Below are 51,127 nucleotides of genomic sequence, written 5' to 3' on the forward strand. Positions count from 1 at the left end.
CCCAGAAAGTTTTCAAGCTCTGTTTATTTGTAATCTTTCAAAGTGTGGTCCTCAAGAACTTTAATCTTTACACATTACAAACATGAAAGAAGCACCTCCATTTACTTGAAAAAAAAAATTTTAGAGCCAATTTGAACGAGCATCGAACCTCAATGCTCCTGAAATACAGTATGCAAACTTAAAAACAACTAGGAATGTCTACAAGCTGTATTTTAATCACACTTAGTGAAAATCTGCTAGTAAAGTTCATTGAAACCTAATGTATTATTGTAAGAAAGAATAGAACCAGCAGATTATCCAGTTTCAGGAGGCTGCAAACTGATAAGAGTGTGGATGAAGGACTTCTTGGGGTCCTTCTGACCCCCCTGGTTGTGCAGTTTTGGAGTGTTGTAAATGCAGGCAGAACTGTGCAGGTGAGGTATCTTGCTTTGAAAGAGCACATAAAGTTTGTAGGTCTACACCAAGAACATGTTTCTGAAGCTCTGTAGTATTTCATGTTTTGTTAATCTGGGCATCGCTTTGCCTTTTTGCTACCTGTGTCTATACATTGTTTTATCACCTAACAGGACTGAGTTCCAACTGGTTTCACCTGAAATAAAAGATGGTAGTTTCTATTGCCATTGTGCGTGTTTTATTCTTGAACGTGGATGGTTTCAGTTTTTAGATGATCTTGCACCTTTCTATTTAAAGTTGTTTCTATAAGATCTTGCCTGTAACAGCTGGAAAATGGATATTTGAATTTTGTGGCTAGAAAATTTCCATTTGTCACACCCTTTGAATACTTTCAGAATATAGTAGCTTACCCATGAGAATAATCTAGGGAGTGTCTGTTCTGAAAACTTATCTGCTGCCTTCAAATTGATTCCACACTGACTTAACATCCAAGGTGTACATGTTTTGGATTTTCTAYATACTGATTTTTCACTTGTAATTCATACTTCGTAAATATTTGGAGATGTTTTTAAGTTTGGTCTACTGCTCATAAAATAGCTCTAAATTTAAAGAAATCCAAGCAGTATTGTCACTAAGAACATAAGTCTAAATTTTTTTTAGAAAATACTGTAGAAAAATACAAGAACTAGATAAGTTATCTGTGACATTGAACTTGTTTGGTAAAACTGTCTAGTGGATAAGATTTTATGCAGCAAAAGAAAATGGTCTTGTTGAACATAATTTTGAACTCAAAAGTATCATTTAAAGCTGTCATTGAAATATGATGTTATGACTTCACATTTTTTTTCTCACTGGCTGTAGAATCCACTACGTAAAGTAGGTGAAAAGATAAAATAATCTAATACTTGTCTTTTAACTTTCAGCTTTGTGTTATTCTTGGAAAGTTTCGCACCACTTGTGAATTCCTTGAACCTTGGCATTGCAAGCCCATTTCTGTTGGGCCCTCCTCCTTTACAGCTTGCACAAATTAAGACACAGTTGGCTCTYCAGCAATTGACCTCAGTTGCTACAAACAGTTCTGCACCTCCTTATGCTTTGTTAAATCAGGCATTTCTGAAAATCGCAATGTTTAGCCCTAGAGGAACTTTACCTCAGAGGCCGAGAGGACCTAATCCACCTAGCACAAAACCTCAAGGATCCTTTAGGGGAGGGGGTACGGCAGGTCTTCAGAGAAAACCTGCACCTGGAACACCTCAAGGAATGTCACAGAGATTTTCAGGACAGGAAACGTTTCAGTGGACAGGATCACAGAGGACAAATGTTCAGGTAACTCAGCACAGAACTGATCCAAGGCAGGTAAAAGAGAAATCAAACCTACACCAAGAGCAAAAGGGAGAAGGTCGTACAAGTCGCTGGGATAGTAGCCCCTGCTCAGCTGGTGGGACGACTGGGCAAAAGCCACCTGCTTCAGCACGGATCACAGAGCAGAATTCAAATGTCCAGAACCGCTATACAACAGAAAGTGCTTCCAGTATTTTAGCAAGTTTTGGGCTCTCCAATGAAGATTTGGAAGAACTTAGTCGCTATCCAGATGACCAGTTAACACCTGAGAACATGCCACTAATCTTGAGAGAGATAAGAATTCGTAAAATGGGTCGTCCGTTACCCGGTTTACATTCTCGGAGCCGAGGAAAAGAAGTGATTGCTGGTACGAGTGGTGCAGCAGTCAAGAGTAAAGTGATTGATTATGGTCACGCAAGCAAATATGGTTACACTGAAGATCCTCTTGAAGTACGTGTTTATAATCCTGAAGTACCAACTGAAGATCCTCTTGAAGTGCGTGTCTATAATCCTGAAGTACCGAGTGGAGAAAACAGGGAAGACTTCCAACGAGATCAGAGTGTGTCAATGGGCGTCCCACAGTCTAGTATGACATGTAATCCAGTGTTTCCAGTTGAGGAATTAATAAAACAGATGGGTTTCCAGAATGAATCATCAAATAGTCGGTCATTTTTTCCATCCGAGACTACAGGGAAGGTGTCCGGATTGTGTGCGACGCCTGCCGGACTCCCAGTGGTGAAATCTGTATCCCAGCCTGCGGTACCGCCTGTCATACCACCTATGATGCCACCTATAATGCCGCCCTTGGCACAGCCTATGATGCCACCTGTTATGCCACCTATTGTCCAACAGTCTGTGACCCAACATGTAATGCCACCTCTGACCCARCCACCCTTTTCAGCTGAACTTCTTGCAGCTGTAAGCCAGCATGAAAGAATTCAGCATGAATCTGGGACAAGCCAGTCCAATACGCAGAGTGGCTCAGTAGCAGGACAGAAGCCCTTCCAGACCCAGGCTGAAGGGCCAGTTAAATCTCCTTTTGGTATTGTGAAAGCATCTTGGCTTCCAGTGTTTCCACAGCCTGATGCCCAGAAGATAAAAAGATTGCCCACTCCCTCGATGATGAATGACTACTATGCTACATCTCCAAGAATATTTCCACATATGTGTTCTCTGTGTAACATTGAATGCACTCATATGAAGGTGAGTGGCTTTCAAAGATTATTGCATAAACTTGTACTCAGCATCTTACCTTCTGCAGTGTTCTATGAACTAATTTTTTTATTGTGCATTAAATGAGTKGTGATTACTGTGCTCTCGTTTGAGTGCTTACATACAAGTTTTTAAATACTAGAAACAATGCTAGTAAATATTTGTAACTTTGCTGCACAACTTGTTCTCTTTGTAATTTTATTTCAAATGTGCCATGCACATTTTTTCATTTTTTATCTTTCATATTAAAGAAAACTGATTCATATTTTCTGCACTGGATTTAAAATGATGAAACAAACTCTCCCTTAGTGAGGTAAAATACTAACATTGTTTGGGTGACYAAAAAGGGTGCAAAAATTTTATACTGAATCTTACGAGTGTAGACGGGATTTTCATGTATTCAGCCCAACTCCTGTGAAGTCTTCATTAAAACAAAGCTGCCTATTTATCTGCAAAATATTAATCTTCCAAATGTGATCTATGTGACGTTGATTATTCTAGAGACTAAAGACTGTCTGTGAGGGATACACAAAGCGCTTTCATTCATCTGAGTGAGGTTTTTGGCTATGAAGTAAATAACAGATTCAACTCTTGAAGAAAGAAAAGGAGGGAATTAGTGAATGTTGGCAAAGAGAAAAGCATTTTGAAAGTTTTAGATTTTTCTTGAAAGACYGAGGCTTGATATGTCAAAAATACAGGAGAATATAGTTTAAAAAAAAAATCATTATTATTTTCATGTATTTAAATTTAAAGTAGCCTTTGGCAAATGTGGAGAACCTGGAGGGAGTCTTTTCTTTTTCCACTCCCCTCAATATGAAAAAATTATGTAAGATTTTTAGATGCTATTCATGTAATATATTCACATAATCTATTCATATTATAAATATAATATATTTATATTAAAAAATGAATTGTTAARATAGTGGCAGCTGCATTTGTATTTCTACTCAGAAACCTTTTTCTTAAGTACGTTTACAGTACAGGCCAGGAAAAAGGGCAGTTTTTGAGGCAGAGTTGAGAACTTAAAGGGAAATTTGGTTGAAAATAAGAAAAAAAGATCTGAAATTRAATATGGTGACAAACTTTGGTTCGTATTAATGTATTTTTCCAAAGTATTTTATGAAATTAGTCTATTTAAGTGTGAATTATTCAGGAGCTTGCTTACTGGTGCTTTCTAAAATTAGGTGAATATTTGTACTAAAAATACTTATTGAAGAAACAGCTATGAATTTTTGTGGAGAGATTGAGGGCTATAGCTTCTTCTTGTCCTAATATCACTACAGTGTAGCGTGTGTGCTCCAGGCTATCTGATCTAATTGCAGCTATACAACCTTTCCTCCCTGTCATGACTGCTTCTAGCTCTGGCATATATTAACTTTAATCCAAATACTATTTTTTTTGTTATTGTTCCGTGTGCACCTGTTACTGAGTAGACAATTCAGACTTTCTTGAGGCTTCATGGAAAAGCCATATTTGGATGACAGTGTTACAAAATAACCAGAAGAATTAGGTTGTTTTTTTTAATCTGCAAAGAATAAAGTTTCTTCAGAAAGTGTTAGTCTTGTGTATTTATGAGTTCTAAGGAATGAAAAACTCCTCTAGCTTTCACTTTTACAATTTGACTTTATTTATAAAGTTACTGTCCTCTTTGTCTCAGTTGCATGGTTAAAGTTCTAGGCATTTTTTTTTCCTCTTTAAAGTTTTGCTAAGTGTTATAAATGGAAACCTATGAAAGAGCACCTGCAAACTGTGAAGGAAATTACAGGGAAATGATGCAGGAGAAATCTGTAAAATCACGGATGACATGAGGAGAGTGGATAGNATATGTAGAGCTTAGCAACTACTTGTCACAATGTTATGGAATCTTAGTTTGGAAATAACTAGACAAACCCAAAGAAGAAAATCCTTCAAAGGCTATGCAAAACCTCTTTGATGGCTCAAGAAGTTCCTGATTAGCAGACGATTGGAGACTGGGAGTGTATTCTGGAGACATGTCTCTACCTTGTTATATTCTTCCCTAGCCGTCCACTGGTGCATGCTGTTGGAGAAGAAATGCTGAGTAAGCTAGATGGACCTTTGGTCTATCCTGGTACACTTGTGGATGAACTGGATCTTCAAAGTTGTTTTAAGATCAAAATGATTAGACAGGATTAATTCTAGTGTGCCATGCCAAGTTATAAAAGGACTTTAAGAATGCTGTGATATAAACAACTGCCTTTGTAACATGGCAAATTGGAAAGACTTGAAACAGTTGTAAAGAAAGTAGATGRATGAGGAGGCTAGCTCAGGACAAAAATGAATGATGAGCTATGAAGAGGATGGAGATGTCAAATGAGGAAAATCTTTGCTTTGTCTAACTGCAGAAGAGATTGGACATCCAACAAACTTAAGTTCCAGTGTTGTCAAAATGATAGATTTCAAGTTCAGATTATTCATGGTGATTAGCTGTCTTTTTTGTAGGTTTCTATAATCCAGTTTTGCACAGAATTATAAATTCATCTAGAATTCCGTTTWCTTGCCAAGGTGGAAGCAGAAGCTGCACTACCTTCTTGGAAGAGAATTCAAATATGGTAACTGAAGTTACTTTAATAAAATCACAGAATTATGGCTGGATAGAGGACTCAACTCCTGCTTTTGGAGAGTCTGCCTCTGGATCTTCCGTGACCATTAGTGGCTGAAGCTTCGAATTTGCAACATCTGAAATATTTTACCCTTACTTTTTCAGCTTACCTTTCCCATAACTTTAGTGGAACACTGGCTCAGTTTTGCTTTGGAGTGAAAAATRCTTCTGCTCTTCCCAGAAGCATCCAGTTGACTGTCCCTGTAGGTCTTTCTTTTTAAGTATTTAACTTTGCTTAATTAATGAGGTTGGATGAAATCAAAGCTGAAGATGGTCTTGAGATTTTTGCAATATATAAAAACTTAATATTCTGTTTTGAGTGTCATACAGCTAAGTATGTACATATTTTCTAGTTCTTTTGTAATCTGAAAGAATCCTGAACACCTCCTTTGACTGCTATTTATATAAATTTGAAGTTTTTTGATAATACACTGTTCAGAAGTCAAAAGGTAGTATCTTGCATCTGCATGGCATAGTCTATTGTAGGCCTATCTTTGAAAAAAAATATATTTTTTAAGCTTTGCAACTTTTTGTAAGGCATGGGTACAATCATCCTGTGAAATGCATGGCATTTCACATGTGGTAACGTAACAGCTGTATAAAAGCCTTTTACTCTAGGACAGAATATGAAGAATACTGTAGCTGTTTCATGTAATGGACTTTAGAAAGACACTGATTTCTCTTTCCCCCAAAACTGCTTATGAGATCCTTAGTAGTAGGTGGCCACAGCCTTGATTATTTGGAGATACCCTTTGCACCCTGGTTTGTTCTTGCATTGTGCCAAGGTTTTGTTCAGAGCTGAACTGAGAGAAGTGCTGCATGCTGAATCAACAGCACAGCTTCAGTCTTGGTAATCTGGGGTCCTGCAATCAAGTGTCAACTCTCTAACGTAAGGTATAGCTCTCTAAAATCTTGTAGCTAGGTGGTAAATGATGATTATCATGAACTCCAGAGCCGGTTGTTACTGGAGCAGCATCAAACATGTGAATAGTGCAAGTAGATTTGTGTTTATTTTTATCTCATGCCAGGAAACGCTTTGCTTTTTGTGGCTTTGTCAGGGGTAGTTGTATGCAGTAACTTTTTTTTTTAATGTTTGAATTGGAAAACTTTTTGACATTAAGATGACTTACTGATCTGGAAGGTGTTCTTTCTCATCCAAAATTTGTGCATTTGTATTCTGCAACCTTTTTTTTCAGGGAAAAGTTATTTTGTCCTGAGTTAAATGGAATCTCTACTCAGTGTTATATTTTTTCAAATATATTCATATTTTTTCTGATTGAGAAGTTCTTTTCTATTACAAAAACCATCAATACTTTGTGAACACAGACGCGCTCTGTTCTCAGCTTGACATCCTGGTTATATGTGGATAATTAAGTACGGTTTCTCTGTCTTCAAATGCATCATTTCTAGAATAAAATAGATTTGTAATGTGAGTAGTGTGAGGGATTATGCTTACTAGAAGCTCCTTATTGATGACTAGAACACTGTGTATCATGATTTTTGTTATTTTAGTGAAATGGGTTTAAAAGAGGGCCAGACCTTCTCGGCCTTTGAGCAGTATAAAGTCATGTGGACTCACTGTTTCCCACAAAAAGATTTGTGATTCCATTGCTGAAGGAAACAAAACATGATTCTAATTTGTTTTACTCCTAGTTTTTCCTATACGATATCTTGCTGTGAAACTAATACCAATGAAGTCAGATACTATTCCCTTTGCATTACTGTTATTTTACTATTGGCAGAAGACTTGAGTTTGGAGGCTATGAAGGTTTTCATTATTCTCTGTCGACTTCTGCTTCAGAAGATTTTCAATAGTGATCCAGCTGGGCTGGCAGAAATAATAAGAGAATTGCCAGTCACGCAGAATTAGATAATACAGTGATAAAATTGCTAGTCCTTCGATGGCATTGGTTTGTTGTGCAGCAGTGCTGCTGCTATAAGAAACTGGCTACAAGCTCACTTTTTGAGTGTGCTTTTGAGTGCTGTTGCTGGGAAAGGATCCTTTCCTTTRGGGAAGGATCCTTATGGTGGGGCCCAACATGCCAAAGAGAGAGGAATATTCCTGAAGACTGAGAAAGGCAAAGAATGAATCAAAAGAGAAGGAATACGCATAAATTGAGACTCCTGTAATTATATGAAATACAAGAGAGCATTGGCATAACGAAGACTTGAAGAAGTGAAGAATGTTGTTTTTGTTAGGAGGAGAATATCTCTTTGTAGGCCTGCCAATCTAGTTAATGCRTGTTGGACTGCGAGCTATAAAAGACACTTGGAATCAAAATGGCCTCCAAAAGCCCTCTCTGAAACTGTGTGTGCTTTCTTCAGTTTGGACCATGGAAGTGGTATATTTGAGGCCTCTTTCCTTTCATTTCCACAAACTAATCTGTTTAATCCATTGAGTAATTGTTTTTCTTTTTCCCTTATAAAACTAGATAAATTGCATTCTTAATGGGATACAAGGTTACTCGATAATGGCATGTTATTAGAAAAACAGCTGATAATGGTGAATTGCTTGCTCTTTASTTGTGTGCATGCTGTGTATTTACTGTATAGCTACTGTATTAGCTGTATTGTCTGAAAGCTTGCGAGTTGTTTTGTCAGTGTGCTCTAAATAAATCCTTAATTTGCTTTGGTAAAACTAGTGAGACTAATGCAAAGGGCTTTCCGACCGTCAGTTCCCTGTGTTTGAACAATTAGAATGTTTTAATGAACACAATTAGTCAATTTTTGTCAGTGTTGTCCTGAGTTTGGTTAGTGTTATCTGTATCTTCAGGAAAAGATAGCAAGTTTTGTGTTTAAAACATATTTTAAGTTGTTTAAACACTATGTTTTCTGCTTCTTCGAGTAAAATAGTTTTGGTAGCTGTCTTGTAGTTCAGGTTTTAAGGTTGGTATGATGGTAGTGTGAGCACAAGAAACAGCTGTTTTCATTAAGCATTCTGTGCTGCTGCAGTGCAGAAAATTGACTCTGGTCTAGTTAAATCAAATTTTCTGTCTCAAGCTTTGAGTAGGCCATCACAAGCATTTCTTTGAACCAATATGTTCAGCATTTTTTTCAGTAAATAAGTTTGATTCTGCCAGCTACACATTTTGTAATCTTTTATAGGCGAGCATATGCTTAGAAAGAATCATACATAATTTCACAACACAAAATTATTTTATAAAGCCTTGCCTGTCAGTTACATTGTTCATCTATTAATGTCTGCTTTAAAGTATTAAAGCAGGTAGGTTTTGTTTTTGTTTTTTTTTAAGGATATTTAATATTGATTGTAGTGGGGACAAATTGTGTGTTTACAGTTAAAGCTGTGCATAAGTCACCTTCAAGATTGRGGGCTTGCATGGTACTTCTGGTTTGGATTAACACTTAACCCATCAGATGCTCCCCAAATTAAAGTTTTGTTAATGTTCTTCCTATACATAAATTCATGGGGAGTGAAAACTAAAGGTTTCATCAAATGTTTTCTTGCTGATCTTTGGTTGGAACATAGTATTAGGGATGATTGTTCTCGAGTTTAAGGCATGAATGTTTATGCCTTTGTAGCAGTGATTTTTTGATTGGAAGATACTGTGTTTTGGTTCTCTTTCAACCTTGATTTATTCAGCTTTATTTACTATGTATGTATTCATATAATCTGCCAATCTGAAAATKGCTAATAGCTTTTTTTTWAAAAAARTATACCTCTATCGAATCTACTTTTTGTATTTTAGAAATATGGTGATAACATGTAGTGATGATATGTATGRTGAATCATGTGCTGTGTTCATTGAAGTAGCAGATTGGTTTAATGTGATATATTTCCACTTTATTTCATACATATTTAACAGCCTACCATAATCATTAAGAATAGTAATAATAATAGTAATTATTAAGAATAGTAATAAAAATTTCAAGTGTGAATCTGGACTCAACATCAGGTCACGCTAGATAAAAATTGCTAGCGATGGCAGATAAAGTACAAAAATGCTTCACTACGAATTTTGGTCACATGCTACACTTTACACACTAATCAAACTTCTGTGGATGTCTTTTCTCCAATTAGGACTGGATTCTGCATCAGAACACTCCTCCTCACATTGAAAGCTGCCGTCAGTTACGTCAACAGTAAGGAATTTAAAAAGTTCACTTAGTGTAAAAAGTGTTTTTTGCATGCACATAGTCTGTAGAAGCATATTTGTTGTCAGATTTCCTTAATTAGGATTATCTGTATCTGAGTGCTATTGTTAACTTGCTTTAGACCATTAGGGTAAAAGGTGAACTGACACTTGATGCTTCTGGAGCCCTGAGTGGGAGCATTTATCTGTAAAAGCTACTGCATGTAAACCAAAAATGTACTCGAGTGGCAAATTTAGCTTTTTAATTGACAGTCATATTTTTAACATTTAACAGATATCCTGATTGGAATCCTGAGTCTCACTCTTCAAAGAGGTAACTGCTTTTTGATTACACGTTATTTTAAATCTGATGTTACTACAAACATGGGGTAAATAGTGTAAATATTTTTCTTATTTTACTTGCTGATAAGCTTTACTAGTGGTATCGTATTTTCATTGTAAAATTGCATGGGATCTCTGTGCTTTTTTTGTCCTAAGGCCTTCAAAAAATAAGGGTGTCATGGTGTCTAAAATGAGAATAAACTGTAGGAGAGTCAGAAGAGTGATATTGTCAACAGTCTTGCCCCGAGTCTTTCTCAGAACCATGCTTCAGTTAGTCACAAGTTGTTGGACACGGTATAGTGACTGAGAGAGATTGTGACCTATTTCAGATCAGTGATCAAACTACTTGAGTGGTTTCTGATTCTAATAGGCTTTTTTCCAGTGGTATTCAGTTAGCAACTGAAACTTTTTTTGACGTTAGGGTTGCTTGTCCTAGTTTTTTTCACAGACTCTTTAGAACATTGTGCAGATCCCTCGGGAAGTTATGTGATCACAAATTGAAAACCACTGGATTTGATGAACTCGTGTCTCTTCTGTCCTTAAACTATGCTATTTACAATTGTTTTTGAAAACAGTGTGTGGACTAATTCTACTAGAATCTCAGCAAGATTGGATTGTTTTACTGGTTCAATATTTGTATGTGTTTTAACTTGCATACAAATAGGAATGGTAGTTTTCATTTTTCCTGAATTGTCCTGTGACCTCCCATTAATTAATTTGAYATATTTCCTGGGAAACTTACTTGGATGTTTGAAGATGTGTTAAGATGATCAAAATGTAGGTCAGGTTAAATTGCAGAGTGCATACCAAGTCCTGCTAAGTTACTAAACAAAGAATAACTTTTGAATGTTTCATAAAGAGAAAATTATATTTTAAAACCTCAAAATGAGATTGCTGCAAAATGTTGAGTGCTGCTGATATTATAAAGAACGTGGATAAAGAAAACTGCTCTTAGCTAGAGTAACYTAGCACTAACTGGACAAGTTTAATGCTGCTTTTTTGTGAGTAGTTGATCTTGTGTGCTTGCAGGTGGGGCAAGAGTTGTTTTTTAGGGTGGTGCTTTCTTGAATCCTTCTGTGATGACAACATGTCTCCAGATGGGAGACTTAGAGTATATCTTCCTGTAGGCTGTCACAGTTGCTGGCCGTGCTCTCAGGGTAAGGTCGATGAACTTACTTTGCACTGTGTCCACTCCGCTAACTGCTGCTGTAYGGTTCTTTTGATAATGTTTTATTTTTTAAAAATAGCTATGGTTTGTTGATGCAAAACATTTTCAATGTAGAGTTGGACACAAGAGTAATGAGATTTATGTGGATTTTAAATAATATTTGAACCTTGCTAATTAAATAACATTGGGAAGTCTTGCTGTGTGGGGCAGGTAGGAGCATCATTTAGAAGAACTGGAGGTTGTTCATCTGTCCTCAGCTAGCTGCAGCTGTGTTTGCCAAAAAGGTTGGGTAGCTGCTGCCTCAGTTGCTTGTCATCCCCTTCACCAATCTGCAGGTTGTTGGTCCTGTCTCCTTAACTTWTATCATCTAAAAGCAACTTTGTCTGTTCAAGGTCTTGAGCAGTAATAGTAAGACTGGATCTGGTGATTCATTGAGTGCTGATGCTCTTGTGTTCCTGTATAGATTACCTTTCACAAACTTAAATGCTTTTCAGTTGAAAAGTAAACTGCTCTTTCATGTTGTGTTAGAAGATTTGCAGTTTTCAGTTGTCCAKCTTACTGTCTTCCTAGTAAGTCCAGCTGTGCTGGGCATGTGTGCCAAGTTGTTTTTTTCCTTGTATTTCTGTTAGTTTTTCTACAGAAATTGCTAGTGCAGTTCTACTTTCTGCATCATGCTGAAGGGCCTGTTGCATCAGTGGCTGCTTCTGGTTTTAGCACCTCTGAGGTGCTGTGTTTACTGTAGCCAGTTTTGATTACTGGGGTAGTATATCTTTGGTATCACAGAATTCAGCATGGGCTGAGAAACTGGGCAAATGCTTGAATGTAACATACTGGCCTGTCATGTGACTAGCTCATCAAAAATGGATATATAAGCATATACTCTATGCATCTTTGACCTTTTCCTTTCTCTCCTTTATCCCTGTGATCTGTCCTGTCAGGGTTTTGCTGTTTGACTACTTCCCATATCTCTGACAGTGACTGTTTCTCCTGTGGATCTCTTCCACATTATTTCTTTTACATGTTCTTTACCAATTTCACAACTGCTGGCACTGTAAATGTGTGATGCATGCACAGTTACGTCATTCCTTTCAAATCTCTCCTTCAATCTGGATTAATCATATGGAGATCTTGTCTCAAGGTTTTTTTTACTTTCAAGTTAAATTAGGAAGAACCAAGGAAGTTATCTTAGTTCGTTTCTCAATGTCATGTGTCTTTTTTTCCTTTTCCTATGCATTTTTATGGCACTGCAACTTGTAACACCAGAATTATCTTTGTCTTGTTCTGTGTAGGTTTTTGTCTCCCACTCGTTTCTTTTTTAGTGTTGTCTACCTATCTTAAATTTCTATAGTAAGCATCTTACTGGTATTTAAAGTATACTTGTTAACAAAGAAGTGTCTGAATGCTTTGCTGATTGTGTTTTTGTTTTGTTTTGTTTTTTTGGTAGAAAGTCTGTTTTCACAGACTCAATCTTGCTGCCATGTTGAAATTCATTATATGCCTTTATTCTATTAGAAATGCTGGTGACCGAAAAGAAAATCAGACCCCAAAGCGCCGTTCCAACTCTGCTAGTCCCAGTCCTAGACGTTCTAGAGTTGCGGGTTCTGGCTATGTTCTTCGTCGATCACGGTCGAGGTCTAGGAGCCCTGGCCGTTTCAGGCCAACACGGCCAAGAAGTCGAAGCCCRAGACAGGTGCGCCGACTTAGCCCTAGACACAGGTCAAGGTCACCACAGCGATCACGGAATCCACTGAGAACAAGTCCTCGACCTCAGAGGTCTTCCAGTAATGATTGGTCGTCAAGGAGGACCACCCGATCTCCAGGTGAGGAGGAGATGTATTTAAAATGTGTTTAAATGTGAATTTAAAATGTATTTTAAAATAGCTTTCCCTGTTGTTGCTTTGTGAGACTTAAGCTTGGAAGAAAACAGGTACTCTAAAAGATCTGAAGTCTTCCTCACCTAGTGTCAGCAATTGTTAAATAGTGTCAAATAACTGCTGAGCAAGCACCTTTCCTATTTCTGCTCAGCTTTTGAGCTAGTAAGGATAATCATCAGTTGAATACATTTGGAGATTCTTCATCCTTCAGCATGAAAAAAGCAATTTTGCAGCTGCAGTATAGATGGGGGGGAATAGTGCACTGTATAGAAACTGCATTGAATTGAAGTGGAATTTACAGAGGGCCCATGAATGGATCATAAATAATTTAGCTGAGATAAAGGGACAGTACCCGAAAGACTTTCAGTGCAACATCTTTGTAGCAGTTGTTTTGCACCATTTTCTTACCCTCATTTCAGCTTACTACATCCAGTTTGAAAATATGTAAGACATGTAATGGAAAAATATTTGTAGTTCTAGGAAATCGTGTACGAACTCAGTTCTGCGTCATTCGTTTTCCACTCAGTCTCTTGGATGAAATACTAGGGTGTTTGGAGTTTTTGTTTCTTTTTCAATTCCAGTGAGAAAAAAGGAGGAATTTTAGAAATTGATTATTTTCTGTTTGAGCTGTGTTTGTGGCTTTGTCATTTGCATAATTTCAGAAAACTGAGAGGTACTGAGCTCTTCTGTAGGAGAGAAGTCTAAGTAAAAAATTGAGAAGTGGCAGGCAATTTCAGAAATCTTCTTAAGGGTAAAATATGATCTACCCTAATGTAGAAGACTGAGAGGAAGAGACAATCAATAACTAAACAGTAAATTGTGAGATCCATTGATCTCCTTTAAAAATAAAGTGTACAGGGGATCAAAGCTGTATCCTATCATGAAAGAATAATTTAAAACAATAGCATCAGTCTTCAGGACAATACGTGGAATTTAGCAAGAGGCATCAAGGTAGTAAGTACTGCAAGGTATCAGTAATGAGAGGAAGGTCAAAACCTGGAAAGATTGTTTCTTTTTTTGTTGTGTCTTGGCTTGTCCATTGGGAGCAGCAAGTGGTTAGCASAATAAAAACTACATTAGCTGTTTCAAATTGTAGCCTAAAATAAGGATTGAACTGAGAAAAGGGCACTGTTTAAGGTAGAAGTTTTCAGGTCAGCTCTCTGGATGTGATGCACTCTGTACAAGTGTGGACAAACTGATTGAAGTAACCTTGGAATTCTTAATGTTCTTTGAGAAGTGAAAGAATCAGCGAGAGAGAATGACTGTGAGATCACAAGAAAAGAATAGGGCTTATGTAGTTCCCATCCTGCAAAAGCAAAAGACAAATTGGACAACTACTGCTCAGTAACACTGAGTTTCGGTCTTTCTATTTAAAACAAAATGAAATGAAACAAACAAAAAAAATCATTAGCTTGCATAAGTGTCATACTAATTGACTCTTCTTTTATGACAAGGTAACAGCCTCTGTTGACGAGAGATCTTAACCTCAGTAATTTTTGATACTGGTTTCTGTGACATTCTCAGAAGTGAAGTAGGCTCATCTCATTCTCTTTTTTCTACCTGGATAACAATACCCAAAAAGTAGTTCTCAGTGGCTGGCTGTAAAAATGRGAAGGGGGTATCAGGTAGAGTTGTGCAACAGATCACTCCCAAATCCAGTTATATTGATTTTTTTTAAATTTTATTTTATGATTAGCCTAAAAAATAAAAGAGAATGTTCTTACATGTACATATGTATGCATACCTAGATAGAATAGATATAGTGAAAGTGGTTTCCCTTACGTGCAGAATTAAACTATCAGTCTTTCTTTTGACCCTCAGAATTTTTGTAGATGTTATTGCCAGTGTCATGTTGGTCTTGCTAGAGATGTCAAATTGCAGAATGACACAACAGAAATAGTACAGAGGCTTATTCTTTGTAGGCGATCTCTGCTAGAGCATGCTGAAGGCTCTCTCACTTGCAGTCTTCTGACCGAGTCAGGAATAAGTAGTGATAACAAATCTGAAATTGTAGAAAACTGAACAGCAAAAACCATTTTTTTTTCTCCTTCCCCTCACAGACAAAAAGGCAGCTTTGGAGGCAGTAGTGAAAAGTTTGGGACCCGGCTTTGTAGCAGAGTTCAATAAACATAAGTCACTTCAAACAGCTGGGCAAGGATCCTCAGGATCAGGAAGATCACCACCTTCTCATGGACTCTTAGGGAAGATGCCTGGAAATATGAAGAAGCCACTGAAAACTAGTGTTTCTCCAAAGGCTTCAAAGAAAGACTTGTTTTCGCTGCCTGGGTCAGGTGCTTCTAAATCAAAGTCTCCTGAAATAGATGATTCACCCCAGAATGAAGAAATGGAAGAGGATGAGGAAGATTTATCCGCAGGAACCAGTGGCCTTTGTCCTACTCCGTATAATAGGGTGAGTTTCTTAATATTTTTCGCTGTGATTTTTGAGGATTTGGTTTGTATCTCATTTCAAGGGAGATCACTTTTAAGAAGATTAGCAGTTATTTCTGAACAGCTGCTTGCTGATTCTGTGTAATAGATATTGCTGTGTTAATGCAGAAGCTTGCTGGTTGCAAGTAAGCATGAGAAGTAATGCAGTAAGGACTTTCTGGTGGAAAGTAAGAGAGTGGTGTTTGGTTTCCAGCAGAAGAAAGAAACACCCATTAACTTTAGGTCTCTATTGTACTGAGCACTTGCTTGTATATACTGTGAGTGATGACCTCTGTCTGGAAGAATTTTCTGTGTAAGTGGAAGTAAAGGATAGAAAGTAGAAAGTGATGATTTTTCCTGGTCGAACAGGGAAGATGAAACATGGAGAAATTTACCAATYCTGTCCTAAGGAGGTGTTTAAACCAATGTCATCTTAGTCTGTCCTGTCAGCTGTTTGCTCTTAGAGCAAATATCTATAAATCATTTCTGTGTTTCAGTTACTGTTGTGCAGTTGTGATGGGTGCAGTTGTCCGTGGTAGTTTGTAGCTGCTAAATGATAAACAAAGAGAAGATTGCCTAGTGCTATTGAAGACCAATAGATAGTATTGAAAGGAAACTAGTGGAGTTTTGCAGCCCCTTATCTTTGCAGCCCAGATGACTAAAACTATTTAAGCTGGTAATATTTTTTAAAAGCAAAAGAGAGGTTTTTCCAATGTTGCTTGGTAATCCTGTGCCATGTCTTCCATTAAACTGGAAGTTGAAGAGTAGTGGAAGAACAAAACTGTGTATCTGTCTTTGAATTAAAACCCAAAATACTCAGAAAAGCATAGSTAACTAAGCCATCTTACCTGCTTCAGACTTGGAGTAATTTTTATTATTATAGGCTTTACTGGACTGGCCTGGGAAAGTGTTTATTCTTTTGGTTTGTCTTTAATTTTTAGCTGTTGAGAGAAGAACTGCTGAGTTGTGGGACAGTCCTTCAAATATCTGATTTACCAGATGATGGCTTTTCAGATCAAGATATTAAAAAAATCGTTCAACCTTTTGGCAAAGTTAGTGATCTCCTTGTACTTCGCTCTAGGAATGAGGTAGGTTTTCCTGTAGAATGTTTTTGTGTTGTCTGTKTATCCAGAATAGAAAATATTTTGTAGAACAATGAAAAACTTTCTATTGGGATCCTCAGCTGCTCGGAGGATAAGGCTTTTTAGAGAGTTTGTCATTAAAGATGACATATAYAATCTTGAAAGAATTGAGAATGTTAGAGGGATCTAGAATGCTTTTTCTGTAAAAACTGAAGTCCAAGCTTTTTCATCAAGCTTCATGTGAACTTGGAGAGAGAGGTACATGCAGTTCTGACATGAGCAGGTTTTCTAAAGAGAAGTGAAACTGAACCATATATTATACCTATAATATGACTGAATATGCCATTTGTTTTAGGCTTTCTTAGAAATGAACTATAAAGAAGCAGTAATAGCAGCTGTGAAATACGGTGAAACTGTACCAGTGCTGGTAAATGGGAAACGCGTGAAAATAAGTGTAGCAGAAAAGCCAAAAGCAGCTCCTGGCCAGGTAAAGAGCATGATGGAGAACAGCATGGTGGTGGCTGCTGTTTCTTTTCTTTTCTTTTTTTTTTTCTTTTCTCTTATAGCTCTGTACTTTGCTCTATAAACTTGTTTACATTCCCCAAGCAAAAATTGATAGTTTTAAAGTATTTATTTCCTCTTCAGAAGTTGCAAATACCTAGTTCCAGGTTTCCATTTTTCTTGCCTAAGATTGATATTTATGAACAGTTATAAGTTTAACAAGTAGTAAAAGATACAGCCTCTTTTAATATATATAGTGATGATTTGGTATGCAGTAAAGCAATAATAATGATATTATGATGCTTTAAAATTTATGATGCAGTAAAAGTTCTTCTTTTTGTAAATTGCAGGCCAAAATGAACATCAAAAAAATGACTCAGACTATTAAAAAAGTTGCATCAAGTACAAAGTAAGTATTRCTCTTATATTCATTAATATCACTTTTACTGATAGCAGGTGGTAACAAAATGCATGTATGTCTCTATTTGCTTTATTTTATTTTAATATTTTTGAGCAATTTCAGCTGCTTTGAAATCAGTGAGTTTTCTTTGAACCTGATTTTTCTTTATTTTTTTTTCCACCTGCTCACAACAGAAAAGATCAAAACACTGCCACTAAGACAGCTAAATCCATTACAGGTGAGACTTTTTTCTGCTTTGCATCTCTTATTGCCTTCTCTCTTCATTTCCGATATCATTGGTTTAGTATGAGTGCTTTTTTGATAGTCCCTGAAAGCAGGTTCAAAGAGGTACAAGAAAAGTGGTTTATCCTTTCTGATGTTGTCTCTTTGATGTAACTCTGTCTTCTTTACTTAAAACCCCCAAGCAGCTATAAAAACTTGATCTGTGCTTATRCTTCAATAAGTTTTCAGATTTTAACTGTTTGTCCCAAACTGTGAAAAATGTGTGGTGTGAATCCATAAAATAAATGGCATTCTTCGATTTTACTCTTAGCTTTTTGTCTAATGTATCTAATATTCTGTTTCACAGTTATTTCTAGTGTTTCTTCATGTCTTAATTTTCCTCTGGATCATTAAAAGACTAGGAAAAATTTTAAAACATTTCAAATGTATAAGGAACATGTTTCAATAGTATGCAACTGACCTGGCAAACCTGTATGCCACATCATTAGTTTTTTTTTTCTCCCTTTTTTAATACTTTAATGAAAACAGGTCAAGCCACAGCAAATGCATTAAAAGCCAGTTAAAAAAACAAAATTCTTCTGAAGTTTAAGATGGTGGAAGTAACAGCCATACTGTTGTTTGTTGCTTATTTTGTTAGCTTTCATGAGCAATTGTTCTGAGCAAAATTGGGGACCAAGACATTATTTTGATGGGAAACCTCTGCTGTGCTTTTCAAAAATGCCATGGTCTTGATTCATTCTTCACTGAGGTTTAGTTTCCAGAATGGAGTTAAAATTCATGTAACTGTGCTGCTTAGTCTTGTCTCACAGATGGAAACGAAGTTTTTTTTRTAGTTATTTAAAGGAGAGAAAAAAACACAAGCCTTTTTGTAAGAGCAAAGTATTAAACAAATTCACAAAAGGTATTCTAATTTATGACTTTCTTAATTTAATTCCAACAAACTATTAAGTTTTGGATTTGTTTTCTTTGTGTCAGTTCATACTTTAAAGTAGCTAGTGTCTTCTACTTAGAACTCTACATTTCAGTTGCTGCAGATTAAAACATTTTCATCATATTTTTACACACTTCTGTTATGTTTACTTCTCAGATGTAAGACTTAAGAAATAAGCATTTCTACTAACCATTTTTTTTGTCTATTTTATCTAGGTAAAAAAGAAGTAACTAAGAAATCCTTGATGACAGGAGATAGTAAAATCAAAACTTCAAATATTGCAGGTAAGGCGAGTGAGGATTTTTACTCTTTTCTGGGAAAAACATACACAGGTGATCTTCCATTACCTCTTGCCTCCCTACAGTTTTTAGAACAAATWAAGGTAGGGAGTTCTAGCCTTTCACTATTCCCTTTATTGGGTTTTCCAGTGTAGGGTAAGGAGGTACCCTTTTTACACCTCGTGATGTGGCTAATACAACCAGCACTGATTATAACAAAAAATCAAGGAAAGAAAAGTTTAAAGAAGTAGACCCTTTCGCATGAACAGAGCAGTACGCTTGGTATGCAAAGCTGGAATGGAATGAGCTTTTCCTGTATAAATTCTTTTGCTCAGCTGTGATGAGGAAGAGAGGATGTCTTTAAATATCTGACATAAACTTATATATATATATATATATATATATATATAAAAATGCTCAATATGCTGTTTCTTTTTACTATTACTTTTATGCTCAATCAATGTGCTTTTTTTTTTCTTTTTTCTTTTTTTTTACTATTACTTTTCAGCAAAATCTAAAGAAAAGGCTGAAGATCTGAAGATATCAACAGAACCTGGAATAGAAGTTGGAGAAACTAACTTATTAGAAACAAAGAAAGTTACAGAAGGTGACACAGTTACCGAGCTTGTGAAGACAGTAGAGACTCAAGCCAAAGGAATGAATAAGCCTGCACCAGTAATAGGTATTTCTGATAGGCTAATGCTATTTTAAGTTACTTTCTGCTATTTTAAGTTATTTTCCTGATTATAAGTTTTGTGAAATTTAGTATTGGGATGTTGTCTTGAATTTTATTTTTTAGAGAAACTTTCACAGATGCCTCAGCTGGTGGGAATGGACGTAGATCAGTTTAGTGAAGCTTTAATTGATCAAGGTAAATTGCAAACTGACATTTTTTAATTTCTGTATTGAAATTCTCTGTTATTATGAACTAAATGAAAATACTTTGGAGGCTAGGAACTCTTCAGAAATTAAGATGACACAGGGTATCAAAAAAGAAAATGGTTAAAGTAGGTTCACTGACTGAAACATARAACTGCTTATCAAGATGATGGGAGTAGAGAGACTAAACTCTCTACTCCTGCCAGACTGACATCTTTAAGCAGCGTAGTAGTTTTGGCTACAACTTCTCAATCCAACACAGGGAGCTTTATTCACAGTTCATTAGAGCAAAGGATTGAGCTTTTCTATATGTTCTGTTTCCAGCTCCACCACTAACTCTTTTAATCTTGTTGCTTTGCATTGCCTGATTAGATCTGATTCAATAGACACTATTTTCCCTATATTTTATAACTAATATAATAATCTTTATTTTAAATCTAGTTTAAATGCATCTTAGTTCTTACTTACTATGTATGTGATAGTTTGTCCTTGTTGTATCTCCACTAGGCCATAATTGCTGAACAGCTATAGGTAGATAGAAACATCTTACAGTAGAAGTGACACACTTAACTGTGCTTGCTTGTCCTGTTTGCTCTTCATGATTTTCTGAGCCTCTCAGATACCTCTGTGGACTTATTAATTGACCGATTTTAATTGATTTTTTTTAAATTTATTCCTTCTAAACAGCATTCTGAATGCATTTGTGTAACGTTCCACAAGTCTAACCAATGTCATTTGTTGCTGTAAGTTAAATGATGGAATACTTCATTTTTCTTAGTGACGATGGTGATTAAAATGTATAGATAATGTAAARTGTTTTAAAGGTTCTGCAGTATTTTAAGAAATCTGCTAAATTAACCTTCCTCTCCTCCCCTCCTCCTTTTTTTAAGACGCTACTATAGTGACTACGAAGAGTGAAGAATCAATGGAACCAGTTAGCAAGGTCAGTCTAAAGTTACTTGATTCTGGATGTCTTCAGTACGCATTTCGTGTGAATTTAGTTAGAAGYGTATGGATAGATGTTACTGACGATGCAGTTAACGTACATTCCAGCTAAAGGTTTTTATGGGAGAGAGGCAAGTATACAAACTTAAAATAGTCACCTGGAGCAGGCTGCCCCAGACCATGTCCAGATGGCTTTTGAGTATCTCCAAGGAYGGAAACTCCACAACCTCTCTGGGCAACCTGTTCTAGTGCTCAGTCACTTTCGCAGTAGAAAAAAAAAAAAGAAAAAAAAAAAGTTTTCCTGAGATTCAGACAGAATTTCCCATGTTTCAGTTTGCACCCATTGCTTTTGTCCTATCACTTGGCACCACTGAGAAAAGTCTGGCCCCATCTTCTTTACATCCKTCTTTCAGATATTCAGATGCATGGATAAAATCCCCCCCTTGGTCTTCTCCAGGCTGAACAGTCTCAGCTGTTTAGAACATGCTTTTAGTACTTAGCAATTCATGTGTTTGCTTTTTTGGTTCCATAGTGAAGGCTGTAGCTCATAATAAAATAGGAATGTAATTGTTCTGTCATGTATGAAGATAAGATTCATCACCAAATGTTGGTGCATACCATTTTTTTTTTTTTTTTGAGCACAGGATGTAATTGGAGAGAAGCTGCAGTATTAAAACTACAGCTGTCCTTATCCCCTAACGTTTCCCTTGGCATGTCTGTATAGTTTCGGGTGATCCTTGTGTAACAATCAGACACTTTTTTTTGAACAACATACTGTGAGTTTCCCAGTGCTGATGTGTTGTCTCAAAAAACGCTACATTTGATTTGAATCTACTACCAGTTAGTTTCATTCGGTACATTCTAGTTCTTGTGTGAAATAGAGTAATTTATTCTTTAATTTTTCCCTTTTGTTTGTGAGTTGATAGACCTCTACCATATCATGCTTCAGGCTTTTCTTTTCTTTTCTTTTTTCCTCCTCAGAGTTTATGCAGTCTTTCCTTACACTAAAAACTACTTTGGTCTTTGATCTGTATTGCTGTATTCTGGATTTTTCCTATTTCTGTTATATTCTCTTGAGGTGCAATATTTGCACAGTACAAACCTGTGGTATTTGACATGTGAGCATATCATAGATATAAAACAGTGGCGTAATTATAAAGGATTGAATTTTTGATGAGAGTGCCAGGGGGAACCGAGGGTGTGTGCAGAATTGGTTTAACTTAGAATTACATCCTCAGTTAAGCAGTAATTAAGGATATTACATGATATCATTAGAGTTTGGASTGAAAACAAAATTTGTTTAGCACTTTCTGCTACTATATCCTAAAAGACTTAGATAATCCAAGGTTTTGRTTTGATTATATGTACAATTACGTATTTTTAAGCAAGTGCTAGTAAGTTGGCCTTCATGGAGTTTAAAAGTGCTTTTACGCTGTAATAATAAATGCTCTCTTTAGTAATGTAGCAGTTTTGATTTATAGTTGAAGACAGACCTGTAATACTTCCATTTGTTTGCAGGAAGTTGATGATACRTGTGTGGTTCTTATTTCAAACTTGCCTGAAAAAGGATATTCTGTTGAGGAAGTTTCCAATCTAGCAAAGCCATTTGGAGGACTGAGAGATGTGCTAATTTTATCATCTCATAAAAAGGTATTTTAATTAATATTCAGTAAGGCTTCTGTCTAGAGAAGCAGCGAGCATGGATGTGCTAATGTAACGCAGCAGGTATTGTTTTGCTAAAACTCAAATTTCTYACATCTTCTTTTGCTTTATTTTTAAAGGCATATCTAGAAATAAATAGAAAATCTGCAGATTCCATGGTTAAATTTTATACCTGCTTTCCAATGTCACTGGATGGAAATCAGCTCTGCATCAACATGGTACCTCAGTGTAAGACTATAAAAGATGAGGTAAGTCTGGAAAAAAAAAAAAGAGGGGAAGGAAGTATTGGCACTTCAAAATACATAATGAAATTTAAATACAGAGCAAGGTTTTGATTTTTTAAGCTGACTTTTATACACAGTTTGTTTTATACTTTCTTTCTGATAGTGTGTCTTATTGAATGCAGATTCAGTTAAATATCTTTGAGTCCTGCTGTCTGAGGCTATGAATTGTTTGTTACTGAACCAGTCCTTATGCTGTGCATGTGTCACGGTTGCCTCGTGTGGTTTCTCTCCCTTTCAGAATATCAATCACAAACATTCTTTTTGGGGGAGAGAGGCTGGTGATACCACAACAGCACAGATGTTAGAAGTGCTGATGCTGCTGATTTTATTAATAAAGCAGAAACTAAAAAGTTTTCGTTCTCCATGTGACATCTGTGACTCCCAGTTAGGTGCTGCTAGTGGAGCTGTATTTTACAGTTCAACTCAAACCTTTTTGGTTTTGTTTTTCAGGAAGCAATATTTACTGCCATCATCAAAGATTCCGATCCTAAGGTAAGCTACTGGTAATCTATTTTTTCCTTAAATGCTATTAAAATACATTAATTAAAAGTTGGAGTTATCATCCCTCTAATTGGAACTGAAATTCTAGCTAACAGAACTGTTATCTAAGCTTATTCTTTAATTAGATGCTTATATATGCTTTCAYGTGAGAATGACCAAGGAATAGGAGGAACAAGTGTCCACTTAATTTAGCTCCATGGTGCATGAAGTGCAAGGGATTAAACATTTAATAAGAGTCCTTTGAGAGCCTCTCCTCCTCTGTCATGCGTTTGTTCTAAGTTTTTATACTTCATCAGTGAGCTTCGAACCACTGTAGCTTGGAGAATATGCGGTGTTTGCCTATATATTTTGCAGTAATGCTACCTGTTTTTTCAGTATGTTTTCAGACAGATTTTTTTTGGTCTCTGCCTCCGCACTTCCTTCAGTCTAGTGTGGCTTCATTATTGTCTTTCCTCTTCTTACAGCTTTTCTAAATGCAAGCTTCAWTTTCACTTACAGCTCATTTTCATGCAGTATAGCTACTCAGAGATTAAATAAAGAAGAGCTTTTCCATTTTTCTTCTGTGGAAAAATATTTTTACCTTTACCTTCAAGATATTCTTAATACAAGTTCAGTCTTGGGTCAGAATGTGTGTCCCTGAGCATGAGAACAGTAGTTCTTAAACTGTTTGGACATTGATTGTTTTGGGCTAAAAAGCATATTGCAAAGAGCCTTGACATCAGTAAATCATTTTTCAAGAAACTCYGAAAGGCTTGAATTTTCAGTTGCAAATATTTATGGGGATATCTTCTTTATCCTTCTGATTACTGTTTGGCAGTAACAAACATCTGAATTCTTACCATAAGCGCTCCTGCTGCCTTATTCTTATGCTTCTGGTGTGATGAAATAYTTCTTTTCCACTCTTTGTAAAATGGTGGATGATGGTAAAAAAAAAAAGCATAACAAACTTGTCAAGAGGAAAAAACTCTTCCTTCTTGAGGATGGGGATGGTTCTGTTTCCAAAATCCAACCAGCTTTTAAGTCGTTAACAGTTGAGACTTGTGAAATCTCAAACAAGTTTGCACCTTTTGACTCTGGGCCCCAGGGCCTTTCCCTTTAATACTATACAAAGTATTTGTTGTTGAGGTTCAGCATTTAGTGCTGCTAGCATTACATTATCAATATCAGCTTTTTGTTTTCTGTTAGCCTGCTCTTATATTCTGTGCCAGAGACCTTCCTGGTAACAAGGAGACCAGTAAGTCCTTCCTTACCATGTTCCCCATGGTGGTGGTGATACAGGAACCTTCACCAGTATGGAAAACTTCAGCAGTTTGAGTTGAATGTCCTCATCCTACAGCAGAGGCTCCATTGCAAGGAGCTTACCAGTGCACCACCTTGGTGTCGAGGTACCACTCCTCCTCGTGGAGGAGAATTTTCACCCTGGGAGATTAGGTCAATAGGGAAGCCTCACTGCCTGGATAATTAGTTTGGAGCTATTCAGCTATGGTTGCCTTTTTTAGGTTTAGACAACAAATAGCTAATTAAATCTTCATAGCATCTCATAGTCATAATAAATTCAAGTTTTAATATGATGGAAGGAATGTTCTTAATCTCTACAGAGATTCTGATAAAGCTTCATATGTAAACTGACACATACAAAAAGGTTATTTGTGACTAAGGATCTCCCTGTCATTGCAAACTGATCAGGTAAACCAAACTTCAACTTGGAAAACAGTTGGAATCTTTCAAATAGGTTTCTGTGCCTTGACTGATTTAGGGTCTGATTAGATTGTACCTGCTTTTCAAAATACCAGATTTAATTTAAACTTCAGCTTTATTTTTGCAGTGTTTCTTAATTTTTAAAATTAACTAGTAAAATTTGATAAYTTAAAATAGAGCACTCAATTTGATCCTTTTAAGTTTTATATTCTTTGCTGGGAGTTATAGCTGTTTCTTGTGATGGACTGTATGGGGAAACTGGAAAATCTGATGTGAATCTGAAAATGTGAATATCAGATGTTTGTGAATCTACTTTCTCTTTGAGTGAGATCTAAGTGATACAGAGGCTTTCTGTGGGACTGTGTTTCTAATATAGCCCAGTAGTTGTTAATAAAATATATAATAAAGTTAACACAAAGCAAGTTTATTTTGTTACTTTTATTTAGGTAAATACTGAAACTATACATAATAAATTTGTGCATCTCGGGAACTTGCCAGATGATGGATACAGAGAACTTGAAGTGGTTTGTGTGGGACTCCGATTTGGGAAAGTGGATCATTATGTGGTGCTGAAGAACAAGAACAAGGTAAATCATGTTTTTTTTTCCTACTATGTGAAGCACTTTTTCTTAAAAAAAAAAAAAAAAAAAAGTGAATTTTCATCTCTCAGTACCAAAAATTTTCTGCTAATGAGAAATCAGAGTTTCTGACTTGAATGTAGGCCTTATTTCCCAGTCACACTCAACAAGAAAATATTTTATTGGTTGGGAGCAGTGGGGAAGTGCAAAAAACTGCTTTAGGCTGTTATCTATCCTGAATAATACCAAAGCAGTTTGCCAAGCTCTGAAAGTAAATTTTCCCCAAATGTCAGGAAAAATGGTTAATCTTTGATGTTAGAGGAAGAAGTAGGAGGGAAAAACAAATTCTAATTTTTAGGAAGTTTGGGAGAAAAAAAATTATTTTGAAATGAAGTGAAAATTTCAAAATTGCTGTGATTATTTGATTTTTTTGTTGGACACGTCAAAATATATGACTTCGAAAGCACTTTGATTTTGACATTTTAATTTTCAGTGTGGCTGTATTTGCACTTCACATTGAAATTAATTTTTAAAACAAAAATTCACTGTTTACTTATTTTAATTTTTATCATTAAAAACGATTTTACTGCAAWTACTGTGGGATATTTTAAATGAACAGCTTCTAATAAGCTATGAAACAGATGAAGATGCTTGTAACAAGAAGATAGAAGCTGTTTTCATAATAAGAAATACTAGTAGATTTTCAAATGCAATAAAGAGCTGACTGGAGAGAGGACTCAGTAGTCAGAAAAACCTCTCAAGCAAATTTCCAGACTTTGGACTAATTCTGTTGAATTGAATTGCATGTGCTTTAATTGCATCGAATCAGCACTTTGTGATAGAAAGCTGCTTCATCAAGTATTTTCTGAGCTGATCTCAGTAATCAGAGTTGAAGCAAACAGCAGGAAAGGACACTGAGGTTTAAAAAAAAAAAAGAGGAGGGGGTGAAGGGGTGGATGACCATAGATTTATATAAGACTTGCTTAAAAAAGACAAAAATATCCTTTAAAACACAACTTTAATAGTGGTCACCTGTAAGATTTTCCAGCTGAAACTATTTTTGTCCTGTGTGCATGATAACTTAGAGATTAAGAAGGAGGAGATTTATTTTTTAGTACAGCAGATAAGCTTTTTTGTGTAATTCATTTTACTGTTTTCTTGATAGGCAGTTGTAATTTTCTTACTTTTTYGTGGCCATGCACTTTCCATAGCCCTCCCTTACGGGAAGATGCTCATCAATTACAGCAGAACCAAAGCTGAACATATTGGGATCCAGAAGATTGGACATAGGTGGGGAGGGGAACTCAAGGCTCTTCTGTTTTGTAATGCAGTTCTTTAGAACTAAAGACTATTCCAAATAGGAGAGATTTCTTCCTTCAGCTTCTCAGAAGGAGGAGAATCTACTGGTTTCCCTCTGTAGAACATAYGTGATTCCATCAAAAAATGCTACTTACAGCTAATTTAAAATGAAGATGCTGAAACACTTCATAAATGCTAGCTATCACATGCTATTCTAACTTATTAAATTTGTTCTGAAGAACAGAAATCAAACAGGAGTAATAGGTTTTTTGTTTGATTGTTTTTTGAAGTTTGTACTTTTTTCTTTTAGGCAATTCTACAGCTGGATAGTCCCAAGTCAGCTAAATCGATGTACTGCTTCCTGAAACAGTACCCGTGTAATATAGGTGAACGTACATTGACCTGTACGCTGTCACCCAGTGGAGAGTCTGCTGAGGTAAGGTTTCTTCTTTTTCAAGAATATATTATTTTTATGGAATAGAACAATCTTTCCACAAAGAATAGTTGGCGATTTACTGAAGGAACAGTAAACTGCAACAGTGAAACATCTCTGAGAAAATTGTTTTATTAGTGTATTTTGGATTGGATATATAGAGAGCTCTAACTGAGGAATATGAGCATGGAAAGCCACGCTGCTAATAACTTTCTAGCTTCCAAAAGGAGAACATATATCCAGACAACTCTCAGAACATGGAGATAAAGCGCTGTTGACTCTGCACTCAAACTTAAGAATTTTTATTTTACTAGTTCTGCATGATGCCCTGCCCCATGCTTTCTCATTTTTTTGTTTTCTTTGAAACTGTTTATTGCAGAGGGTGTAAGTTGACTTTTTTTCCCCCCTCTGAATTCTAGCTGTGTTTGCTCTTTTGAAGTATAAAACTGAGACGTAGGGACTGACTCACCAATTCAACATGAACTCATCATCAACAGTTTCTGTCAAGATTCAGGACAGAATGTGTGCAGTAGGAATTTTTATTATTATTATTATTTTTTAACTGAACACCGCTTGTGAGACAGAAAAGTGGGTGGGTTTTGGTTTTATTTTTTAGGTGATGATCCATTTGAATTCCATCCTTGAAGTCTTCTTTCCTTGTGTGTTCCTATTCCTTTTCAGTGAGATGACTTTGAGATGCTGTTGAGACGAGGCAGGGGAAGCCATCTTCCTGCAGGGGAAGGCCATCTTATTTTTTTTTCCTCTTTTTTCTATTAATACCAAGGAAAAGCTTAACTTCAGGTGCCTAATGGTAGCAAGGGCATCAGTTTATTATTTTAACAGGGAAAAGGAATTATTCAGGTGTGTACTTTGGCTTACTGTGCTGACAAAGTAAGCAGTAATCTTCTCATCAAGTCCCATAAGGAATTTCTGATTCTTTTTAAGAACAAGTTGTCTGCTTGTCACTGGCTTTTTCTCTATTCCATTGGCAATTTATTCTTCTTTCTAGAAAGGCATCTCTATTTCCAAAGATTGGCAGGTATCTATATGATGTTCAGAGTTCACATTTTTAAAGATACCATGTGTCAATAGAGATTTTAGATGTCTATTCTTGGTATGACTTTCCTACAGTAGGTTTGGAGTTGCATCTGTGATGGTCTAGGGTGTAAGATGGTAGACAACCAGATGTGATTTTGGGCACACAGACATCTTCCTGGCGTATTTATGGTGCCCCTTTCCAAGCTGAGCAGCGGTTACTGCGTGAGTGTAGATGCTGATCTTTAAGATCAGTCATTTACCTTTCTGAAAGTGTGATTCTTAATGTTGCCTGTGTAGGTTCTGCGATCAGCTCCTATGCCTCTTGTCGCCCTGAGCCTTTGTCTGTGGCTGAAGGACATCGTTCGTTCATTAGAAGTGTGTTAAGGTTTCTAAAAGTTAAAGTTTCTAAATTCAGTGTCCCAACGATGAAAATGAATTCCTTTAACGCTTTTGTCTGAGTGCTTGCCTAACCTTTCTTGTGAGCAGCGCATCTCTACGAGAGGAGTAGGTTGCTGCGGTAYTAGCTGTACTGCAGTGGTAGGTTAGGGCCACTGCGTGTGTCCCTTTGGGCCTCGGGTGCAGGGTCCTGGGGACAGATGGGGTCCTGTGGCAGGTGAGATGCTGCTAACCAGAATTAGGTGTGCAGTGTGTTCCTTCATCACTGCTGATTGACTCAGGAGACTGGATTACATCTCCAAGGAGTTTTTCCTCTCTCCTTTCCCCTACTGCGCATGATGCAGAATCTCTGTCTGGGATGGATTGCAATCTTCTGACCCACCTTATTTTGTGTTTCATTTTGTATAGCAAACTTTGAATAATTTTAAAGAATGTGAAATGTGATTTTAAATGTTAGGTGAAGACTAAGTATGCAGTGAAATGTGTTATTTCTTATTAGGCTAACTTGTGCAGCTGGAGAAAGTAACCAAACCTTTGGGCTTATGAGCTCTTTCCCTGATATAGGATATGTAAGTAATAAGCCCACTTAGCACTGAAAAATAAACAAAATATCATTCCTYGAAGTACTTACCCTAAGGAATGTCTTTTAAGGATGAATTGTGGGAGCACTGAGTGATTCAGATTTGCTATTGCATGTATCTGTGTAGCAACAGAATAACTTGCCTTTGTTACTATAAATGTTTCCTCAGAACAGAGCTCAGTGCCCACAAAGAATGGCATTCAGCACTCTGTTTTCAAAATAGTGTTTGTTTTGTTTTTTTTTTTTTTCCAGCTGGACAATTTGGGTGATACAGAGTGCTCGACTAATTTAGAAAAGTTTACCAGCCGTRTGGGGGCAACTGATGCCAGTAGAACAGTAGCAGCAATAATGTAAGCGCTTGCTCAAAGCATTCAAGTTTTGGTTTTGCAATTTGACTGGTAACRGCTAAATTCTGATTACGCAGTCATTAAAATACATCTCAAACAATGCTTACRGATGTGACTAACAATTGGTGGAATTCCACCATTTGATGCTGTTGTGATAACGAAGGTGTGCCTGTGGGGCGTACCTCATTTCACACTTGTTTCATGGTTAGGCGGATGTGTAGCTGGGAGTATCGAATTTGTGCGCTATGGYTGCGACGAGTAGAGTTCTGATCTTTGTCAGTAAGACTGTCATAGTTTTTGCACAAGTATTTAATAAGAAAAAAAATCTCTATTTTGGAAAAAGACTCCACTATAACGTATTCAAATGGCTTTAGGCACTTAATATTACCAGAATGTACTTTCAGGAAGGGAAAAAATGAAAATGTCAGAATTACTTGCTTTAAACCCCCCAGTAAAGTGAATTCTACATGTATTGTTTTTATCTGAAAGTTCTTTGTAAGAGCAACAGTCTTCAAATTAGGTAGTAGAATACCTTTGGATCAAATTGCAGCTCTGAGTTTTCTGAGTGCTTCTGACTGCTTGGGCATGAGCTGCTAACAGTGAAAGCTACGGAGCCTGGGTGGTTTGTGCTCATCTTTCTCTTTTCAGAAGACATTCTTATATTTAAGTTTATTCTATATAACTGAACATAAGAAGGCTTAGGCATCCTCTAGGAAATGAATGCTATATTASCAGGTTTTAAGGAGTGGAGTCTAGCCTTGGGCTTTCTATAGATGTGTAATACTTGTGTGACTTTGAATACAATTGGTCTTGAAAAAGGTGTGCCACTGTTATCTTGGCAGGTGAGTATTACATAGAAAATAACTGTAATTTGCTTTGAGCTCTGCAGCTGTTAGCCTCATCACCAGTATAGGAAAGAAGGTGCTGTCTGGGAGAAGATGTGTTTATTTAACCCTCCTTCCTCCAAATATAACACAGACCAAAAACTAATTCTGCTCAGAAGCATTACAGCCTTGAAGATGCGATGAGCTAAGCTGTAGTGTTATGCCACATATTCTGTATAATAAATTTCTAGTAAAATCTCTTATGCTACCATGTACTTTTTATTCATCATCCTATGAATTGAATGCTTTGTGGTGAGCTGTTGAGAAGAGTTTTCTGTCAATTGACCTTTCAGGTTGTGAATACCTAAATTTGGGTTTGTGGTGTTAATTAAACAGGGTCAGTGATGCAGGTTTTCTGCTGTTGCTTCTAGAAAGCCTACACATTGAACACTAATTTATACTTTTCAGGCTGACGTTGTGAAAAAAGAAACGAAAAAGGAGGAACCAAGCAAAGGAAGGTATGCCTTTCAGATACTTAATTTTATATATATAGTGTTCATGGAATATYTGTTCAAGATTAAGCAGGTTGCTGACTCATCACTCTAAGCAGTGTATGCATGCCAAAAGTGCTGCTGCAGRATGTATTTACTGTTACCTACTGTTAATTCCTTCCATCTTTTGTGAGCTCTGTGTGTGGAGGACATCTAGTGTATTGATGTTTGTGTTTGCCTAGAAATTTGGGGCTTAAAAGAATATGGAAAAATGGGATGAAATTCTGTTTTCTGTGTAGTTCATTGAAGTATTATTTTAATGATTATGGCCAGGGTTTTGCCATAGGCCCTGGAAGGTATGTTTGGATATACATGTTTGGTAAGAAATATTTTTTGCATTTAATTGGTAAGTGATTACCTTATTTCATCTTGCAGCACTTTCCTTTGTCAGAGCACCTGGCACTACAGTGTCTGTTTCCAAATGCTAAAAACAAAGAGAAACTTCTGTGTTTAAGTTAGTGACGGTCACTTAATGTTGTTATAAATTGATTTAAACAAATGATWAGACTTTACCATAACATCAGAACCTAGAAATGGGAAGTGACAATTTTGAGATATTCCATTAAAAATTACTTTACAGACACTTTGCTTGTAGTGAAATTTCTAATTGTGGGTTAACTATTTGTTGGTTCTAGAATCTTAAGTTTTTGAAATCCTTTTGTAAGAGAATAGGTTGTCACAATAGTTCTTGTGAACAAACAGAACTTGAAGCATCATGTGTGACTCAAATTCATACTTCCAAATAAGTTTTACCAAAAAAAGAAAGAAAAAAAAGTCTAATAGTAGTTCTGAATTTCAGTTTAAAGTAGTGTCTTTATGCTGTCTTGGACTGTTAATGTATTTTCAAAACCTGTTTCTTTATTTTTGAAAGTTAGACACTCATTTGATTCATTTCTGCTCAGGTCTGGTCAATTTTGGAAGCATTTAAGTTCTAAATTTAATCTGAATCACACATACATAAGCGTGCAGGTAACCCTTTTGATTCCAGACTGGTGGGCTTTAGATAGCAATTATAGTTCAAATAAAATCAATGACTCTTACATGAATCCCAGCTTCTGTTCAGCGTCCTRCTGTGGCTCGTGAATGAATGGGAAAACTGCAAATTTTCCATTCAAATAATGACACACGGATTTTGTTTGAGGCAACTGTCTCTTCCTTGTAAACCTTTGTGACCTAACCAATTATTTTTTGAGTTACATTTTATAAGAAGCAGAAAATATCTAAAATACTATTATACCTGGGAAGAGCATGTCACATCTTCCTAGGGAGGAATGGGATAACAAAGTTGGGGAGCAGAAGGGGCTGCCTCTCGATTGCCTGGGGTGCTGAGGTGATTTTGAACAAATTTGGAAATCCCCTTGAGGCTTGATTTGTTGTCCAAACCGAGCCAGGCGGTCATCTAACCTTGTGACTGAGGAAACTGAARTGTTCATGTAAAAACCTCTGTTCTTTTCAAGGATGCTGATGTGTTTTTAGTTCCTTTTTGTTCAGTTGCTTTTTTCAGCAAAAAATAGCTGAAACTTTTCTTTGTCCCATTAAGAAGTAAAGGATGTCCTACTATTTCTTTTTAATTATGAGCTAATGTGCAAAAAATAAGTGTTGTCTCTGTTGTGACACAGCCTCTATTCTCTATACTGGCATTTCTAGAACTGAAACTCAGTCTTGTCCCTTGCTAGCTTGGGTAGTAATGATGGAATATGGCTGCTAATGCAATGACATGGTATGCAGAAACTGAGCATCAGGTACTTGTTTTCACCCCTTTATGCTAACTTCTGTACAAGAAATCTGTCTTGTAAATCTATATGCTATTACTTTTCCAATGCCTAACAGATCTTTTAGGTCCTTGCACCAGTTGTTTCAAGCACCTTGATGCTTCATCATGCTCACTCATCTTTATCTYTGTACATTACTGCCTCCTCTGCAGAGTTGTCCTTCATTACTTCATAGTCCAGCTCAAATCTATCAGATGTATGCATTTTACATTTTTGGAGACCACTAAGAATTTATGGAAGGCACAAGGGGGTGTATTGGCATGAAAGGAGGCGTACAGTCCTAAGGATCCAGAGACTAATRTCTCATTTGAGTCGTGTAGGTGATAATGCATGTGTATTTATGCTACTCGCTGTATGCCATCGAAGATGCAATTAGTGTATGATTCCAGTGTTTGCTGTCATTTTTCCATTCCTTGTAAAAGCATATAAAAAGAGCCTTGTAAAAGTGTATAAAAAGAGGCTATGCTGCGTATAGCTTAGCAAGGCATTAGAACCTATACTTGATTAAGCTTTCCATTGCTTTGTTGGCAAACCTAGGCTTTCAGAGCTTCCCTTCTGGGCTTTGTGCTCTGAGTTACCCAGGTAATATTTTGCTACACAGACATTGGAACATGAAGCTCTCGGTCAGTGGTATGTTGAAATAGAAGAGAAAGTAACGGCTTTTGCTTTTGGAACACAATGTCCTTTATATATGTGTGTATATATATATGTATATATGTATATACACACACACACACACACACACACACACACACAATATACACATATATATATATATATATAAAATATATATAAATGTATCAATGTCAAAGTATCTTTCTTGTGTTTGAGTAAACTGATGCTGTTGCATGAAAAGCAGATCAGCCCTGACTGCTCAAATGCTCATGAGATGCACTTCACCTCAAAATATTGGAATGTAACAAGTTTAAATTGATTGCTGGTCTCAGAAGACTTAGAGTAAAACATGATGTTTGAATGAGCGAGTGAGGTTATTCTTCTTTCATAAGTTTTCAGTTACTGTGAATTGAACAGCTTCAGGCTCTGAGAGGAGTTCCCAGAATTTTGAGAGGTGTTGCTTGGAGCACACACGATCCATTGCTCCTGGATAAGTTTTCTGTCAAATCTTGAAATGTTGCGAGACTGCTGCTTTGCCAAGGGAGGACAGCATGTATGGATACCCTCATATTTTGCTGCAAATATTTATCTGATGCATAATCATGACATACTGCTACTGTGCCCGTATTAAATTGGTATTTTAACAGATTTTGAAGCAGAGTTCATATCCCTTCTTCTTTATCCTCTCGCATTTTGTAACGGCAGATGAAAATGCCATCGGGTCAGGAGGAAACCTTCAAGATTATTGGTGTTTTGTTGTGCTTATGAAGCACAGATTTTTAACTGAGTTTGCCTGTTCATCTTTGTTGACTCCATGTATTATGTCTTCGTCTTACTAACTYTCATGTCTGGCTGCTTCAAGACTTCGTATTTTCTTCAGCACTGAGTTTCATTTGATCTTGCCTTCCATTTTCTTGATGACAACATGCAAGAGTATTGCCAAAATGGGAATGTTTCCTTTTTCATTTTCATGAGGATTTGCACRAATGTGCACTCTTTATGCATATACCTCGTTCTGAGAAACCATAGTGCAGTCCACTCCGTTGTGTGTGACCACCGATTAATTGTATTTGTCCGCTGCTTCTGTGTTTGTTTCAACACTTAACTAGATTTCAGAATTGGTATTTCAGTACCTTTCCGTCTTGACGTGCATGTGGTACTAGGATGCTCATTTTCTTGAGCTTTGTGGGAAAAGGGGCAGAGGCATCTCAAATTTTGAAGTTTCCCAAGAGCATCTATGGAGGATTCTTTCTTTCAGAGAAGAATAATGCACTTGACTAACTGAAGTTCTCTGAAAAGTACTATCCTCTGCGTTGTCATCTTGGGCTTTATTGGGGAGCTGACAGTAAGAGTAGTGAAACGGTGAAAACAACCTGGCCAAAAGGAGCTTCTGTGTGTGTATTGTGTTTCTTGCTACTGTGTGAGATCAATATGATTTTAAAAAACAAAGCAGTCTCCCCCCCTCTCCCCCAAACCAACCCCAAAAATGAACAAACTTCAGACTCCTACCTACTAGACAAGTTCTCTAGGTTAGTGACTATGGAGTCTACTGTCTTCAAATGTAAAAAAAACTAGGTACAGGAAGACTGAGCTTTATTGTCTCTGTGTATGTGCTTTCACAGCTTGCTGTGCATCAGGGGATCTGAATTTTAAGAGTTCGTATCAGCTCCGAGGTCACAGGGCACATCTGTAGTGAGTACTATCTTGAGAGAGCTCTAACTACAAGTAATGTGATTTGAAATGTAAGAGTCTTGCAGTACTGAGGTGGATTAAACAAAAGCATAGAATTAATCAGTTATTCGCCTCAATATTTTTAACCATTTGAACACTGATAGGCTAGATTTACAAATGCTAAGCACTAATGCATCAGGAAATCCACTACCATTGGCGTCAAGAGGTTACTGGTAACTGTAGAATTCTCAACATAGTTTGATTTCTTCTGTTTCTTTTAAATACATTTAGCTCTGACTTGAAAAAATATCCAGAGGGATCAGGAGTGGTGCAAACAGCAGCTGCTAATCCTCCAGTAGAGCCTAGTGTGGCAAAGAAAGAACCCCTTTCCACCTCTAATGTCAAAGTCGAGATGTCAGCATTGCAGATAGAGACCTCTGAGTCCCATCTTGAAAAACCTGTAAGGGAGTCTGCTGCAAGAGTGCCAGAAACATCTGTGGGGAAAACGGAAGTTGGAGTAGAAGTTACTGTTGCATCTGTCAAATCACCTGATACTCAAATATCTGAAGTAAAGTCAGAGATGCAGCTGCTTCCTTCCGATGTTCAGAAAGAAGAGGTAGTTAAAAATAATGATGAATCAGAGTCTTTTGAATCTGCTATTGTATCTGCACCAGAGAGGGAAATGGGAGTGAAAGCTGAAGAATYGTCTGCTCCTGCCATTGAACCATCAGAAGAATTAGCTAATGTGGGCAAGCTGGAAGGTGTGCAGTCAGATTCTGCTGTGAACCCAGTAGCAGAGGAAATAACAGGGCCTGTCTCTGAAGCTGTGCCCCCTGATTCTGATGCAGCCTCTGTGGAGATGATGTTATCTGTTGACACTCAACAAAACAACAAGTTGGGTGCTCCAGAAAAAAAAACTGTTTCTGATGCTGTGAGAGCTGAARCTGAAATGCCTGTGACTCAGGGTGGGCTGATAACAGAGAAGAAACTTGTACTTAAAATTGGAACAGCCATGGAGAAGAAACTGGACGTAGCTGGAGCTGACATAGAGATGAAATCAGAAGAGTCTGTGCTCAAAGCTGAAACTGCTGCAGAGGAGAAACCTGAAAAGTCTTTGACCAAGACTGGGGCAGAGGCGGAGAAGAAACTTGAAAAATCTGTGGCTGAGGTTAGGGCAGGTGTTGAAAATGCTGAAAAARGCATGAATAAAAACAATGAGGGAAGTTTAATCAAAGCACATCAAAATAAAGGAGCAGAACAACCAAAAACTGATGAAACCTGCAAAGCAGTTCCATTAAACTCATCTTTATCTGTCAAGGAATCTTCCTCTGTTAGTAAAACAATTCTAAAGGCAGTGGTGTGTCTTCCTGATATATCAAAGGCAAGGGTCCCAGTACGGAGAAATGACACTTCCCTATATAAAGGAGAGGAGCAGAAAGCTTCCTCAAAACCCGAGACCCGAAGCCAAGCAGCTGTGGAGAAGAAGATTACATCAAAAGAGGTGGGTCGTCCACGACCTGGTTGCAGCAGATCAAGTCCGTCAGATAGCAGCGGCAAATCTAAAGTGAACAGAAGTGCTACTGTTGAGGAAAAGGGAGGCAATGGGAGGAATTCATCTCAGCAAGAGAAGGATTCAAGAGTGGAATCTAGGGCTAGTTCAAAACAGTCTCAAGACAGAGAGAGTAGATCATCCAGCGTGAAGCAAGACAACAGCAGCAACAAGGTGAGGAGGGCAGGAAGGCCGGTTCAGTGTGGCTGATCAGTAACTAACTTGATACTTCTCTCAGATTTTGAGTATGGTGCAATAAGGTTACGTTCCCCTTCCCTTTTCCATACATTGCTGAGCTGGTGTGGGCCAACAGACAAGGTGGAGTAGTGAGAGAACAGACAACCAGTTGCTTTTAGATGCATTGTGTGCAGCTCAAGTATGTAACTGGTTTGAAAATGTTACTTGGATAAAATTGCAGGAAGGTATTTTTGAAGCAGATCTGTACCGAATGTCGTAACTTTGTTCTTGGTTTAGTTGTGAATGGGAAATAATAAGCTTTCTGTCCTTCTGTGAGCTGATATTTGCTTTGTCAAGTCCTGCCCAGACACTGGTTACTGAAAAGAGAAGAGGTTATTGAGCAAGATATTACCTGTGACTTGTTACTAGAGACTGTATGCCTGGACTTTACCACTGATGATTGGCTCAGTTTGGTTCGGTGTTTGTCAAGCATGTGATCAGAAGCAGCAATGTGGACAATTTAGTAAAGTTCATTAAGGGAAGAAATTGCTGCTTTTTTTTGCTTGTGGACAGGTTAGGTGGCTTAACTAGTTTCATGTGAATTTCTGTCTAATTTTGCAGGCTTCTGTCAGCGGAAGTACTAGAACTTCAAAAAGCAGCACTAGCAGTGATGCAAAACAAAAAGAGGTAAGGATCTAACTGTAACTGAACTTAAAATACAGACTGTSTTCCAAGACTGTGTTTGTGTGTGTAAAGAAGCCTTAGCATTCTTTCCAAGGAATTTTAATATTCATAGTTGTCACAGAGTACTGGCAAAAAAAGCTGTGAAGTCAAGTAATTTGGAAGAGAAACTCCGTTTAGGAACATGAGCATTGGAAGAGAAACTCCGTTTAGGAACATGAGCATTAAAAGGAGGCTTTTGTAGGTCTTAGATACCATCTGTTTGAGAAAGGAGAGAATTGATTTACTGGATCCACAGTTGCCAACTGGTCATTATTCATCATCACACTTGTGAGAAAAGGAAGAAAAGTTTTCTAGATCTTTATAAACAATTCTGTGTAACAGAACGTAGTCAGAACCTCTCCATCTACTGTGCCCCTTCCATACAAGGTTATTTCCAGTGGGTTGTTCTGCAAAACAAGGATTACTGTACATTTTTGGTGCATACTAGTTTGAATAAGAGCTTGGAGTCTATAGTTTGAGGCACTAAAGAGCCTGCTTTTTGAAAGGAAGATGAAAGGAGAAGACCTACATTCGTGACCTGTTTCTCTGCAGTAACTTAATTTTTTGGGAGGAAAAAAAAAAGCAGAAATAAGGTAATAAAAATCTATACTGATGAGTTTGTAGAAGTAGCATTACAAGATCAAATCAAAGATCCCCCAGGTCAGTAACGAAAAAGGGCTTCCCGAGCTAGAATTGACAACCTGGGTTCTTTTATAAATCTAAATCCATCTAGACRTCTAGCATCACCAACACAGTGTGTTTGTGAAGTTGATGGTAACAGTGATAATACATAAAGCTTTGCATCTCATATTGCAGATGTGCTGATGTTAATGCCTGAGAGTAAACTGCACCATTTGAAAAAGTTTTGGAGTGCCAGTTGCCTCTTAGAGCTTTATTCTTCATTGTTGCACAACTCATAAGCACCAAGACTTGGGTTCTCCTTTTGTGGAAGAAAGAATACAATAACATTTGATTTGACATTAAAAATGTAACCGTATGTTTTCTGACTTCTTCATGGATATTATGCTATGTCCRCCTTGCATTAAATATTTCCAAGCCTTCTCCATCAGAACGTACATCGAGGCATATATTCTTCCAAGTAATTATTAGCTTATAAAAAGTAAAAGAAAACACATGTAGCCTTTGAATTTAAGAATCATTTTTGTGCTGGGGGTTTGTTTTTAGTGTTTAAGTGCACAGTCTTATTCTCTGAMAAAGTTCATCTTGCCTAGACCTTAAAATTTTGTGCGAGCAAGTTCTTATTTTTCAACTTTCTTGTTAGACACATGACTCTTTAGTAGGATAGAATGATTCAAAAAAAATCAGAACCATTTATTGAACAGATTGAATGCATAATTTGAGGCTGTGGAAAGGATTTTTATATGCGTATTACTATTGAATGTTAGTTTATTAATAGACTTCAGGTATACACCTTACCCACCTTATCCTTCCATTCTGATTATAACAACATAGATCATAACTTTTTGTTCATTGTAAAATGGCTATTCCCAACATTTGACTACTGTTCACCAAAATAGGTTAAAGGTAACTTGTATAACATAAATTCAACACCCAACTGTCTGTCTTTCTCCAGATGTTGTCAGCTCCGTATGGCATTAAATTGCCATTATSTTCTTTCTAGTGGACCTGTAACAAATAGTGTGGGCCACAATAGAAGCTGACATGTCCTAACTGTAGGATAGGAAGAGTTTTAGGTCTAAGACATCCTTCAGTAAGATATGGTCACAATGGGGAGGGGAAATAGAAGGGATCAGGACTGTTGTCTTCAACATAAAAATACAGTCAGGCATTCCCCAGAAAGCTGGTTTCCTTCAGACCCCCAGTGGCACCTTGTAAAATACTGCTGGCACAGGAGGAACAGCAAGTCTGCTGGAGGATCTGTAGCACTAGTTGGACCTTAGCAGAAAGAACAAAATGATTTTTTTTTTTCATGCGTTCACTGTACGGAAACTTAGGGATGTTCCGGTATTGAGAATCCTTCCTTAGGGTCTAGTGTAGAGAGATCTTTYTGAAATGGGATTGTTAGTCAAGAGATTGAAAACAAACAAGATAAAACAATAAGTAGTTGCCAGGACACAACTTCCCATGAATGTCAGTTTTAAGAGTGAAATAACTAAAGGGTGTGCCCTGCCTTACTGTCAAAGAACTGGGTGGTGGCTAGCAGGCCATCTTTTTTTTAAAATGTCTGCTGGAAGCGGGAAAACTAGAAACCAGTAAATGTGATGTTCGTACTGGACAAGTGAGTAGAAACTTTTACCTAATGGAACTAGTGGGCATGTGGATGATGGGCAACTGTATGGACAGGAGGGACCTGATGCATACAAATTTACAGAAAACTTCATATGGAGTCCCTCCTTAAAGGCTTTTAAAAAAGCAAAGCAGTCCTAGGGTAATAGGGAAAGTCCTCAAAATGCATGCTTGCCTCTCTGAGAGGAAACACAGGCCTGGAATTCATGAGCAGTGAGGAGAGGCCATGAGGGGACTCTGCCTTGTGGTTAAATATATGACTAATCTGGAAAAGGGATAAATAGTGAGATGATTTGTAAGATGATAGCAAGTTAGTTAAGGTAGTAAAACTATGAAGGAGTGCAGAAAGATCTGATGATGCTTAGTAACTGGATGATAAGGGCAAGTGGACCTTAAATGTAGATAAATTTAGAATGATTCACATAGAAACCATCCTAAAGTGATACAGAATAGCTTCTGAGTGAAGAACGRTTAAACAGAGGAGGATTCTTCAGCCAGGAAAAAGCTGAGGAAGAAGGGTGTCCTAGGGAGGTAAGAGGATAAAGGAGGATAAAATCATAAGGCTAAAGATTTGTAGCCATTGAAAATGAATTTCTAGAAAGTAAAAGACAAATTTGTGAAAACATAAAGCATGTAGTTTGAAAAATGTTGCACATGAGACTGAAGGTCTGATTCTTCCCCTGCCCCCCCAGTCCTGAAGTCTGTTTGGATTTTTTTTTCCCATCAATCAGTTTCAGTTTATAGATGTTTTTCATTTGGCACCCTAAGGTTGGGGGTGTTTGTGTCATTGGGTGGACTTTGTTAAATTCAACTTTGTTAGATTCATATTTTTACATTTCATAGGAAGAAGAGCTTTTTCCATTTAATCTGGATGAGTTTGTTACAGTGGACGAAGTAATAGAGGAAATTGAGTCTCCTGTTAAAACCCGTAGAAATCCACCGAGAGGGAAGAGAAAAGATGGTGGTAAAAGTAACTCTTCTGAGCCTAGTTCTAAAAGAAGGAAAGGGAAAAGCTCTATAGCACGCATTGCTGAAAGTGAACTATCTTTTGTCACTCTGGATGAAATTGGAGAAGAGGAGGACATGACCACACAACTAATGGGAGTTGCTAGTTTAGATGCACTAACTGATCCACAGGGCCTGGTTGTAGTAGATGAAGTAATTGAAGAGGAAGAACTTATATCAGAAGCAGTAAAGGATCCACAGTCACTTGTTACTTTGGATGAGATATCTGAACAAGAAGACCTTAGTTTTCATAAGGATGACCCTAGGTCAGTTTTTGAGGAGCAAGATTTGAAGGCAGAACCCTTAGTAACCGTAGATGAAATAGGGGAAGTGGAAGAGCTGTCTTTGAATGAGCCTATGGATTTAAATATTGAGGATGCAATGAAACGGAAGGAAGATGATAAAGTGACTGCGGAGGATTCTGGAGATTTTGTTTCCTGTCAGGTGCCTGACGATCCCAGTGCTTTAGTGACAGTAGATGAAATACAGGAGGACAATGAAGATACTCCTCTAGTGACTTTAGATGAAGTCAACGAAGACGAAGATGATTTTCTGGCCGATTTCAATCGTCTAAAAGAGGAACTAAACTTTGTTACGGTAGATGAAGTTGGAGAGGAGGACGAGGAAGAAGAAGGCACTTTCATGGGGAAAAATCTGAATGAGGATGAAGATGAGGAGGATATTGTTGCTGTTGCAGGACCAGAAGAGGAAGATATTGCTGCCATTGCAGGAACAGAAGAGGAAGATATTGTTGCTGTTGCAGGACCAGAAGAAATGGAAATTCTAGGAGATATGAATCCAGAAGAAGAAATTATTGTAATCTCAAAGTCAAAAGGAAAGGAATCTCTTGTATCTTCCAGGGGAGAAATAGAAAATAAGATACTTGCAGCAGGTGGACAGGAAATGGACAAAGAGATCCCTGTAGCAAACAAAGAGGAAGCTGAAAAACACGAAATTTTTGACAAAGTTCATGAAGGAGATGCTACAAAAGAAACAGAGACTGTAAGCAAACAGCAGCCTGAAGGTAGGATCTGTTTTATTAATGCGTGATAGAATGCATCTTTCTTTTGGTGTGAAAATAAGAAACACGTTATCTGAAGAAACATTCATTCCATGTTTGCTGGCCAAAGTTGAAGAAAACTTTATTAAAAACGAATGTGTGAAATGAAAGACACAGGTGCAAAGAGGCAACAGCCTCCAAGCTGAATTTAGAGAGGAAAAAAAAAACCCCTAAAAATAAATACATAAATTCTGCAGTATGGCATTAAGGAGGGGTTAAGACAGGTCTAATATAGATCCAAGTAGGGAGAGGTGTATATATAACCTGCACACAAAAAAGGCTTGGCCAAAAGTTGGGCAAAGGCTGTACACCATGCAGTTCAGTAGTGTCGAATTTTGTTTGTGCTGAGGCAGTGAAGTACTGACGTACAGCACTTCTTGTTCTAATGTTTTGGAAAAGTTTTTTTTTCTCCCATCTTACACTCATTGCACAGCAAAGAAGAAAGCTAAGCAGTGCAGTTGGAGAGGAGCTGCAGAAGCCATGGAAGTTTGAGAGTATTTAAACTTTAGTTTCTATAAATTAACCTCTCAAATCTGTCAAGCACTTCGATTTCTAATTTAAATGATAGTCACAAATCAGAATAAGTATATTTTGATGCACAATAAATAAACGAACTTAGTTCTTTTGTATTGCAAAAATCTCAAGCAAAAGAGGTAGACCTAGGAAAAGTAGTTCTTCCTAAATTTGAGAAGCAGAGCAAGAAAACTGAGAAGAGAAGTTAAAGCAGGTTAAAAACAAAACAAAACAAAMCAAACATTAGGGGATGGCTTAACATCTGATTCCAAGAGCAAAATAGGCAATGGTTCCTTGATTACCTCAGACTTAGAGTTCAAATGATGACGGTCAAACTCTAGCTTTTAAAGCACCACATACTAAAGCTGACTCTTGTGATATGAGTCTTTGTCTGTTGCCTTCATGCAGTGAAATACTATCACAAGCTACTGAAAAATCTAGGAGAGGTAAGAGACCAATACTGTCGTGTTCCTTTGACAACTCCCTGACTTTCATCATTAAGGCTAAAGGATTTACTGTATTAACCTTGTTCAGGAGATATTGGTATTGAGGCTATTTAAATGTAGGATTAGAAGGAAAGCTTCTTTTGGTTTGTGACTATTTAGCTTCCAGCTGAACAGTTCTGGTAGTCCAAAAACCAAGCAACCTCTTACCCCACCAAAACTATGTTGCTTATTTTACAGCAAATGGGACTGTCAAATTCCTTGTCTCCCCAAAAAACATTAAAGTGATAGTTTTGATATTGCCTTAGAACTGGTTAATCCGGTAGTGTACTTTGACTTTGTTTAGTTCTGTAACAAAGCCATGCTTGGGTTGACATGAAGCTGGTTGGTGAGTGTGCCTCACTAACGCTGGTGCTAGGTAGCTTATCTTGTGTTATGGCTGGATTTTAGTAAACCAAAATCATCTGAGAGAACTGATTTATTTKGAGGTCTCTTTTTTTCCCCCCTTTTCAGCTTCTTTTCTGTTTTCTCTGAAGTAATTGATTTGTAATCATCTTAATGGGGAAGTGGAATTTGATAATGAATGCACCTTCAGTCTATCATACAAACATCTAACTCTGTCTAGCTGTAGAAAGCTGACAGATCATAGTGGAAAGAAGATGCACATGTTTAACAGTGAGGTTATTTCATTGGTGGAACAGCTTACTAAAAGCTGTGACGCCATTGCTGGCTTTTTTAAAAGCAAGAATTTATTTTCTGTTAGKTTTAAATTGAAATACTGCTCTTGGACCTGGAGCTGGATTAGTTCAAGAAAGCTTGATAGCTTGTTTTATGAAGTTCCGATTTTTGTGATCATAATCACAAAGTTGATGAGAAGTCAGTGACGGGAACTCCAGAGGAAAGCAGCTCAGAGCAGTGCTGGTAGTTCTGTAATGAATGCCAAGAAGTCAGGAGTGCTTTTGGAGTGATTCATTCCAACACCTATGTTTTAATTAAAAGTTTTGTCTGGTAGATTGATGTGAGAAGTTTCWGAAAATCACGGCATGGAAAGACCAAACCAAACAGTGTAGGAAGCATTGGGAGTTGCACAGATGGTGTTTGTTTTGAGTAGTAATTAACCATTCAAGCTGTGTACGGAATACCTCTAAACAAGTAGAAATTTTTGTTTTAACATGCATTTATGGCCTCTAGTAGATGAACTTGGATCAGGAGATAAAGAACCTGAGTCTAAGCGAAAGAAAACGGATTCTTCAGATGCATCCAAGATACAGAGTACTCCAAAAGGTAAAAACAAAAAAACTCACCATCAAATACTCCATGCTGTTCTTGTTAAAGACAGTTTTCTTTTCCATTTAAAAATGCCTTATACAACCACATTTAACTTAAAAGTCATGGATTGTAGTCCATATTTTTATCTTGACCCTTAGGAACATACGTTAAACRTGGATTCCTATTGCTGGCTTAATAGTGAAGTTAAAAGCTCTTTTTTTTTTCTAAAATTTATTTAAAAATATACTACTTTATAATTAGCACAATGTAGTATAACATCTGCTTATTATTCTAAACCCAGTACAAGTTTTGTTACCAACTTTGTCTCAGTGTACAGAAGTTAGGAAATTTCTTACTTCATTTTAAAAATACATATCCCAAGATCCTCACCCAATATACTTTTATGTAAACTGTTAATAATCCTTGATTTGTAAAAGAAGTTACTAGGAAATACGGAACCTTGCCTAATGTTTGTGTAAAATTCTCTGTGGTAGAAAATGCTCATATGACCCACTGTAGGACAGAGATTAAACTTGGCAAATTAATTATATGTGAAGTGCTTCAAGGCAAAAAGACACTAAGATAGTTGCAGTGGATTTCAGATCCAGAATGTCATTCATTCTGTCTAAAGAAAAGCATGTCCCCTTCTCTGTTTATTGGAAGTAAGGCAGGTGACCAACTTAGACTAGAAGCCTAACTTCTAGAATACTGAAAAGAAAAGTAACTATTTTCCTTCCAGGAATAACTAAGTTTACAGATTTGAGTGATGGATCTGTTGTGTGTATGTGTATGTTTAATTGCATTTTGTTAATGTGATGTTGCATGCTGTCTTTTTCAGATTTAGATTTCCTTGTTCCAAAGCCTGGCTTTTTCTGTCAGATCTGTTCTCTGTTCTATGCAGATGAAATGTCTGTGAAAAATCACTGCAAGACACAGCTTCATCAGCAAAATATGGAGGTAATGCTGAAGCATCTCCAAACACATGGGAAGAATGGAGGGAAGCACTTATTTTCAAAAATTTTTGCTTTATTGACTACTAATAATTTCCTGATGGCTTCATGGAGCTTATTTTAATAGTTCAATGTAAACTGAAACACATTTTTAGCTACTTAAATTAGTCAAGTTCATCAGCCACATAAAGTTCTTTTTCCTAGGAAGGCATGGGAATAGTCACCCTTTCCTCTATCTTAAAAAACAAAACAAAACAAACAAACCCCCCCCCAAAAAAAAAAAATACCCAGTGATGTGTCTGAAAGCCTAATTTTGGCACATTTCATGGCTTAATGAAGCTGCAAACTACTGACTGAAATACGTCACAGATACCGAATAACCAAAATGTCAGGCTAGAAAGAAAACTTAAGTTTGTGATCAAAAGTCCCCCCATCGGTACACATTGCTGGTGCATCTGGCAAACATGAATGTAGCACGTATCTAGCTGGGGGAGAATACACAGCCCCTTCCTGTGGGGAAGTGCTGACGTGTTTGTAAAGAGTAGAAAACTATGAAGATACTGATTGATGTAGGCTTTTGCATGCTGGTTGTGATGAACGCACAACCTGTGGTGAGTACTGAATTAGCAATTTTTATCTGATGACCAGAGACAGATATTCAGCCTCATACGAACTTCTGATCCCTAATGATTTGACTTACCCTTGGTCAAAAGTCTTCTCAGGAGCTGAAGCTCCTGATCAGTAATCAGTATTCAATGATTGTATGTGTGTGTGAGAGAGTCAGTTTGTGAGCAAAACTGTTGAATTTTTTCTTTTTGGTATAGAACACACATTACCGTTACCAGGAGTTGCCTGCCTTTTGAGTGATACTTTTACGAAACCTGCAGTATATTCAAAACATAGTTATATCATGCCATGAGCAATAATACAATAGTGTCTTTTCACAGACTAGCCAATAAGACTTCTTAAAACATTTATTCCTGCAGAAATTCATGGCCAAGCAAAAGGAAGAGGATAACAATGGGGAAGAACGAAGTTCAAGGTGATCAGAGGAAAGAAGAATTCTTTCAGTAAATTAAACCTAGGGTCCAGTCAATTTTGTGTATTTTGTTTATGATTTAATTTGTAATTTTGTTTCAGAAGCAAGCATTCATGCTGTATAAATTTGAACTCAGTATAGGCGGACTAAAAGAAAAATGTATGGTGGCTTTGACTTGTATATCAAATCATCTGACTTGGAGGAGACTTCTTTTGCAAGTGTTGACATGAAATAAATGTTCTTACTGTATAGTTAACACCAGGTGATTGTGTTTGGTGTGATTTATTGTGTTTTGCTAATTCTGTAGGTCACGGTAGAGGCTATTACGGAATTTATTCTAGAGCTCGGTCTCTAGTGCTGCTTTACAGAGCTCAGCAGATGAAGTTTCACATGCTACGTATGTTCCAGCAGTTCATCTTACTGCACTGAAATCRGTGACCATCGTGGTAAGGATTTCAGTGAAAGTGTGGTCAGGCCCTGTTAAGCTGCCTGGCACTATCTTTTCCCCATGGCTTCTGGGGTCATTCATGGTTAAGTAGAAGGATAAAAACAAAGCCAACAGGGGGAGCAAAGTACGTAGCACAACTGCGCTGGCTTACTCCTTACTATTGCTGTCAGTCAAGTGGTGGGAGGTCAGTGCCCAGCACTGTTTCTCTTGGGCGAACGAGTTTGCTCATTTAATTTTTTTCCTCTGTGAATAAATTTGTTCCAGTCTCTAAGTTAAAGCATGTAAAACGCTCAGCAACATTTCTGAACTTTGTAACCTGCTCTTGAACGTTTGCTTTCTGATAAGTCTGTATCTCTGGCTTATGTGCTTGTAATGGTAGACTGCAGTCTGGATCATAAATAACTTTCATTGGAGCTTTGATTTTTCACCTAGCTAATTACTTGAAATTTATTTAAAAGGTTGCTTCTTAAAATCTACCTTTGTAACTGCCACTCGTTCACACTTCGGATAATTGACTTGGGTTGAATTCTGTTCTTAGTGGTGAAGAAAACAAATGTTTCTGCCTGTCCAAGGAAAGTGAAAGAAATTGGGTGGTTCTCTGGGGATGTTGCGGGTCCTACCTGTACAATAGTTGGTACAAAAACGCTTGTATCTTCAGGTCTCTGACCAGTGAGGGGCCAAACTGAACTCCTGCTTTAACAGAAGACATGCTTGCATCTAGCTGATGAAAAATGTTACTTTATGGGAATGATTTATCTCTCTCAGACTCATAGGACCTTCCTCCTTTGAGAGTAATGATTTGCAGGCAGATGTACTTGTATTTCCTATTTTGAAATCATTAAATGATGTTGAAGCATGACCATTACACTGAGTGAGAGTTAGTAAGTTCAGTGCCAGTGTACATGCAGTGAGGGCAGAGCCTACTCTGGAGACTCTGAAACAAAGACCTTGTTTTCACAGAGCAACAACATTGTCTGACAGGTGAGTTACTCTGAAAGTACTGGAAGTCATGAGCAGAACTTTGGTTTGCAAAATGCTGTTGGCTAGGTGTTTTTGCTTGGGTCCCTAAGTGAAAAAAGCAAAGTGAAGTGAGCAAACTTGCTGCCTGTGTGTGCTTGTGAGTCACTATGCTAGTCTGTCCTGGCCAAAGATGCCTCAAAAATGCAGCTGAGTGATTCAGATCAAATACTTGGCAAGCCAGAGAGTAGGATTCAGAGTAACTGTGTGTGTGTGTGTGTGTACACCCATGCATCTGTCTCCGTCTTTTTCTCTCTCCATTGACTGTTGCCAGGGACCGTACCATATTCTGAAGCAGGGTGCAGTTCACGTAAGATTGGTTTGATATTATTTAACAACTTACTCTTACTACGTAATTACTACTTAAGTATTCAATCTCTATTGGGCTGTTAGCAGCTTATTTATAAAACAAAAACCAAAACCAYCTGTCTAAAATACAAACTGGACTTTAGTAAGGAAAAGAGCCTGCAAAGAGCTTTCCTGCTCCCTTGGGCTAGGTCCGCAGAGCTATGCAGCTGAACTGTCCTGTCTCATCCCGTAACATGCTGTCAAGACAGTCTGGCAACTGCAGGGAGGTGCCAACAAAATCCTCTGCTCTTCTGCAGAGTTCAGGAACTTTGCAGTTTATTGATTTTTCTTGTTTGTTTTTTCACTGTCTTACCAGAATGTAGGACACAGCTTTCTTCTCCCACTAGTTCTGTTCTCTTCACAGTGCAACTTTGTATTTGCATTTCTGAGTTTTCCGAGACCTTCTCTTTGGGCACAGAAGGCAAATTTTTACCGTGATTTCTCTTTGATACCTTATCTCTGTTGAAGACAACAATGATCTTTTTTCATTCCTGCTTCTGCCCTCCAAGCTTCAGGCAAATTTTGCTTYCACCCGAATGTAGGAAAGACTGAAGAACTAACGAATACCCTGTGCCCTCGGGAATGCYGGTTTAGTCTGTGACCTGCTGTGGTTTGAGCCGACTGGTACAGGTGTGTGACCCCCTCCCCGCGTTGCTCGGCTCCCAGGCCTGCTTCACAGGCTGCCACGCGGCTGTCGAGTGGCAACCGCTGACTTCTGTGGGTTGCAGTGGGGTTGGGAGTGACGGCAGCAGCCTCAGCACCCACCTTAGTGGATCTTAGTCGGGTTGACAGTAGTCCCACTCCAAACAATCTCATTTTTCCTGTGTGTACTTAAAGCAAGAGCTTGAGACGCTCGCACATGGAGCTGTCAGCAAGTGGTGTGTTTTTCCAGGCATTGCTTAGCGGAAGGAAATGAGGAAGGCRTTTGCTTTCCTTGGACCCATATTGCTCCCAGAAGCTTTGTACTTGGTCAGCATGAAGATGCAAAGTAGAGACTGGTTCAGCAAATCATCAGTGCAGCAGGGACCCAGGCTGCAAATACCTGCTGTGCTTCCGTGTCTGGGCAGGCAGAGATCCAGCCCTGCTGGTGCTGTCCCCTAAGGGCGAGCAGGCAGCCTTTATGGGGGCTCGTACCCGCGAGCTTGGCYGCAGCGTCTCTTCTTGGTGGCGCTCTGCCTTGCACTGGTTTTGCTCAGTTCCTCGGATCAGCAGGGTGACCGAGCTGACCATTTCCAGCTTGGGCAGGGGCGTATGTTCCTGCTTTGCTCAACGTTACCTTAGTGTTGCATACCGGAGATCTGCCCCTGTGGCACCGGCTGCAGTGGTGACAGGTGGTTTTTTTTTTTTTCCTAGGTTGGTGACTCCCTGCAAGCGAAGCCTGAGGCAGGGTGTTCRGCAGGGGAGAATGGCTGCTTGCGAGGGGCAGTGTTTTAGCTTAAAGCCTTGATTATGCTCATGCCATGCATTTGCCTGCCTGATCCCAGAGTAGAGCCGTGTCAGTGCTGGAGACTTCCCTGTGGTTACAAAGATGAGATCCGGCACCGTCTCCCAGCTTGATGCGAGGCTGAGCGTGGCCCTGGAGGATGCAGATGTCCTTGGACAGAGGCTCAGTGAGTAAACCCTGATTCTGGTCCACGTCCACCTCGCCTCCATTCACACCTTCCAGGCCTACGCTTATGTGTGAAGCCCTTTCCTTCAAGACACCGAAACATCTCTGTTAAAAACACTAAGTGCTGCAGTGGCCCCAGGGAGATGCGTGGTAACCACTTAACCCAGAAGCTCTCAGGAAAATACTGTCCCATCCCCCCCAGCCTGATATGGAAAAACAAAATCAGAGGAAACGGGGGGTTGGGGAAGGTGGGAAATAATCTTGCAGGTTCTCTTACAGAATGAGTTGTGATAGTGGCTTTCTGAACATTGCCCCAACAAATTCGCAGCGGCTGCACTTCCATTCGTCCTGCACCTAATGAGCGCTTCAGTTAAAGTGACTTTATTTCAGAACTGACAGCAATTAAAAGTGCTGCGTGCTGAGTGTCCCCATGTCTTCTGGCGCCTCCRGAGGGATGTTAGCGTGGTATCTGGTGGCAGAAGGTGCGAAGCAGGTCACTGCTGCAGGCRCTTGGAATTTCGAGCAAAATCCACAGGGTTTTGCAACACTTTTATTTCWCTGCGCTTATCAGAATTTTTTTCTTCCCTCTCTTGACTTGTGCAGCACCTCTGCTATGTCTGGATCCCAGGTGGGCTGGAGCAATTTGAGCGCTTGGGAGCCTGTGTGTGTTAKGAGAGGGCCTTGCAGGAGAAATGGAGCTGGCTGGGGCCTTGGTCTCTGGAGCCGTTCTGATGCAACGCGGTGGTGGCGTGGATGATCCCGGCAAGCCGAGAGTGGTATAAGCTAGTGACGGACAGGCCCTTCCATGGAGGCTTGGGTTAAGTAGACCAAGGACATRGGGGGAAGGAAGAGGGCAGAGCCCCTTGGAGTAGCAATAGTGAAGCTGGAGGGACACCAACTGTCTCATCTCGGCCACCCTAACCCATCGGCAACCTGGTCTCCTGCAAAAAAACTGCAGGTTTTCACTTGCTTCTTGGTTTTAATCTTGCTGGTTACAGTGAGGATGCTGGTAACACTATTTCACCCAAAGGTGGCTTCACTGCTGCTGGGAGGTTCGTTTGCTGGCCCGCCTCTGCTTTGGTTGCTGTAAAGGCAGTTTTAATTGCGGCTTCTTGGGTTAGTCTCTGGCAAAACCCACAACTCCAGAAAACCAGGATGATCCAATTCTGCCATCCAAGAAGCGGGGAAACTGGCTCTAGATAAAGCCAAACTGGGTAAATTGCACTAAAGGGGCAGTGTTAGCTCTCCCCGCGCTGCAGAAATGGGGCAACCTAGGCCTGAGGAACTGCAATAATTTGAGGGCAGCAGAGAGACGCGGAGACGGGCACTGCCCGTGCTCCGTCCTGCCGCCGTCTCCCTCCCGCGCCAGGCCAGACGCGCTGCCACGAGCGCCTCTGGAAAAAGCTGTGCTGCGAGGAACCTCTGAGCCGACTGCTGGGAAACCCGGGGTAAAAATAACCTCCCTTTAAATAGCCGGGGCGGGGGGCGCGGGGCGTGCGTGCCCGCCGCCGGGCTTTGGAGCGGGTGCCGGGCTGGCGCGGGGCCGYGGGGTCGGCCCCCGTCCCGCGAGGGCCAAACCGCTCCGCTGGGGCCGGGGAGCCGCGGGGAGGCGGGAGCGGAGCGCGGGGGTTCGTCCCTGCTGGCGCCGCAGCCCCGCGGAGGGGCTCGGATGCGGTTTCGGAGCGGCGCTAGTTAATCGGGGCCGAGGTCGCGGGCGGCTGCGAGCGCCCTGG

The 51,127-nt window shown here is 38.3% G+C and overlaps 1 protein-coding gene across 3 annotated transcripts; it reads left to right on the forward strand.

The window, feature by feature from the left end:
• Positions 1 to 1,320: 1,320 nt before the first annotated feature.
• On the forward strand, positions 1,321 to 46,233 carry ZNF638 (zinc finger protein 638). Of its 3 annotated transcripts, none has more exons than XM_085308208.1 (25): positions 1,321 to 2,937; positions 9,606 to 9,667; positions 9,953 to 9,991; positions 12,680 to 12,987; positions 15,102 to 15,451; positions 16,410 to 16,556; positions 16,906 to 17,037; positions 17,402 to 17,460; positions 17,646 to 17,689; positions 18,841 to 18,909; positions 19,412 to 19,585; positions 19,703 to 19,774; positions 20,673 to 20,725; positions 22,246 to 22,377; positions 22,509 to 22,637; positions 23,124 to 23,165; positions 25,319 to 25,459; positions 27,060 to 27,185; positions 30,836 to 30,885; positions 35,268 to 36,699; positions 37,324 to 37,389; positions 40,537 to 41,722; positions 43,906 to 43,998; positions 44,822 to 44,940; positions 45,920 to 46,233. In XM_085308208.1, the coding sequence occupies exons 1-25, from the start codon at positions 1,519 to 1,521 to the stop codon at positions 45,977 to 45,979; spliced, it is 6,504 nt and encodes a 2,167-aa protein (XP_085164334.1). In that variant the 5' UTR covers positions 1,321 to 1,518; the 3' UTR covers positions 45,980 to 46,233. The 3 variants fall into 3 exon arrangements, with proteins under 3 accessions (XP_085164334.1, XP_085164332.1, XP_085164333.1); XM_085308206.1 differs by having other exon boundaries at positions 1,422 to 2,937; positions 43,909 to 43,998; XM_085308207.1 differs by lacking the exon at positions 19,703 to 19,774 and having other exon boundaries at positions 1,422 to 2,937.
• The last annotated feature ends 4,894 nt before the right edge of the window (positions 46,234 to 51,127 follow it).

This window comes from Rhea americana, unplaced genomic scaffold, assembly GCF_003343005.1.
Source record: "Rhea americana isolate MKP2758 unplaced genomic scaffold, rheAme1 scaffold_270, whole genome shotgun sequence".
NCBI lineage: Eukaryota > Metazoa > Chordata > Aves > Rheiformes > Rheidae > Rhea > Rhea americana.